General features: G+C 43.6%; 1 long non-coding RNA gene across 1 annotated transcript; it reads right to left on the bottom strand.

Annotated features, from left to right (window-relative positions):
* Positions 1 to 25,742: 25,742 nt before the first annotated feature.
* Positions 25,743 to 41,061, bottom strand: LOC141278503 (uncharacterized). Its single transcript, XR_012331266.1, has 3 exons — positions 40,976 to 41,061; positions 26,095 to 26,284; positions 25,743 to 25,822 (listed from the first exon to the last, which is right to left on the bottom strand). It is a non-coding gene; the product is annotated as an uncharacterized lncRNA (long non-coding RNA).
* Positions 41,062 to 72,089: the final 31,028 nt, after the last annotated feature.

Raw genomic sequence — 72,089 nt, forward strand, 5'->3', positions numbered from 1 at the left:
AAAGATGCTGTGGCATCTTAAATGCTCAAACTCCATTTTTCTTTGGGGAAATGTGAGCACCCTGGCCAGAGCCTCACAGGTGACCTCAGCTATGAAAACTGGCCCATCGTGCTGCCTCCGTGGGGTAGAAGAAAGCGAGTCCTGTGCTCCCGGAGCACAGAGGCTGAGTGTAAGCAGCGCCCGACGTCATGCAGTGAGAACCCGACAGAGGCCCCGAGTCCTAGGCCGGCCCCCTTCACTCACCCCTGGAGAGGTGGTCTTGCAGCTTTGTCCGGGCATCTTGTGTTTAGCCGCACAGAACCCTGAGCTCTTTCGCAAGTCAAACCAAGAAACACCCTCTAAATTATACCCGTTACCTTCCTAGAAATAATAGTGAATTGTTACATAACTGGTCTTTGTTATCACAAAACAAACCACTTCCCTCCAGTTTTTCAGTTTCTCCTCATATTTATTGAAATATGAAAACCAAAGTTAGCATTAGTTTCCCATCCCTTTTCACCATCTCTTTCCTCTATTGGCAGGTTAGGGTCACAGTGTCAAGGCAGCGTGGTGGGACTCACAGCTCCAGCCCTAGGAGATACATAATTCATGCGTAAGTACCTCTTCCAAGACTGGGACCCTGGGATACAGGGACGGTCTTGCACCAACTTCAAAATTTGCCCACAAGAACTCGTTATGTGAGTTTTCTCCATGAAATCATAGCGAGATATTCTCAGTCACTGGTGTAGCCAGTTCAGGGCTGGACGCCCTCTGTATCTTCTCAGCACAGTTGGGGCTGCAGGAGAAGAAATAATAGCTAACACTCAGCACCTGCAGCTGGCCACATGCTGCTCTAAACCTTCTGTGAGCACAAACTCACTTAATTCTCACAGCAGCCCTACAGGAGGGAGATGTCATTATCAACCCCACTTTCCAGATGAGAAAACTGAGGCACAGAACGGTTAGGTAAGCTGCCCAAGCCACACAGCTGATAAGAAGAGGCACAGAGCTTCAAACCCTGAAACATGGACAACCTAATTAGGAAACCTTTTTCACAGTTACTAAGAAGCAGGGAAAGCATGATAAACATGTTGGGGGCATAATTTCAGTGTAAAAAATAAAAGAAGAGGTAAAAAGTTGCCAAGTTGAGGAGCATACGAGGACCTGGGCAGTCTTTTCTTGCGGAAACCCCTAGAAGGATTTAGGAAAAAAAATTTTAAAAAGCAGCCTTCGAAGGGAAGGGAATGGAATAAACATAAGGCTGCATGGGGATGGGCGTGGGTGTCACTCCCGGGCTCAGGGCGGCAGTCTCCTGGCTAAACAGGGTGGGCGGGTCAGCGGATAGACACACTTAGGACGGATGTAGTAGGAAACGGCTGGCGAGGTGTGCGGAGTACAGAAGGGACAGAGGGGCTGCATCAGGAAAGGAGCTTTCATCAGCACGAGAAGCACGTGGCTCTTTTTTCCAGGCGCCCTTTGAGCAGGTGCTGGACTGTGTGTCCTTCAAGGACCTCACTGCTCGCTCAGCTGCTGTCAGGACGCCGTTATGAACTGAGATGGGGGAGGGGGGGCTAGTACCGGGAATGGAAAGAAGTGAGGTCATCTCAAAGAACAGAGTGCCTTTTGCAGCTTTTCTGAAAGCTGGAGTTCTGAAAGCAGAACTCCTTGAAGACGTGTACCCTGCTGCTCCCTGGGACCGTGAACAAGTTACCTCTCGGCATCAACGCTAGGTGAGAGAGGGTACCTCCTTGACCCCCTTTCTGCCAGGCGCACCTCTACCCACGGTTGACGGAAGCTACACCAGAACTTGCTCAGTTTGCTATCTCTGTCCCTCAGTGCCTCGTTCATTCCCATCTAAACTGCGCCTCTAAGTAAATCAAGCACAAGCAAAGACAGTATGAAGGTATCACGGAGAACCCTAAATAGCACATTTTTATTCTCAGTTGCTCTGGGTAAAACTCTGAAAACAATTTGTTTGATTTGTGATGCTACTGTTTCTGCCTCAAAAACTGTTTTTGATTTGGAAAGGCATTCCAAGTAGGTACACCGGAGAATGCAACCTAAAATAGCCAGGTGATTTAACTTTACATGCGTGTTTTATTTCCAGGGAAAATGAATATGTTGCATACAATGGAGAGAAAAAAATTGGAGACTGGAGTTTATGATGTCATCTTCATGTGAACATTCTTTATTATTTCATAAAATGTAACCATGTTAATGGAAAAGAGGCCATGAAAAATATTCATTTTTGCTACACGTGCTGGTAACCACAAAATAAGATGTATAGGAACTGATACCGAATTTTCGTTAATAAGGATTGCTACTCCGTCCTGTTGTGTCAACACAAATTCCATTCCTCATTTTTGTTATTAAACATTTTGTGAGTAATGGATGCAGAAAGCAATTCAGTGGTCATCACCTATCTCCTTCCTCTCAGTTAAAGGTATTTCAGACCTGCATCCTGTACCATCAGCTGGTCCCGGTTCTGTATGGAGCTCAGTCAGTTACAGGAACTGCCTCAGTCCTCCCTCAGCAGGAGCCCCGCCCCTCTCCGATGGCCTCTCCAGCCAAATTCCCTGCATCTCTCTGGATCACGTGACTCCCCTCCCCAACCGCAGAGAGCTGGAAGAATGGCGAGCATCTGATGTGCTGGGCAGCATGGTGCCATCTGTGGGTGTCTCTGGTCAAGCAAAGCGGTTGCCACTCGTCACGTATCAGGACCTATAACAAATTCCACAACCTCACCGGATTACTGGCATAGTAGAAGCTGTGATGCCCCAGCACTGGGCCCCTTTTCCAAGCTGGGGCACCCATCTCCTAGCTGCTATGAGGCTCAAAAGCTCACGCCTCTCAGCTACCTCACCACCACCCCCCGCCCCAGAAAATTATCTGCCAAACAATAACCAGCTGACCCCACTTCTCCCTGACAGCCCAGTCAGTAACTGGCTGAGCCAGGGTTCAGACTGGTGACCCCCGCCACAGGTGCCACGAGTCCCGCAGGAGGGCACCGTGCCCCAGAGCTCTCCTGTGAGGTCAGGCGGCGTGCAGCCTCCCGCTGAAAGCCTCTCTGGCTCACCTGGCTCCTCCCACAGCCCTTCTTCAACCAGCCCTGCGAGCACTTGCACAAGAACCCCCTTCTCAGGTTCTGCTTCTGGAACCAACTGTAGTAGGTTCCTGGGGCTGCCCTGACAAATGACCACAAACTGAGGGAGGCTTGAGGCAACAGGAATTCACTCTCTCACCGTCTGGAGGACAGAAGTCAGGAATTAGGGTGCAGGCAGGGTTGGTTTTCCTGGAGGCTCTGGGGAAGGAACCATCCCATGCCTTTGCTGACTCCTGGTATCTGCCGGCAATCCTTGGAATCCCTTGTTTGGTGGAGGCATCCTTCCGATATCTGCCTCCATCTTCACACAACTTGCTCTCTCTGTGTCCCTAAGGTCCAATTCTCCCTCTACTTTCTCTCATAAGGACACCAGTTCTCCAGACGTCCTGGATCTGGAGACCCTATTTTCAAATAAGGGCACATATCCTGAGGTTCCAGGCGAACATGGATTTTGGGGACAGTTCAACCCACTACACCAAAACTAAGGCAATTGAGCAAAGTACCTACAAGCCAAGGTTAGCAAGAGAAGGCATGGGTCCCCCCACCTTCACTCTGACGCCATGGAAAGTCATGCTGGGCTCGGGTTCTACAATGAACATGCAGTGTGGCTGTGAATTTCAGGGAGGTCCCCTCCACCCTGCCGCTCTCCCTTCTAATAAGGCAAGTGTAAGGGCAATCCTGCACACAAGGGAAGAATCAGGCTACTGGGGCCTCAGGGTGGGCCTGTGGGATGCCAGCTGTTTGCCAGTTGTTTGGGGCTTGGGGATCCACTGGAAGCTGGATTCAGGTGCAACCCCAGTGGGAGGGAAGCCACTGGTCCCACAGGAGGCTGAAATCGGGGTGAGCTCCTCCCTCCCTCGACACACACTGGGGGAAGTCCCAGCTGAGACTCTGTCCGACAGGCAGGAGAGAGCTCCCAGAGCGCCTTCAGACGGTTGTGCTTTTTACACCATACCCTACAAGGACGTCAGCCTGGGACTTGGTTAAGGACTGTGAGAGCTCTTCCACGAGACTATTCTTTCTCTCTCAGATTCTACTACAAAATGCAGAGTCAAAGAGCATCAGAGCGCTAAAGAGAAGAACAGGCAGTGTTCATAACGGGCAGTGAAGTCAGAGGCGTGTTGGTCAAAGCGGCTATGCCCAGAATCTGCGAGTGAAGTGAACAGCGGGAACCAGAGTGGAGGCCCATGAATTGCACAGGAGGGGCCAGTGAGACGACATGGGCTCCAGAGCCCCCAGGGAGCCTCAGTCACCTTCCAGTTCTAGTTTCCAGAAGGTCCACCTGCGTAACAGTTCCTTTCTTCCTTGATATCTGGTCGTGTAGCTGAGGATCCTAGCATTCTCCCTACAAATGGATATTTTATAATAAACTCTCATCACTTGCAGTGACATGAGTCAGTCTTATTTTAGTGCATTACAACGAGCCAACAGAATATCCCATAAAGTTAGGAGGATAAAGCTAGTCCAGTGTGTGCCACGACATTAAAAGCCTTACCCACAGAGCACCTTTACACTGAAAGCCACAACAGTCATTGCTGGGTCTTACTTGTGTCTCAGATGAGTCTGAGATTCAGTTTAGTGAAACATCTTGCCATGATCACTCAGGGAGCTCAACTCAGATCTGCTAAATGGCCTCAAAAAAGCAAGCTGAGGGGCTTCCCTGGTGGCGCAGTGGTTGAGAGTCCGCCTGCCGATGCAGGGGACGCAGGTTCGTGCCCCGGTCCGGGAAGATCCCACATGCTGCGGAGCGGCTGGGTCCGTGAGCCATGGCCGCCGAGCCTGCACATCTGGAGCCTGTGCTCCACAACGGGAGAGGCCACAACAGTGAGAGGCCCGTGTACCACAAAAAAAAAAAAAAAGCAAGCTGAGGCAGACCTCCCAAGGTACTTTGTTACTACTATTCACCTGTATTCATTTATACATTTGCTCACTCAGTGGACACTAGGGGATAAAATGGTAAGCAAAGTCAGATATAATTATTATGGCGCTTATATTTATCGATGAGACAGATTTATTCACATGATCACAGGAAAGTAAAATTACATGTCTAATAAGTGCTACAAAGGATATGTGACGTTATGAGGCTATTTACAAAGTAATTTTATCTATTCTGGGGTCACGGACTGAGAGGTCCAGGAGAAAAAGGGCTTTTGGACACAGAAAGAATAAGGTGTGTGCAGATCCCTGAAACACTAAAGGAAGCAAAAAGAGTACCAAAATCAAGATGGAGCACGATGTAAGACTAGGCTGAAAATGCATCTGGGGAGAAAGCTATTTAGAGGTTTGGGGAATCAAGGTAAGGATCCTGGTCTTTGTTCTTTGGGCAGTTAGCACACTTTAAGCAAGAGGTTGGTATGATGAGACTATTCTTCAAAAAAATCACACTGGGGGCTTCCCTGGTGGCTCAGTGGTGGAGAGTCCGCCTGCCGATGCAGGGGACGCAGGTTCGTGCCCCGGTCCGGGAAGATCCCACATGCCGCGGAGCGGCTGGGCCCGTGAGCCATGGCCGCTGAGCCTGCGCGTCCGGAGCCTGTGCTCCACAACGGGAGAGGCCACAGCAGTGAGAGGCCCACGTACCGCAAAAAAAAAAAAAAAAAAAAAAAAATCACACTGGGCTTTTAATTCAAGATGTCAGAATAAGTCTATTAACGTTCCCTCTTCTGCCCCAAAACTTCCTTCAAATAAGAGCAATAGGCTAAGAAAAAGGAAAAATGGCAAACAAAATGGAGCAATCAGCAATTGAGAGATTTCAACAGGTTCTGAAGCACAGATCCCTCCCACCACAAAGCAAAGGTACCTATTCCACGCGCTCTGACCACCTACATAATGCTCCCAGTTTCCCTCTGGATGTGCTCAGTCTTGAATAGAGATACACAACCAGTGGCCATCAGATAGTTGAGGAATGCTCACATCATAAAAGAGTAAGACCAAGATAAATAAATATGAAAACACAAACCTTGGATGAGACATAATCCAGAAAATGAAAGAAAACTAAAATTATCATCATCATCATCTCTAAGAAATATCCAGCAAGGGATTCTAGAAGATAATTTATTTGTAAGACAAGAATAGAATAATAATGGACACTATGAGAAACATTAACAGAAATGAAGAACTGAATGAAAAGGACAGATGCACAGCTAACTGGAATCTCAGCAACATAAAAATGAATTCGAAGATATACTTAAAAGAAAGTCACGGTAAAATTTTTTGGACTGACAGAAAACATGGACCAAAAGACCCCAAAGCACGATATACTAAGTTAAATAAAAGTTAAAAGTTAAATAAAAAATTCATGTCTAAGCACACTTGGATAAAAATTACAGAATATCAAAATACAAACAGAAGATATTAAATGCAGCCAGAGAAAAAGAGCAAATGATCTACAAAAGGGTAAGAATTTAAATGATAGCTGACACCCCAACTATGCCAAAGAGATCCAGAGACAGTGATATATTACCTTCAAAGTGTAGAGGGGAAATAACAGTCCATGTAGAAGTGTGTACCCAGCAAAATACTCTTTCATGAAAAGGATGAAATAGGGATAGTTAGAGATCACAGAAACTAAGAGAGTACACTACAAAGAGACCAGAAATAAAGGAAAATCTAAAGAATACACTTCAAGAAAAAAGAACATGATCCACAAGGATGGTCTGAGAGCCAAGTAGGAATGAACAAATGACATGATGAAACTGTAGCTAAATCCAAGCCAATATCATCTGAGTAAGGTCATAATAAAATAGTGCCTAATTTCTAGATTAAAAAACATAACAACAAGCACGTGTAAGCCTTGAGATGGGTAATCAAAATCCATGTGGTCCAACCCTGTCTCCAAGAGGAGACCACAGACTGGGGGGCTTATAAACCGCCTACATTTCATTTCTCACTGTTCCGGAGGCTGGAAGTCCAAGATCAAGGTACCGGCAGATTTGGTGTCAGGTGAGGGCCCTCTTCCTGGTTCGGAGAAGGCACCTTCTGGGTGTGTCTTCACATGGTGGAAGAGGTGAAGGAGCACTCTGGGGCCTCTTTTATAGGGGTACTGATCCCATTCATGAGGGCTTCACCTTCATGACCTAACCACCTCCCAAAGGCCCCGTGCCCTAATACCATCGCATTGGGCATTAGGTTTCAACATATGAAGTTTAGGTGGATGTAAACATTCAACCTATAGTACCTGTTTTGTTGTGGGGTGTTTTTTTTTTTCCTGTGGAAGAAGGTGGCTAGGTTATCATTTACCTGTAGACCTTTGCTAGTTTAAATGAACATGGGAAAATTCCAAGGTAAATTTAAACATACAGAAAGAGAAAATGTGTCCTAAATAAGTAGAACAAAAAAGAAAAACTCATTAGACAAAGAAAGAAAGGTGAAAGTATAAATACAATAAAGTCAAAAAGTAAGACAGGAGAAAGAAGTCCAATGTATCAATCATTAGAATGAATGCAAGCACAGTAAACTTGAGTTTGGATAATCCTACCCTAGTTTGGGGTAGCAAACTATTGTTTTCCAGTATAGAATACTAATTTTTGAGCATGATTATTTTCACAGGATTTATTTTTCGAAAGGGGAAGAAAAGATATTCTTGGTTGAGATATGAAAAAAGAGAATGGAGAGATGAAAGGCTGGCTATCAGGATGTTATCACAGTAGCCTGATCGAGTGACGATAAACATACTTAAACTTTTTGAGGACATCCTCAACTACGTCCATGGAATAAATTCTAAGGAAGAAAAATTTTGAGGTCGAACAGATGCCAGTATTTGTAATTTTTAATATGTACTGTCAAGTTTCCCTGCAGGAAGTTTGCACCCTTGAATGCTGCTACAATATTTATCAATATTCTTGTTATAGTTCTTGTTGCATTTTACCCAGAGCAGGCGCTATTCTAGTTCATAGTAGGGAATGAGGTAGACAAAACCCCTCTCATCATACATTTACCATTCCATGTGCAGAGGGGAGGAAGACAAGTAGAATAAAAAGTAAACCAATCAATAATAATTTCAGGCAATAAAATGTTATGAGGAAAATAAAATAGGTGAGTTGATGAGCAGTGACTTCATAGTGTGTAGGCGGTGAAGGTCTCTTTGAGCCAGGGCCTGAGAGACCTGCAAAAGAGCACCCCTGCAGAGAGATGGCAGTGAAGGCTGTCCAGTGGAACTCGCTGGACATGGCCAGGGAATAGAAACATGCCCATGTGGCCAGTGTATAATGAGGGAAGGGCTAGTGGGCTTTTCTTTCAAATAGACGACTAAGATTTACATATACACCCATGTCCTATGAGGAAGGGAAGTGGGACAAGGTAACTGATGAGCAGATCAAACCCGTAAGTGTGTCTTCATTCACACAACACAGGGATCTCACCTTCAGTGAGCATTCTTACGTGCTTGGGACTTTATATACGTCATCTCTTCAATTATAACACAATCACAGACATCATCACCTCCATCTTCATGTTGAGGAAACAGAGTCAGAAGGAGAGAAGTCACAGCTTATAAGTAGTGGAGTCTGGCTTTACACTCAAGTTGTACTGACTCCAAAGTTCATGTTGTTTCCACCCTGAGCAAAGGGACCACCCAGATGGGCACGGACACTGTGATGAGCTTTAGAAACCGACAGGCAACGTCTTGAGCATGTAAACTTGTAAAGGTGAGATGGTTTTCATGACTTTATTTACCATTTATAATTTTATGAACCACCTATTTCCAAATTACATATACTAATCATTCTATATATTTTTTAATATACATCCTACATAGAACCTAAAGATAATTATTATGAGAAACTAGAGAGCAGAGAAAAATAAGTACAGCAGCATCCTATAGGGTGAATTGGCATTACAAGTAGGAATTCGCTTTATCTCCAGCTAATCATTGCTATATTTAGGCTCACTCTAAAAATTGTTTGTGTCTGATAGTCTTGCTACCTCATGAAATAAAAAGTACTGATTCTAATAATTACCAACTCATCTTTAAACTGAGAATTACAATACTGGTAGTGACTATCTCATATTAAGATTTAAAGAGTAAATTGTACTTATATGAGCCCTTTGGGGTCTGGGATATACAAGCCAAAAGTGGGTGATTGTGATGGCTTTCAAACGTTTTCAAGTGAGCTGGAAGAGGGCGGCTAGTAGGGACCACTGGTGCCCAGGAATCTGAAGGATCCTCACCCAAGACAGGAACCACATTTACTTGAAAGGAAAACTTGAGAAAACATTTGAAAGGAAACTCCAACAAACTAATGGGTATGTGGTAACAGGGAACTCCAGGGTTTCCATCTTGAACACAGGGCTGACTACATTATGAGATCATAATAAAGGAAATATGCTGTATAATGAAAAAGAGGAAAGAGTTCAACAAAGATTTGGGCCCATTATTCAGGAGAAGACTTAGCCAATTCTACTGAAAAGAAATCTCTTGAGCCCTTGTCTGCGGCTATAGGAGACAGATTTGATTTTTTAGACTCTGTAAGATGATCACAGAATCACTGCTGGAGAGAACTCTGGACTGAACAGAGAGGCAGGGCCTTAATGGGACACAGACTGCCTTTCTTGGTCATCACTAGCATGTGTTCCCCATAAGCTACTCCAGGGGTAGTATCATCGCCCTCCACAAGCACGGATGAACCCAAAACCTCTCAGCAGTAGCCAGTACAACTCATTCATTCATTTTTTCAACTGATGATTTATTTTTTTCATGCTCATAGTAAAACATGTTTTAAGTATAGAAAGGTAAAAAATAAGAGCAAAACTGTAACTCTACGCTCCCAACCTCAATTACAAAAGGAGGAAACCGTGGGTTATAGTTTTACATGAACTCTTCTGGATCAAAAGTACATAGTATATAAACTATATAATATGTATGTACTTTTGAAATAGGCAAATAAGATTAAAATATTATATTATGCATCACATTTTTGTCATTTGATAACCTATTGCTTTATGACAGTGCACATAGATCTACCTCATTCATTTTAGTGGCATCATGATATTTTATCATATGGTTACCTCCTATTTTTGACTACCAATATCACTGCATGAATATTGTTATTTATGTCTCTAGTGTGAGAATATCACAGAGTAAGTTCCAAGCACAGAACTTGTTGGGTATCTTCATTTTTAAAAAAAAAAAATATTTATTTTTAATTTTTATTTTTTATAAAATTTTTTAAGTTTACACTCCATTTACGGTTATTACAAAATATTGGCTATATTCCCCATGTTGTACAATACATCCTTGTAGCCTGTCTTACACCCAATATTTCGTCCCTCCCACACCCCCACCCCTATCTTGCCCCTCCCCCTCCTCCCCACTGGTAACCACTAGTTTGGTCTCTATATCTGTGAGTCTGCTTCTTGTTACATTCACTAGTTTGTTGTATTTTTTAGATTCCACGCATAAGTGATATCATACAGTATTTGTCTTTCTCTGTCTGACTTATTACATTTAGCATAATGCCCTCCAAGTCCATCCATGTTGCTACAAATGGCAAAATTTCATTCTTTTTTACAGCTGAGTGGTATTCCATTGTGTGTGTGTGTGTGTGTGTGTGTGTGTGTGTGTGTGTGTGTATATATATATATATATATATATATATATATATATATATATACACCACATCTTCTTTATCCATTCATCTGTTGATGAACACTTAGTTTGCTTCCATGTCTTGGCAATTGTACACGTGTGGCTATAAACACTGAGGTGCATGTATCTTTTAGACTTAGTGTTTTCGTTTTTTTCACATATATACGTATATATACCAGAAGTGGAATTGCTGGATCATATAGTAGCTCTATTTTTAGTTTTTTGAGCAACTTCCATACTGTTTTCCACAGTGGCTGCACCAATTTACATTCCCACCAACAATGCATATGGATTCCCTTTTATCCAGATACTCGCCAACATTTGTTATTTGTGTTCTTTTTGATGATAGCCATTCTGACAGGTGTGAAGTGATATCTCATTGTGGTTTTGATTTGCATTTCCCTGATGATTAGCAATGTTGAGCATCTTTTCACATGCCTGTTAGCCATCTGCATTTCCTCTTTGGAAAAATGCCTATTCAGTTCTTCTGCCCATTTTTTAATCAGGTTGTTTGTTCTTTTGATGTTGAATTGTATGAGCCGTTTATATATGTTGGATATTAATTCCTTATCAGTCATATCATTTGTAAATATTTTCTCCCATTCAGTAGGTTGTCTTGTGTTTTGTTGATGGTTTCCTTTGGTGTGCAAAAGCATTCAAGTTTAATTAGGTCTCATTTGTTTATTTTTGCTTTTATTTCCTTTACTTTAGAAGGTAGGTCCAAAAAAATGTTGCCGCAATTTAGGTCAAACAGTGTTCTGCCTATGTTTTCCTCTAGGAGTTTTATAGTATCTGGTCTTATATTTAGGTCTTTAATCCATTTCAAGTTTATGAACAGAATAGAGAGCCCGGAAACAAACCCATGCACTTATGGTCAATTAATCTATGAAAAAGGAGGCAAGCATATACAATGGATAAAAGACAGTCTCTTCAACAAGTGGTGCTGCGAAACCTGGACAGCTACTTGTAAAAGAATGAAATTAGAACATTCTCTAATACCATAGGCAAAAAAACTCAAAATGGGAGTTTCCATTTTGAGTTTTGGGAGATACTCTCTCCTGCAAGGTTGCTCCCATCGGCATGCCCACAGAAGTGGGCAGGGAGGGACCCTGTTCCCCACACCCAGGCTACTGCAGTGGTAAATTTCCATTTTTGCCCATTTGGTACATAAAACAGGGCATGGCATTGTTTTTTGCTTTTTATTTTCCTTGGTGTCTTTTTTTTTTTAACATCTTTATTGGAGTATAATTGCTTTACAATGGTGTGTTAGTTTCTGCTTTACAACAAAGTGAATCAGCTATACATATACATCTATCCCCAGGCATTGCTGTTTTGATTTGCAATTCTTTACAAGGAGCTGAGCCCATTTTCAAGTCTTTATTGGACATTCAGATTGTGTTTTGGGTATCAACCTGTCCATGTGCTTTGCTCATTCTTCTACTGGCTTATTTATCTCGGTCTTATTCATTTTAAGCATTCCTTACAAAAGAAGAAAATTAGTTCTTTGTTAGATGTCTTCCAGGTTATTATTACAGATATTTTCCCAGAATTCCATGTGTATATTGGTTTCATAATATTTAATAAGTTGTAGGTAGTCTTGGAGTGTTTTGCTATGACTAGAGAGTTTTTCCCCACCACAATATTAGTTTCTGACACAAACATATTTTTCAAGCACTTTTCTGTTCACATTTAAATATAAATATTTACTTCATTTATAATTAATTTTGGTGTGAGAAGGTATAGATTCAGCTTTATTTTTTTTCCTAAATAATAATTATGTAGTTGAACCAACTTCATTCACCGAAGATTCATCTTTCCCTTGATGATTTGAGCTGCCTTTATTGTGTCATAAATCTCCACACATATTTGGACCTATTTCTGAGCTTCTATTGAACTGATCCTGCATCTATAACAAGCTGAATAATAGGTACAAATCATCTAATCCTACTTCATAATTCTTCTTTTATAAAACTTTCCTGTCTTTTCCCTAAAGGACTGGACTCTGGTCAAATCCCACCACTTCTGTTTACTGGGTGTACTTCCACTTAAGCCTAAGTTATATGCCTCTCTCTACCTCAGTGTTCTCGTGTGTAAAATATTGATATGAATAGAACACACTGTGTAAGATGCTTTTGAGGAGTGAATAATTTAAAGCAATTAGAACACAGCAGGTATAATAATCACCCAATTAGTGTCCACCATTGTCATCATTATTATTCTTTGGTCTATAGATTGTTGTTTCGTTGTGTGCATTTTAAAAAATAATTTCAAAGCTTTATATTTAGTTTTAGCCCTTCTATTGGTTATATTTATAATTGTATTTAATATTAAACATTTATTACTCTGTCTAGTGATTTCAAGCAGAATCTATCAGTTCTCAGTTATCTGCTGTTCTGCATTCTCCCCCATCCTTGGTTTAATCTATATTATTCCACATAATATTTATATGTATATATTTAATATAAATTATTCCACAAATAAATAATATATATCTAATAACGTTTAATCACATTTAAATTTTATAACCATAACTCTGCAGGTAAAAGCTCATGAGTACTCCTCCACTGCTGAGTTCGTTTGGATTTTACTATCTGTTATGAGCAGAATTTTGTCCCCTCAAATTCATATGTTGAACTCCTAACCCCCATGACTTCATTATGTGACTGTACTTGGAGAGAGGTCTTTAAAGAAGTAATTAAGGCAAAATGAGGTCACATGGGTGGGCCTTAATCTGATAAGACTGGTGTCCTTATAAGAAGATGAGATTAGGACAGTGACACACAGACTGAGGGGTGACCATGTGAGTACAGGTGAGAAGGTGGCCATCTACAAGCCAAAGAGAGAGAAACCAACTCTGCTGATACCTTGATCTTGGACTTCCAGCCTCCAGAACTGTGAGGAAATAAATCTCTGTTGTTTAAACCGCCCAGCCTGCAGTACTTTGTTATGGCAGCCTGATCAATCTGATACACCATCAGACTGTTTTTTGTTCGTTTTGCTTTGTTTTTCCAACAAGTAGCTAAGGTTCTATATTTTCTGACTTCTTGCGTGATTGAAATGTCTGCTGCTTTTATATTTGAGTGACAACTGAACTAGGTATAAAATTCCTGAGCTAAATTTTCTTTAAATGCTGCTTCAACTGTCTTCTGGCATTAAGTATTTCTGGGGAGATGTCTTAGAAGAACGTGATACTTCACCTTTGCTTGTTACTCTTCTGTTCAAATATTTGAAGTGTTTTTTCTTAATCCTTGAATTTTGATGAGTTCACTCACTATAATGCCTCAGTGTGCTTTTTTTTGTATCAATTTTCCCCTGAGTACAGAGTAACTTTCTGACCTGCATCTTTACTACTTAATTCATCATATGTTTATTGAGTAGCTACTATGGGTGAGCACTGTTCTAGGATACCTTCAGATCTTCCTTAATTTTAGGATTTTTTTCATTCATGCCTTAACTTTCTCTTTGTTTGGCCATTTGCTATTTTCCCGATTAACCTCATAACATTGTTGTATGTCCTCTATGTCTTTATACTTATCTCTAATTGGTTTATTTTTGTGATTATCTGAGGTATTTGTTCTATTCATACAACGAATACTGTACCTATTATGTGTGATCCAAATAACTTAGTTTTCATAAGTATCTTTTTCCTTTTCTTCCTAAGTCTTTTTTATTTATTAGTTGGGAAAGATGTTGGTTTAGTTCTCATCCTATTTCTTTTTTTTTTTTGGCTGTGTTGGGTCTTCATTGCTGCGCGCGGGTTTTCTCTAGTTGCAGTGAGCAGGGGCTACTCTTTGTCGTGGTGCATGGGCTTCTTATTGCGGTGGCTTCTCTTGTCATGGAGCATGGGCTTTAGGTGTGTGGGCTTCAGTAGTTGTGGCACGTGGGCTCAGTAGTTGTGGCTCACGGGCTTAGTTGCTCCGTGGCATGTGGGATCTTCCCAGACCAGGGCTCAAATGTGTTGCCTGCACTGGCAGGCAGATTCTTAACCACTGTGCCACCAGGGAAGTCCTTCATCCTATTTCTTAGTAACCATAATTACCTTTTTTTTTTAATTAATGTATTCTTTTTATCAACATTTTTTATTTATCTTTCAGTTAATTTCATATTACTTAAAGTTCTGTTACAAACAAAACATTGTTTTTTCTTCTTTTTCAGAGTGTTTTCTTCCCAAATGAAATTTCTCATATATCTGTTTCTCATATGCATGTTATATTTCTTTGCTTTTCTTTCTATGCACTATCCTTGCATAGCTCTTATGCAATTTCTCTGTATACTCACCACATTTAACTTGGGCAGCTCAAGCCAGTCCTTCTATTCACTCTGCATGCGGTGTAGGTAAATGTTTCCTGATTCTCTTCCCACTCTAACCGAAACACGTCCATCTTCCTTTCAGAAAATCCGATTCGTATTCTAAGTGGTTCGCATTCCACCTATTTCTCAGCAGCTGAGGTCCTTTTGTACCTGTTGGAGGGAGGTTGTTTTGGGTGCTGAACTCCAGATGTGGCTCTAACAATCTGGGACCGGAAGTCCCGGTCTCTGCTTGTGACTCGTAATCTGGCCCAGGTTTGCTCCACCTACTCAGAGGTGTAGCCCATTTGTGTTGGAGAGGAGTGAGTGCAAGATTCAGATGATCCTCCCCAACACGGGCCTGGAAACTTTGTGCCAGAAATGATAAGCCCTTTATTGCCCCCAAAGCCACCTCATCTTTACTTCTCTGAGTGGAAAAACAGAAGAGAAAGCCACAGGTTTGAGCCCAGTTAGCCTGCCGTGGAGAGAAGAGTGTTCCAGAAGGATTTTTCTGTGGCCCTTTGCCCCTGAGCCATAGGCCTCCTGCCAATGCCATCTGCTGAGTGCTTATTTATCACTAGATGCAATTAATTATGGTCAATTCGTCTATCTGCTTCCCTTCTCCTCTTCCCCACAAGCCTGTAAAAAGTGGTTATCTGCAGTAGCCCTTCCCTCAGCACTTCTGAGGTGGTGAGAAGGTTCCAGATTCCCCATGTGTCACATAATAATCAAATCTCCCATGAGGGTTGCCAGATTTAGCAAATAAAAATACATGACCCAGTTAAATTTGAATTTCAGGTAAACAATAAATATGTTTAAAATGTAAGAACGCCTGTGATGGATTGAATTGTGTCACCGTGAATTCCTGTGTTGAGTCCTGACCCTCAGCACCTCAGAACGTGACCTTACAGGGAAATAGCGGTATCACAGACGTCATTAGTTAAGATGAGATCAGACTGGAGTAAGTTGCCCCTAACCCAACATGACTGGTGTTCTTTTAAAAGGCGGTGGATACAGCCACACGTACAGGGAGAACAGCATGGAAGACTGGGATGATGTAGGGACAAGACAAGGTACATCTGGGGCTCCCAAAGCCAGGAAAGAAGCAGAAACAGATCTTTCCCTCACAGCCCTCAGAAGGAACCAACCCTGATGACACTCTGATCTCTGACTTCCGGAACTTCAGAACTGTGAGAGTAGAAATCTCTGTTGTTTAAGCCACACAGTCTAGGGTACTTTGTTAGGGCAGCCCTAGGAAACCAACGCAATGTCCCATACGATACTGGGGAGATACTTAGGTTAAAAGAGTATTCATGTTCACCTGGAATTCAAATTTAACCTTGCATCCTGCATTTTTATCAGCTTTATCTGCCCTCCCTACCCTGAATCAGTCTCCTTCTCCCCAAATACGGCGGGAATGGGAATGTCCTGGAGGTTTTTCAAAACTTTGCCCATTCAACGACACTGGCCCTTCTGCTTTGGGCAGGGGTGCCGGTTGGTGTCAGAGTATATTTCCTGAGACTGTTTGCCTCTCTTTACCTGAAGAGGACCCAGTTTTTAGGATGCATCCATTCCCTCCTGCCCCATTGTTGTTTCTGCCCATGTAATTTCGCGGTGCTTTACTTAGTGCCTGAATGCATGGGGGCACGAGGTTTTGGACCCAGCCTCACTTAGCCATCAACCCTAGATCTCATCTCCAATTTAATTTCTCTGTAGTGTCAGTAAAATTTAAGAAGCATATGTGTACTCATACAATGTGAGAGCTGAGCTCTGGTTGCATTATTTTAATGTCTGTTTTAAAAAAATATGTCCCAGTCATGTTTAACCAGGCAAAGGATGGGGATGCCAATCCCCTAAGTGCACAGACTCAGGTGAGTAGGCTGGTGACCAAGATTCATTAGTTGTAGGGTGTGAACTCCCAAAAGGTGATCCTCACAAGTCAAGAAACATTGATAAGAACCATCCTTTCTCTCAGGACTTGCCACATACTACTTATATGAGCACCAGAATGTTCTAGAAAGTCTGGAGCATCAAGGTGAGGCATTATGCCGACAGATAACTGTAGCAGAGGCCAACATTTATGATTTATGTAGCCCTTACTACGTGCCAGGTACTATTCTAAGTGTTTTATACATTTACTCATTTAATCATCATAACAGTGCTATAAGATAACATTATTATCAACCTTCTTTTACAGATGGCGGGGCCTGAAACAGAGATTCAGTAACTTTCCCAAGTTGCTCCTCAGTGATGTACCAGGATTTGAAGCCAGGCACACTGACTCCAGGGTCCCTACTCTCTAACTACGCTGTGATGTCTCCTGAGTAATTCTGGGTGATCTTACCTTTGTACACAAATGACCTAAGCATCTCCCTGATCACAGCTGCCAGTTGGCCTCCACCCCAAGTCTGATTTGGGCCTATTCATTGGATAATTATGGAATACTGTCTAATTCACCACAGAATCATGGAATACTGTCTGATTCACCACAGAATCAGCCTAGGAAGACTTCCAAGTGTCTTCCGTCATCCATCTGCATTTCGTATGTAAGAAGTCAGAGGCCTCAGCTTAAATTCGCATCATGCACTATTTACATCACGTGTCCACATTAACCCAACAGACATGCAGAAGCAGCAAAATGGGAGTCGATCAGACTACCAGATTTGCTACCAACTACCTGTGCGAGGATGGGCAGGAGATTTATCTTTCCTCTGCCACCATTTGGGCTTGCTTGGAGGAAAAATGCACCAAAGAACAGAGGATTCTGTTCTATAGTCTTTTGGATGGACAGCTTCCCTTACTTGGAAAGACTGAGCTTAGAAAATGTTCTTTAGGTTTGCAAAAATGAAACACTGGCTTCCATCTTCAAATGCTCATGTCACAGGCTGAAACAAGACACGCACAGTAGGTTTCTTTTTCTCTCTCAGGGGAGATTAAAGAGCTGAGGTGAGCAAAGAAGAGGAGAACAAAGAAAAATCCAAACGCATAACTTGAGTTGATAACAATTTGGTTTCCCTGTGTATTCACAGAAAGCTCTTCAATATGGAAACATCTTCCCAGAGGTAACCAGGAGGAGAGAGTTGATAATAGTCAATCATTACCCAGCTGTTATGTCCAAAGCAGTTTGGAGATGGATGGCCATGGGCTGGGAGCTCTGATTGGAAAAGCCAGCCAGGTAACCTGTTCCCAGCACCATGTGGTCCTTCAGGAGTTCCACTCAGAGGACGAAATAACAATCAAGCAGTAAAGAAACTGTTTCATGATCCCAAAGAAGGAGCAAATGTGTTACCTTAAGGAAGGAGTTCTAGATGCCCATATTCAGCCTATGACCTTCACAGGGGAGACTTTCCCCAAAATGACTGTGTTGAATTTGACAAACAGTCACAGTCCAAAGGAATATCATTTAAGGTCCACTAGTCTAACTGCTTCTTTGTAGCAACAATTCATTTTTCCATCTTAACATTTCAGGCACTAAAAAGCCAAATATGTGGAACGTGATGGACTGATTTGTGTCCCCCCCAAAATTTATATGTTGAAGTCCTGACCACCCCGCCACGCCTTAGAATGTAACTGCATTAGAAGACACGGCCTTTAAAGAGGTAATGAAGGTAAAATGAGGTAACAGGCTGGGCCTTAATCTAATGTGACTGGTGTCCTTATAGGAAGAGATTAGGACACAAGCACACACAGAGGGAGGACCAGGTGAGGACACAGAGAGAAAACGGCCACCTGTAAGCCAAGGACAGAGGCCTTAGGAGAAACCAACCCTGCCAACACTCTGATCGCAGTCTTCCAGCCTCCAGAATTGTGAGCAAATAAATTTCTGTTGCTTAAGCCACCCAGTCTGTGGTACTTTGTTATGGCCGCCCTAACAAACGAATCCAAGGAACATTTATATATACTAAATATGCTATACAAACTGGAATATTCCTGAGGCCACATTTAAGGTGACGCACTTAGTTAAACTCTGTAAAAACAAAATAGGTGGTTAAACACTTATGTTCTCAGTAACAGTGTCTTAAAAATAACTCAGCTGTGGCACTTTCCAGGTATTTTTGCCTGGTACATTCTGGTTGGGAATCCAGGTGGGTCACACATAAACATTACTGCCCCACGCTTGACCACGGCAGCCACGAAGTCACCTCCCTTCGTGGCACACACATAAAGAGTTCTGACCACAGAGCTCGTGATCTGAGCCCCTCAGGGAGGTAACCAGCTGGTGGTTTTACTGGGACTGTTCTCCATCCTACAGAAAAACTTTGCAACCAAATTATTGTAAGAAAAGAGAGAAGAGAAGGAATGAAAACGGGCCTCGGAGAAAGCCCAAGTCAATGCAGTAGTGAAGGAGTCAGAGATCGCTGAGACCCTTACACCAGCCCCCCTTCTCAGTCCAGGGAGGCAATCCACCCAAAGTCCAGGGGAGATTTACCACATAAGAGGGGTGGTCACTGGCTTTTCCAATTCTGACCAGGAGCAGCACATGTAATTGCCATAATACACGCAACAATGTATCTATCTGTCATTACAAAGCTGTACCCGTGCACTTGTAAAGCAATAGATGGGGTGAGATTGGATGTTGCATATGTGGCTTTAAACCTCCTACTGTGTGTGTGTGTGCATGTGTGTGAGAGACAGAGAGAGAGAGAGAGAGGGAGGGGGAAGTAACAAACCACTGAAAGGCCTCAGTTCTGCCCTTGGAGAAAGCTCATTCTTTGAAAGAACTTCAAATGAAAAAGTAATTCTCCAGTGGGAGACAAAGGAAAGACATTCCTGGAGGCACATGGAACATAAACATGAAGGGACCAAAAACCTCTTAAATCCCTTCACATCAGGCTGGCACAACGAACTCGATGCAAACAGTATGATGAAACTCGTGGATGGTATCTTGAGTTCAGCACACATAAAACTGCATAAAAGTGTCTTCCATACGTCCACCGGCACTACATTTTTGAAAGCAAATGACTGTGACGCTTTGAAGGTGCCCAATTTGAAGAATCTATTGCTTTCCAAAGGCATCTATTTGGGGGTCATGCCCCCCAAGTACCTGGTGAAATTGCCTTCCCTTCTTCCTTCTCATGCACACCTTTAAAATACTGGGGGGGGGGGGGCTTCCCTGGAGGCTCAGTGGTTGAGAGTCTGCCTGCCGATGCAGGGGACACGGTTCATGCCCCGGTCCGGGAAGATCCCACATGCCGCGGAGCGGCTGGGCCCGTGAGCCATGGCCGCTGAGCCTATGCATCCGGAGCCTGTGCTCCGCAACGGGAGAGGCCGCAACAGTGGGAGGCACACGTACTGCAAAAAATAAAAAAATAAAAAATACTGGGAAGGTAAAACTTGATTCTGTATTTAATCCAATGGGCAGGCAATATTGGGGGAGTTAAGGAAAATTTTTATTTTAAGGCAAGTTTTTTTAAACAATTAATGTGTCTTCTTCTACTAGAGGATATACAAAACATGCTTTGAATTTCTAGAAATAAATCACCCTTTATTAGAATCACCTTCCCATAACATATTCCTTCTACACAAGGCCATGTTATGGCATATTTTATTAATTCGATGATTTGGTTACTTACTTAAAATACACCATTTAGTCCTCTCGTTCATGAAGTCTCAATACACAGAAATAGAGTTTCCAACCAAATGGAAGGATTCTGCACTAAAATTTTGGGAGGGAGTAGAGACCGATACAATTACAGTGGAAATAAACTTACATTAGGGCAAAGCAATTGTTTTGAGCCACAAACATCAACTCTTTTTGGTGAATTTCTAAGCTGTAAACAGGAACCGGCCCCACGCTATGGAGAAGTCTGCAAGAAATCTCCATTCGAGGACCTTCCCAGCTGACTGTGTATTGTCCCCCAGAAGCTGTGATAACATACTAATAAGAAAATGGTCTCATGCAGAGATCTTGAGGGGCTGTACTGAAGCAATAACTGGACCCATCCAGGCACCCTTCCCTGAGCTCACCATGGAATTACTCTCATGGAAAACTGACCTTTACTGTCCTACCTGTTCCTGGGGCTTCTGCAGGGGCATGGCCCCTGCAGGCCAGAGCTCTTATTAGAAGAATATTAGTAAAGACTTTTAACTGACAGAAAATAGGAAATATTGTCAGTAAACGATATGTAGAAGTAATGTTTTTATATGTTACCTAAGTATTAATTTTGTATGTGTCTTTCTAATACCATACTTTGGCTTTCCCCCAACCTCTGGGGTGTGGCATCTGAGACACCCAGGGAAAAAAAAGACTTGGAGTCCTTTCATTCATTCACTCGTTCAGTCATTAGATATGCATTGATCTGTCTGTGTGACACCAGGAGAAGCTCCAGGTACTAGGGACACAATGGTGAGAAAACTAACATTTCTCTCTTCCCAGAGAGCAACTGCTAGAGGGGTAGAGACAGTCATTTCATCAAAACCTCACAGAAAATAGTGCACTCAGTGTGTCTCTCCTCTCCGCACATTCCTATCTGTGTCTTCCATGGAGATGATATTCTGCCCCTACTGCTAATATAGGAGTATTTCATCTAAGAAAATCACTTAGATAAACACTTCACAAGGAAAGGCGTAATACCCACATGCCCCGAGCCCTCGCTACCTGTACGGAGGCCCATGAGCCAGCGCCATCAGCATCATTTGGGAGCTTCTTAGAAACACGGAGTCTTGAGGCTACCCTGGACCAAATGAATCAGAGCCTGTACTTTAATAAGAGCCCCAGGAGATCTGTAGGCACATTAAATTTTGAGAACTGCTGCTCTAAGATGCTTTTCTCAAAGTGCATTCCAGGCAACACTGCATATTGGATCCTCAGACAAACCTAAAAATTAGGTATTATTGTTCTCATTTTTTAAATTGGGAATCTACAGCTCAGAGGAGCTAAGTGATTTTTCCAACATGACACGGCTAACAATTAACCAACTGGGATTAGAACCCAGCCCTGCCTGATTCCAAAGCCCAAGGGCTCACTTGGAAACTTACAGCAGTTTCCTAAACATATTTGAACACTGACCTTCCCCCAACATAGACAGAGCACTGTTCAGTTTTGTAAAGATCATATAGGACTAGTCCATGAAATGGTTGGGAAAGTCTTTCATCAAAACACAACACTGGCCATAGTGTGTCAGACCCATACCCCAGGCAAAGAAGCCCCCAGTGGGGTGAGGTCAGGGTACCATCAAATGTGATGTCAATTTTAAATGGAAGGCTTGCAGGTAATGAAACAATTTAAGGGTTTCCTTCAGACCTGGGACATCAGTTACACGCTTTCAAATTAACCTTGTCTATATTGACATGCCACCGTCATATATAACATAATAATCACATGTGGCCTAGTCCAGACACACAGTAGACTTATGGACTCTCCTCCCATGGTTGCTAAGTAGCTGCTAAAAATGGATCCAATTTTGCTCATATCAGGCTTGGGACTTGTACTTTATACCTTTTCTCAAGTAAGTATTCAAGCTCCTTATAATGTCAAAACACTTGAGTTACCTTATAGTGTTTAAAATTGCATGGAGGCCCATCTTAGGATCCATCCAGTCAAGGTCTACTCATATGCATTCAGTCTCTATTCATCCATCCAAGCCTGTTTATTTTAGTTCCTACTAGGAGCCGAGAAGCAGTTCAATGTAACATGAGACTCTTCACATTTACAACCATGATCTACTCGACCCACAACTGCTATACACTCAATAACGGCATCCATTCGAGCACCTTCTGATACAATATTGTACCCATAGAGAGACTTAGGGGAATGGAAAGGTCAGAATTCAAGGTCAGGCCCAAAATATACCTGGAAAAAATTACACTATAATATTCATTTTCTCCACTCCCTGCACAAGTTTATGCTGAGGAGATGTGTTTAAAAGTAATCATTAACAGCGAACTTGAAGTAGGGAAAGAAACTACAGGAAAACGGACATTATGGGTATGGTCTGGTATGTAAGCAGGCGTGCAAATCCCGCCGCTGGCTGGCAAAGGTGACCCAGAGTTAAGGATTCGTTTTGCTCTACAGGAAGCTCTGACTATCTCTGTGTGTAACACCCAAGCAAATTAACACCAGAATCAAAAATGCCTTTCACTTCCCTCAGCTCTCCTCCAAGAATTCCTTAAATATTCACAATTAACTAAATGTGTTTAGTTCTGAAATAAGTACACGCTATTCACTAAGAAAACATTGTTACACAAACGGATCTCAATTTTTTTTCCAAATCTGTATTTCTGTGTTCTGAGTAAAAATAAATGTCTAACCAACACATATTTCTTTTCATCTAGAAGGACAACATTAGAGAAATTCAATGGGGACATGACCCTGCTTATCCTAATTTATTGTGTTTGTAAATAAATTTGGGTGCCCTCTGGGTTAAAGTGTAACTTTGATTTGTGACACAAAGAACTTGCATCTTATGGCTTCACCGGAGGAGGTACTTCATCTTGACTGTCCCAGGCAAGATGGAAGCATAACCACCGCCTCCTAGAACCTAGGACATCGTTTACCAGGTTGGTCCGTTTCTTCTATTTCATTTTGTGTTGGAATCACTGGTTACTGTCTCCAACTTGCCCTAGAGCTAGGAACAGTAAGTAACTGCCGGCCACAGCTATTGTTAATCACTTTCTCCAAACTCCAGTGTCCTACAAATTGAGCGATTTAGGCGCACAATATCTGTAACTCCTTAGAGAATATCATAGATGGATTTTGCTTTAATATCAGAATGCCTTTACTGTAAAGACATATGGAAGGTATTCTATGATGATTTAAATCTAAAGCCATAATCCAACATTTAATTTAAACCAGATTATTAGGACATGTAGTAATCAATCAAAAGATTAATTTAGCAATATATCTTTTTTACGTTATTTTATAGTGTAATGTAACAATTTAATAGGGCCACAGTTTTATATTTAACCATTAAAGAATTGTTTTCTACTTAGCAATCAAAATCTAAGTCTAGAATTTCTACTGGAAAAATATTAATATTTTAATGCCATTGCTTCATAGATAGTTAGCACTCATGAAAGGTAAAATAGTGGTAGAATATTACTAAAGACCTGGGAAAAGTATTTTACTTAAATGTTTCATCTTATCCTTTGGAATAATTAGAGAATATTACACACTCATTTGTTGGAAGGCTGTTGGTATAACAGATGTGTTTGATGCTACCTTAAGAAGATAAAATGGGCTTCCCTGGTGGCGCAGTGGTTGGGAGTCCGCCTGCTGATGCAGGGGACATGGGTTCATGCCCCGGTCTGGGAAGATCCCACATGCCGCGGAGCGGCTGGACCCGTGAGCCATGGCCACTGAGCCTGCGCGTCCGGAGCCTGTGCTCCGCAACGGGAGAGGCCACAACAGTGAGAGGCCTGCGTAACGCAAAAAAAAAAAAAAAAGATAAAATGAAACCAGAGAAGCATTGAGATGATCAAGAAGATGAGGAAAGATAACTGACAGCTGAATAAGACAACTGAGATAAAAATGAACCACACTTCAGAGGAAAACTCAAATGTTAATTCTTTGGCTCCAAAGAAAAAGTGACAGCAATGGAGTGACTGTCTGAGTTGGACAATAAGTCAGGCTTAACACCTTCTCTAGAACCTAAGCATGCTAGATGCGACAAGGACGGCATTTAGGTAGCTGTGCAGCTTTGTAACTAAGTGGGACAAAATTCCATAATCACAGCAGCTGCTTCATTATGTCCTGATAAGCTGCCTATGTAATTAAAATGTCACACGTGATGCAGAAGAGTAGACTGATGTTTCTGCTCCATTTCTTAGAGTCAGATGTTCACCCTCAGCCTCAGTGCTGGGAGCCTGACCAAGCACACACCGTCCACGTGGCTCCGATCGGTGCCTCAGACAATCTAGCATAGGCAGACCTTATGCGTACTTCCCAGATAAGTGTGAGCCTTTGCTTTTAAAGTTCAGTACAGGAATGGGTAATTCTTAGTCCTTCCTAGTATCTTTTTATTTAATTTATTATTGAAGTATAACTGATTCACAATATTGTGTTAGTTTCAGGTATACAGCAAAGTGATTCAGTTATACATACTGATTCGGTTATATATATATATATATATTCTTTTTCAGATTCTTTTCCATTATAGGGTATTACAAGATATTGAATATAGTTCCCTGTGCTATACAGTAGGTCCTTGTTGGTTATCTATTTTATATATAGTAGTGTGTATATGTTAACTCCATGTGTGGAGTAATAACTCCATTATTGCTCTACGGTGACTGCCTGATAGAAGCAAAGGTCTTTACATGGACGGATGGAGGGCGGGCCAGTTTCTATCTGTCTTCCAAGAGGCTCTAGTAATTTGAAGAGGAAAACAGGTGACCTGCAATCCTCCGACAAGATCCTCTTAAATAGTCACAGTATCAAGAGTTACGTGTATAATAAACAGAATATAAAGAAACATCCAAATATGTCGTTTTTGTTCTTAGAGTGGGGATATGGTAAGATGGTTTCTTGTCCTGTTTCGAAGAGGCTACGTAATCATTTGAGCTGTAAATAAATGTGCTTCTCTCCACACTGTCTTACTCCCGACCCCAGGCACCAGGTCGTGAAACACAGAACAGCAGGCGTGTCCCCGGCTCACTGGACGCGGACTGACCTGACCCTTGACTGTGCTTTCAAACTCCATCCTGTCCCTCCATCCTCACCGTGCGCAGCTAAGGGGACTAAAAAGCGTCTCCTTCAAGAACACAAGTCAGAAAGGGAAAATAGGTATTCATTTCATTGGAGGCCTATTTGGTTCTCTTTAGCTTTCCAAAGGATTCTTACTTAGTAGTTGTTAGGTGTGCAGACCAGCCGGTGTCGTGGGCTGAATTGTGTCCCTCCTGAAGTCCTCACCCCCAGCACCTCCGCGTGTGACCTTGTTCGGAAACAGAACGGTTGCAGATGCAATTAGTTAAGACAAGGTCAGACAGGAGTAGGGTGGCCCCTAACCCAATATGACTGGTGCCCTTACAAAAGGTGGACATTTGGACACAGAAACATACCAACAGGAAGTACGCCATGTAAAGATGGAGGCAGAGCTCTGTAAGCCAGGGGTCACTACAGTCATCAGCAAACCACCAGAAGCTCGGGGGGTGCCTGGGACAGACTCTCCCTCTCAGCCTCAGAAGGAACCAGCCCTGCCCTTACCTTCATCTTGGACTTCTGGCCTCCAGACTGTCAGGGAGAGTAAATCTCTGTGGTTTAAGCTCGCAGTCTGTGGTGCTTTGCTGTGGCTGCCCTAAGAAACTTATACAGCACGTATGCTCTTGGTTGATTTGATGGTAATATAATAACCGTCTTCAACAGGCTGACCCCTTGTGGCCTTGTCCTCTCCTTCCTGATAAGTTTAAGAGTTACAAATAGGTATTTTAAGAATACAACAGTAGGTTCTTCACATCAATAAAATTAGTGTAACACGTTGATCTTGCAAAGACAAGTATTTCCTCCTGAAAAGAAACGATGACCTACTAACAGAAACCCAAAGTTTGCATGGAGTCAAAATTACTTGATGAGAAAAACTGTGATTAAAGTAAGAACTTGTCTAAAATGATAAATTTGGAAACCATTTATTTGGTTCTTGCCTCATATAATATTGGTCAAATCCTGTGTATTATTAAGCCCACTCTAAACCAAAAGCATTTTAACTTTATATACAGACACATACACACACACATACATATGTCTGTATATGTTTATACGTGTGTACATGTACACACATTAATACACATACATACATGTGTGTGTTTGTGCAAAGCTTCTAGGATGCTCTCATCCGTGACATTAGGCAGAGCAGAGCACATTTGAAAAAACAGCATGAAAGGCAAAAACAATTTAAGTAAGATTAAGGCTTTACGGAAGTCTCTGGGAGGCAAAGGGCAAAGGGCAGTTAGGCTGATTTCACAGAGTCCAACAAATGTAGAGTCCTCATTCTCTACCACAAATGCCCAACACACACACACACACACACACACACACACACACACGCTGGGCTGCTGACCAGACAAATTATTCTCCCATCATATTCCAAGTTCTCCAGACACACTGTGTCTCCAGCTGGCCACCCAGGCTCTCCCCTCTCCTTTCCTAGAAGGGTCTGTTTCCTCTACCAGCAGGTCTCTGCCCTTGGAACATAAAACCCCTTTGTTCTCTGGGTTCTCTAGCTCTGGTTTCGTTTTGCCCATGCCTCCCCAGAAAGCCTCAAGTCAGTATCTTCCTGTCCTACACAAGAGACTCCTCAGCAGGGGAAGAGTAGAGGAGGTGGGTGGCATGCGAAAAGAAAGCAGTTACTTTTTATGCTCTGTCTTTTCCTTTTCCCTTACCAAACACACAAAGTAAAAACTGTTGCCACCCTTTCAAAAAAAAATCAGATGTCTTGCAGGAAGCTCCAGGTTTTTTAGACTTTCAGGTGTGACCCTGCCTGCTCAGGGATCAAGCTGGTGCAATGGACCCTCAGAAGAGAAGGGAAATGGGGAGACGTCTGAGGAGCTGCTCAGGGTCACAGCACCCCGGTGTGGGTCCCTCGCCCAGCTTTGGGCACAGATTTCTGCCATTCCACCCGTGGTTTTAGGAGTAGGGGAGGTGTCTTAGTCTGCTCAGCAGCCTGAACAAATACCACAGACTGGGTGGCTTAAACACAGACATTTACTTCTCACAGCTCTGGGGCTAGAAGTTCAAGATCAAAGTGCCACCAGGTCTGGTTTCTCCTGAGGCCTCTCCCCTTGGTTTGTGGACAGACACCCTCTCACTGTGCCCTCACATGTCCTTTTCTCTGTGCCTGAGTATCCTTAGTGTCTCTTCCTCTTCTTATAAGGACACCAGTTCTATGGGGTTAGGGTCCCACCCTTAGAACCTCATTTAACCTTAATTACCTCCCTAAAGGCCTTATCTTGAATATGACCACATTGTGGCATCAGAGCTCCAACTTATGAATTTGGGGAAGGCACCTATCAGTCCAAGACGGGAGGGATGAAGGAATAAGTGGGTGAGAATAAGGAAGCCCAGAAGTCTGCTGCTGGTGTCACAAATTCAGTTGTCTACAGACACTGCCAGGATCAAGACAGGGCAGTGGGGGAGCCTGTGGATATCTGTGATATCTCCATCTCTCAGATGAAGGTGTAGGTACGAAAGGTAAGATATGTGTGTAACTTAATGTCCTGAGACACTTACTTCTGGCCTTTACTTTCCATATATAGAGTAGAAAGAACTCATTTCTACAACCTGAACTAAAGCATCAGATGATAGATGTTTGCATGTAGTTAAGAAATCAGACACAGTGTTAAGATGACAGATAGATGTTACCAGATTCTTAGTGCCTCAGATCCTCAGTCAGATGGCATGTAGGCTTCATGCCACATGCCTATTCTTCTTTGTTTTTTTTTTCACATGCTTATTCTGATCTACTAGCAGTGACCACCTGGAGTCCTGTGACGAGAAGGACTCTGAGGTTCAGATCGACCTTACACATACAGCGCTCTCATCAATCAGCTGCATCTGTCAGGGATGGCAGAGGGAGGGCTTTGAGGTACCAGAAAAAGAAAGCACGGGAATCAAACCAGCTTTCTAGGACACTCTTGTCTTGGATAAGATCCAGTGTGGCTTTAGCCGGACAAATCCCTCCCTTTGCAGGTGCAACAAAGGGGCGAGTGTTCTGTCATCCTTGAGGAAGCCAATAAGCACGAAAAGAGAACAAATTATTTCTTTGGGTGTAGAAGAAAGTTAAGATCATGTGAAATATAAGTAGCATACACATGCTATGATTTTAATATGAAATCCAAAGAAACAAATATTTATCAGTTTTTTTGTTTGTTCGTTTGGGAGGTTGGTGGTTAGTATTTTGTGGTTTAAAAAGAAAATCTCTGTAATAAGTTTATTGATTTTCTCCTTTTAAAATAAGCGATATTCTGTGAGGAAAAGGCCAACCTTTCTTGGCACTACCTCTTTTTTCTGGAGATTATTAATTTCTTTTTAATAGACCTCACGCTGCAAAATCAAATTTTTATGTCACAAAGGGATTTACATTTATCTTGGGCTGCTCACTCTTCATCGTCGATCAAACTGAGTTTAAGTTTCTAATTGAAATAATTTTTCAACTGTTGAGCAATAAAGAGGCAATAAGTGATATGCTTAAATTATTTATCCATCTTATTTATAATTAATTCGGTTTTGTTCCTTGCTGCACAGTGAGGCTACATCGATGCGTTTGATTTTCAAATCTTCCCTATCATTAGGCAACAGTAGAAGTGGCTCTTTCTTCCACCCTTCTTGTGTTTCATTTGTCCCTAGGGACTCAGGCAACATCAATTTAAATCACAGTTAAATTTAACACATTAACTTTTTTTTACAACACACTGCTCCAAAATCAGAGATTCATAAATAGATTATGCCTATGCTTAGTCAAATTGAAAAAAATATTAGCCACCTGGTAAGATGAGCTATTGCATTAACAATGATCTCATGCTTCAACATTTAAGGACTGTATATGCTTTGGTCTGTACTCTTCCCTGAGTTAAGGTTGATGAGATTAAGACTGATGTATCTTTAACATATATTATATAATGGATTCTCAACTAGTTGATCTGGTTAACTGGTCTAAAGATTACCTGAAACTCTCTTTCAAACGTTGCAACGCAAGCTCATGACCAAATTGAATGCATCATTTCCTCCCTCATCTAAACCATTTGCCTGCTCACGATTCCTCTTTCTGATTATGGCATCATGAACACCTTCAGAATTCTAAGGTCATTGGTTACTCTCTTCTCCCACATACACATACATCCCAACCCGGTTCACTCACCACTGCTCTATATCACACCCCTATAACCTCTCCTTCCACCAAGTTCCCAACCACTGGACACTCCTACAGCCTATACACGCACATGCTACCACAGTTTTTTCCCTAAAGTCCAGATAATGTACCTGCTCTGCTTACAAACCTATAAAGGTACCCCTTGGATCAATAGATATGTTCAAGCTTCTCAGATTCCCATTTATTAAGGCTGGATCCCATCTTTGCAGCCTTTTCCACCACCACTTGGCATTTGGATAGTAATGAACCGGGGCTTACACGTAGCGTATGCTAAGCCCTCATTCGACAGTAACCATACTTTTTACATATCTTTGCTGCTCACACAACGTCTGGCGTAACTGGACACTCAACATATATCTGTAGAATAAATGATCAAAGAGTGGGTCAAAGACAAAATACAGAGACTAGAATAGAGAAATCAAGTGATCTAAAACTCAAGCCAAAAACTCAGAAAATGTGATGGGCAGGAAGATTAAGCCACTGCCTAAAATTATTCAAGAATAACTGTGTGATAACCCAGCCACCTAGAACCACAAGCAAGCACCTAACTTGACCAAATGCCTCAAGTGATCTGATTGTTCAGTCCACAGTGGGTCTCCATATGTTCTGTGTGTCCTGGCAGGAAGGGATAGGGACCTTCCTCAGCCTGGACGATGCAGCAACTTGGCAGTGAGGATCGGGTTGACGTATAAGAACAAACCCAATAACAAGTATGATTACAAACATTTACTGAGCTTCTCTTATGTGTCAGGTACCATGTGCTATCCACTTCAGCTCATTCAATCCTGAAAACAACCCTGTGAAAGTAACAAGAGGGTACAGCTACTGAGTGGCTTCTGAGAGATTGTTCTTGTCCCAACGCTTCACTCCCTTTCCTGTAGGGGGCGATACACCCCCACCTGCCACTTCGTGGGAGGAGTCGGCTTCCCTACCTACTGACATCAGACTTGGACATGTGATTTGCTCTGGCCAATGACAAGTGATCAGACATGAAGTACGCAAATCCAAGCAGAAGTTTTAGGAGGTTGCCAACAGATCTGGGGAAAATGTCCTGTCCCAGATAAGGCTGCCTTCAGGTGGGTGCTAAAGGAGCAGGGTTGTAGCCAACACTCAGGCCGACACACGCAGGCAAAAAATAAATCTTCACTGTCGTTGGCCATAGAGACTTTGAGGTTCATTGTTACTACCCAAAACTTAGCAATGGCAGAGCCAGGATTCACACCCAGGGCCTACACGTTTATCCCTCACATTCTTCTACCCCCTTAAGCACATGCCGTATTATTAGAAGAGACTCTAAGTCTACGTCCGTTGAGCTGTGTTCCCTCCTTCCTGCAAGATGGAATCAGCACGCTACTCAGAGAAGGTGCAAGGACCCGAAACAGTATGTGCCTCACCTGGAAGTTGGTGAGATATGCAGCATCTCGGCCTCCCACTCCAGAATCCGCATTTTAACAAAGTCACTAAATATGAGAAGTGCTGGTTTAACACATCTGTGTGAATATGTCGCTTCACAAAAGGGCAAGATCAGAGGGCCATGAACTGGAGATGGAAAGGCACAAGCATCCACTTACTTTCCTAGAAGCAGAGGGGGAGGACCCATGTGCTGTACTACCTATTGCTGTACGTGCTATTACTGTGAGACTTTCTAGGGCTTTTGCTCTAGCCATCAAATAATGTCTTTTGATGGAGCATTTCACACCTCACTGCTGGCCACGCTGACCTCTTGTTCACAATCCAATGGCTTGTTTATTGAACAAATAAACATTAGGTCCTATTAGTCCTCATTATGAGCTGTTAGCATGTGAATAAAATGACACATTGCACTTATCTTTCCTCTCCTGTTCCAAGATCCCACTATTGGTTTATCACCCTTTTGATGAGTGACATTGACCATTAACCATAACAGTAAACACTACAGCTTCCCCAGCACAAGTTATCATCATAATTAGAAGAGGAATATAGCCCTTACCCAGTGCTGCATAGCTGAAAAGTCAATGTCATGGTCTCCTCTCCACACGGTCCTAAAACCCAGTGGCAGTGAGCCAGGGCATGCAAGTAGTCGTGGAAATGAGTAATGACCTTTCAAGATGGCGGGTGATATAGGTAGAACAACTACCTATGCATTTTGAGACACTTTCTCGCCAGTGAAAGCTAAGGTTTTTGACAGGCTGGTTTATGAATAAAGTCATGACATGAAGACATTTCCAAGATGTCTGTTAAGAACCGTTTCAAAATGAAGTCATCAAAATTACTACAAAATGTATACTTTAAATTCCAACGGCCGGGGCAAAGAGTGTGCTTGTTACGTAGAATTCATTATCAGTATCTCAGAGTGCAGCCTCTATAAACATGTGTTTAGGATTGCTTTTATGCAACTGTTTGGAACATAAGCAGAGAAAGAGCTGAATGGGAAATTCCAGAAGCCCAGAGCTTATTCAGATTTTTTTTTTCTTGCTTTGTTAGAAAGAAATAATTTCTTTTTCTTCAAATTTTAATGCAATTGGAAGAATCTGATTTTTTTCTAATTTATCAGTTTATGTTGTTAAGAGTACAGACATCTAAAGCAATTATGCTCCAATAAAGATGTTAAAAAAAAAAAAGTACAGACATCATTTTAACGTGGGAAATGGAAGCCATGTACTAGAGATTTTCTCTTTCATCGTGCGGGGCAAAAAAAAAGACCCTTTATTAGATGCAAATGACTTTTCATAGGTATTTAATTCACAACATAAGTATGTGCACATTCACAGACTCACATTCTATTGATCCTTATATATTTTGAATTCAGCCTGGAGCTGCTAAAAGATGAGATTATGTGGTCAAACAATCAAATTAGCCAAGAGAGATGATTCAGGTCAAAAATATGCTAAGAGAAAAAAAAAAACCTATTCTTAACATAGAATGAACTAAGTGGTTCATTAAGCATTAGAAATACCACCCCTGCACCACAAAGAAGAAAAGTTGTATTGGATCTAAAGGAGAGGCTGGTTAAAATCTGGTGTGCTATCAGAAGTGAAGAAAATCAATCTGTAAATAATAGAGAATAGAAATCACCAAAGACACATCCAAAAAGCTAAATAATTTAGAGTCCAAAAAATTTAGTAATATTTATAGGTCAAAGAAGCTTACCATAAACAAAATGAAAATGCAAACAATGAACTTCAAAATTGTACATATCTGTTTCAAAAATTAATAACCCTAACATACAACAACAAAAAGCTCACAAACCTATTTTTCAAATAACATACCAAAAAAGAAATGGGCAAAGCACAAGAACAGGCAACAATAAAATTGCAGGAACAACCTGAATGCACAGAAATAGAGGGATTAGCTAATAAACTGTGGAAGATACATATTAAAAAACAGAACGCTGCCACGATATAATTATATTATAGAAGAACATATATTGATGTGGGGAAATGTTCAGAAAACAGTAAAAAAAAAAAATCTGACAAGTACCTAATTATGAATATACCCCCAAATGTTAATATACCCACCTCTACATGGTAGAACTACAAGTGTTTTCTTGTTTTTCTGACTTATGCACAAACATTTTATAAATTTTACACATTCAGTATACACTGTTTTTCAATTTGAAAAAATAAACATTGTAAAAAATTAAAAAGGGTTTAAAACTGGAATCATTTAGATCACAGACTTTAGCGTAAGTAGGAGAGACATTCTTCCCACTCTTTTAAGATTATAGACTAAGCCACTGAAATAGCTTACTTTCAATAGTAAACTGAGTTAGTATTTCAGACAAATGTCATTAGCCCAGGCTGGCATTTTTAGGTATCAGCAGCTATGTCGGTAGGCATAGGACCATGTTGAGTCACATATGTAAGGAGAAAGCTTGGACCAAGAGGAAGATCCCTTGTGCTTAATTCAGAGCGTGTGTGTGCCACATCAGCGACTCTGGCCAGAACACCTGCTACATTCCAGGGTGAGCTGGGTTGACAGGACCTGACTGCTGGGGCTTTAGATTGGGTGGTTCCTCCTCTCTGCCTTTGATTCTACACTGCCGATAGGTTGAGATGGGTGCTAACACACCAACTCAAGTTAATTGCTTGCATCACGCCCCCCATCCCCTCACATGCAAACCAACCACATAAATTCATCAGGGTAACTGATCAGTGAAACACAAGGGAAAAAAACCTCTAAATAAACTACCCTACAATATTAGTGTCTGGTTGTTACTGTTGTGACCTAGCACAAAGTCGGTGGCTTAAAATAACTCAAATGTGTTGTTTTACAGTCCTAGAGGCCAGAAGTCCAAGATCCCTTTCCTGGGACTCAGTCAAGGTGTCAACAGACCTGTGCCCCCTCTGGAAGCTCCGGGGGAGAATCTGTCGCCTTGCTCTTTCCAGCTTCTTGAGGCTGCCTGCATTCCTTGGCTTGTGACCCTTCCTTACATCACTCCAATCTCTCATTCTGTCATCACATCTCCTATTGTCCCTGTGTTCTCCCCCCTCCCTCTCAGAAGGATCCCTGTGGTTACACAAAACCTAATAGATGGTTTTTATGAATACACACACACACACACACACACACACACACACACAAGAACAGGCTTGCATGAAAACGGATTAAGACTAAGTACGTTTGAAATCGGTGCAGCCACTATGGAAAACGGTATGGGGGTTCCTCAAAAAACTAAAAATAGAGTTGCCTTATGACCCAGCAATCGCACTCCTGGGCATATGTCCAGAGGAAACCACAATTCAAAAAGATACATGCATCCCTACATTCATAGCAGTACTATTTACAAAAGCCAGGACATGGAAACAGCCTAAAAGTCCATCGACAGATGAATGGATAAAGCAGATGTGGTACATATATGCAATGGAATATTACTCAGCCATAAAAAAGATGAAATAATGCCATTTGCAACAACATGGATGGACCTGGAGATTAGCATACTAAGTGAAGTAAGTCAGACAAAGACAAATATCATATGATATCACTTATATGTGGAATGTAAAATATAACACAAATGAACTTTATCTATGAAACAGAAACAAACTCACAGACATACAGAACAGCCTTCTGGTTGCCAAGGTCAGGGGTGGGGGAGGAATGGATGGGGAGTTTGGGATTAGCAATGCAAACTATTGTATATATTTAGAATGGATAAACAGCAAGGTCCTACTGTATAGCACAGGGGGCTATATTCAGTATCCTGTAATAAACTGTAATGGAAAAGAAAAAATAAAATATATACAGTCAAAAACAAACAAACAGAGAAAAGAACAACAAAACAACTTAATAGACAATCTGGGAGAATCTCCCCCACATCCAGAGCCTTACTTTAAATACATTTGCAAAATCTCTTTGGCCACATAAGAAATAGCCACAGGCCCTGGGGGTTAGGACATGGACATCCTGGGGATGTGACAGCGTTATTCACACCCACCAAGCAGCCAAGCAAGGCCCAGCCTACAGAATTCTCCTTCTTAGAGCAGCAATTTGGTACATTTTTATTGATGTTTTAAAGTCCTGACACACTACGATTCTCTTCAGAAGTACTACATTGAAAGTAAGTCAGATAAGAGGGTTTCTGAGAAGAAAAGGAACACTCATTCTTAAATCTCCTGTTCTTTCCCCAAGTCTCCGATGAGGGCTGCACAGGTGAACACACGTATGTTTTTAAAAACATCTGCCGTCTGGTAGATACAGATGTGATCAGCGGCTCTTGCTTGACAAATGCAAATGACACCTTTGCCTTTGTGTGGCCTGTCTTTGCCAAGAAGGCAGTGAAATGAGGAGACCACCTCTGTGCCCCATGCACCACCCTGATCGCCCACCCCAGGCCTGAGAAAACGGCGGAGGGTGACTATAGCAGACAGTGAAGGTGACTGAAAATCTGCTAAAGACAAATACAGAGGCTTTAGGCTCCTTAATGAGCCAGGGCCACGAGACCGGGCAGGTCACCCGCGAGATGTCTCTACCACTGCCACGTCCACGAGTGAGCCATGGCTGGCCTCCAGCCTTCCCCTTCTCCTTCTCCTCTTGAGTTTACCATCTATAAAGGCGACATATTTGTGTGTCTATGATCACGACACCACTGAGTTGTTTGGTGAGTTAGTTATGACGAGGATAAGTACTAACTAAAACTAAAAATAAGACAGAAATACTGAACTCCGACCTGGAGAGATTTGGAAGGAAGGGAGAGAGGGACAAAGAAAGGGGAGAATGGGGAGAAGCCACCTTCAAGCCCGTATCTGGACCCTTCAATGTCATTGGAGAAAATCACACAATGGGAAGGATCTGTGTCACGGCAAACTCACGGTCACTAACCTACCCGGGTCCCTCCACGTCTCCCAGGGAAGGTCTCTCCCCTGCTCTTCACAAGGCCTTTTCACCTTCTCTAACCTACCGATCCCTCACTCTTAGGAGCCAGTCTGCCATCCCTCTTTAAAAAAAGAATGGGGAAAGAGTGAAAAATGCCATTAACTGTCTCAGCACCACCGCCAAATTCCGCAAACACTCCAGGATCTGATCCTTTCTTTCCTCACTTGGGTTGGAATGGAGACAATGACCTGTTATATAATAGAAGACACTCCTCCAGTTGTGCCCGCAGGGACATGGGGAGACAGGCCTCCTGGAGCTCTGGGTGTGGAGGTGGACTTGCTGATGCTGAGTCTGGTTCAGAATCAGAAGAGCCCGGAGTCTGCAAACCTCCTTTAAACAGAAGCACAGAGGCTGCTCTTGCAGAGGGGGGTTAAGCCTGGGGACGAAGTTCTACAGGGGCACCTTTCTCCTTCCAGCCTTTCTCTTAATATCCTCTCAATTGCCACTGACTCTCCACCGACTCAGCTCTCCATTTCCATATGCTCCAGCCCCCTCACTGAGCAGGGCTCTCCCTGTTCCCCCACTACTTCCCACGACTGACAGATTGCTCCCTATTCCAGGTAAACCTGCACCGAGGAGATGCGAACACCCAGGCCGGTCTCTCCTTCCTCAGTCACTCCACCTCCCACCCTGACCCGCTCCCCGCTCCCCGCTCCCTCCCTCTTGATTTTCTGCCATTTATGTCCACTGCTTCTCACTCCCCTTTACTGAGTCGTCTGTCTCTGCACGATCCCAGAGTGTCGATGTTTTTAGGGATTCTCGCCTAGGCTCTTTTCTCGTCTCACTGCACACCTGCTCTTTAGAGACGGCAGCCACACCCTGGCCTAGATGACGGCTCATCAGCCAGCTCTCCGCTCGCTCGACCCAAGTCTGTCCCCTGAGCTCCACACTTACACTTCCAATTACTAATCTGATGCGCCCATAGGATGCGTTCATAGCATCTCGAGCTGACCGGGGCCACACCTGAGCTTATGCTTTCTCCTTCCTCACCCCTAACCTTCTCCAACTCCAATGTCCCCTGCATCAGGAAAAGGCAAATCCTCCCAGCTTTCCAAACTAGACTCTCCTAAACACAGCTCGAGCTGCCTCATTTTCCCCAGGTGCACTGCTCAGCCCTAGTCCAAGCTGCCATCCTCTCTCCTAGTGAGCGGTAATGGCCTCCTAATGGCCGCCTATTTCTCCTCTCAAATCCATCCACTACTCGGCTACCTCATTACCTTCCTATAACACGATCACATGCCTCTTTTGCTTAAATACTTTAATAACTGCCCAATGGCTTTTGAATAAAACTGATCCTCAATTTGAGCCAACCATCTCTTTATAATCTGGCCACTGTCCACTTCTCCAGTCCTGTCTGCATCATTCTTCTTCCTCTGGGAAGACCGCTTTGTTTGCCCATCCACACCCCGCTCTACCCTGTTCCCTGGCCCGTGAGGCTGACCAGTACTGACCACATCACTGAGCTTCCCATGCCCTCAGACCTCCTGTGGGCTCAGGGCAGTGGACCCGCCACAGAAGATCAGAGGTGGGCAGGAAAGTGGAGTCAGTCACTATCCCCCTGGCTCACTTCCTCATGGGTCTCCTTAGCTTGCTGCATTTGTCAACCAAAGGTCACTCCTCCTGTAAAGGGGTCCTCTCCTTCCACGTTCTGGGAGCCACTCCATCACCCTCTGACCCTACCAGGCTTACGGACAGTGCCAAGTCAGCCACCACAGGACCCAGGGCACTGCAACATCCTTTGTGCTCTCTTGACATGCAGCCCACACCTGCAAAAACGGTGCCTCTATTAAACACTCCTGGCGGGACTTCCCTGGTGGCGCAGTGGTTAAGAATCCGCCTGCCAATGCAAGGGACACGGGTTCAATCACCGGGCTGGGAAGATGCCGCGGAGCAACTAAGCCTGTGCGCCACAACTACTGAGCCTGCCCTCTAGAGCCCGCGAGCCACAACTACTGAACCTGCATGCCACAACTACTGAAGCCTGCATGCCTAGAGCCCATGCTCCGCAACAAGAGAAGCCACCACAATGAGAAGCTCGCGCACCGCAACGAAGAGTAGCCCCCGCTCGCCGCAACTAGAGAAAGCCCGTGCGCAGCAACGAAGACCCAACACAGCCAAAGATAAAAAATAAATAAATAAATTTAAAAACAAACAAACAAAACAGTCCTGGCGTTTTACCATGAGAGCGCCATCCATTTCCTGTTGGCATCCTGCCTAGCGTATCCTTGTCCTCTGTGCTCCAGCCCTGCTGACCTTTTCTCAGATCCTTCAGCACATGCCATGGAGGCCATGCCACAACTGAGGCTGCTGCTTCTACTCTGGCTGGCTCACAGGCTAGATTAAGCGCCCCACCATGCACTCCCAGTGTGCAGTCTCCTTTGCCACTGACACGCTGAAACACTGCCATTAACGACCCATCAATGACATATCTCTTTAATTAGCTCCACCAGGGCAGGGACCATGTGGGTCGCACCCGATCCCTCCAGTGCCTGGCACCAACAGGTGCTCAATAAACACGTGCTGCCCAACAAACTCATTTCTCCAAGTTTACCTAGTGGATACCTGATGGTATTTAAAGTTTCATTCTAGCTTGTGTAGTACACATGCAGAATTGCTACGCAAATAGCTTTGGATGACCTTGGGTAAAAAGTGACATCGTTTATTTCTAATTCCTAGAGGTATTCAAAACTCATCCTTCATTTTGACAATCATGAAGTCCAAAAAAATGTATGAATGCTACAGTATGTACAAATATATTCAAGGGCTGAATTCCCATTAGTTTCATCTTCATAAGAAATTAGTCTTGCATAGCAGACCCAAGATAATATACGATGAAGAGCATTCTAAATATTTGATTAGTGGTTTATTATTACTGAACTCTGTGTCTGGTTGACCACCTAACCATGTGTTGTCCAAATTCCTTTATATATTAAAAAATGTCTACATCCTATATGCCTGTGGTCCAAACACCGGTTCTTATACCTGCCTCCTTCCAGGTCAGCCTCCTGAGTTTTGAATGGCCACTTAGGGACTGGCTCTTCTCCTTGGTCTTTTGATTGCCCTTAACTGCTATCAAGCAAACTGCAGGCTCTTGGTTCTCCCGCCCTCACACCTTCTGGGGGACAGTTCTCCTGTCCACTCCCCTTGGAAAGCTTCAGTCCACTCCCTGGACCTGTTCACTCCTGAAAGTGACCACAACTCTCCTAGCTCTTTGCCAGCTCACCAAAAAGGGGGAAATCTTGACTTGTTCACGGTACTTGACAACCTAAAGACCCCAAAGTAACAAAAGGTAAGGGGGACATCCTGCAAGTGGATAGGCAAGTAATAACAGCAAAGCCAGAAACACACGGTAGCCAAACTCTGGCATCAGATGAGAGAAGAGAAAAAACAGGTTGGGGAGAGGGGGAGGGGAGGGGAGTGCTGAGGAGGGTACAAAAGCCTCAGTTCCTAGCCACCTCTTCCATCATCCACCCGAGGGACATTTTTACATATTACAACACAGGATTGTGACAGATGCTGTATCTCACGAACCACCAGTGCCCTTCGGCCACATGTTCACTGGGTGACTTTGTTCAGCTCTTGCTGTCTTTGTAGTGGATGCTGTAATCCGCTGCCCAGATGCCCACTAGAGGACTCAGGTACCCACCCACGCATTTCCCAGGTGCACCGCCTGCTGAGAGTTCATGGCTGAGCCCCTCCAAGGAATCAACCTCAACCGGTAAAGCCTCCTCTTGTCCAATGACGGGTCAAGGGGCTTACAGGGGCCCAACTCAACCAGGGACAACTCTGAGTGGCATCTCAGCTCCAGGGTGTCCCTTGGGATCAGCTGAGGCTCTGGTTGCAGCTCACTGAAGCTTCTCCTTGACCCAATCCTCGCGGCTTCACTCCCTCACAGGCGTTGTTCCTGAGAACATCCCCCCGACAATTTCCTGCACGCAAGTCTTCCCAGGAACCGACCTAAGACGTCAACCCTCCCTGCTGAAATATTGAACAATGGAGTCATCCCAGGAACCAACCTAAGACATCAACCCTCCCTGCTGAAATATTGAACACTGGAGGCTCCACCTTCACTGCCCTTCAATCAGCAACATCTCTTCTCACTAGGCCTCAGGGAGGGCAATAGGTCCAAATATGCCCACTAAAGATGACCTTTGACACTGAGATCCTAGACAAGCCTGGCCTTTATATAAGTACTGTTATATTTATAATCTTATAATCTTATAGTTGATTATAAGCAGCTTTCTTTATAGTTGATATCTTATAATCCTAAAGTTGAAAAAGACCTTGAGGGTCATGCATTCACCTACTGTTCAGTGTGGGTCGGAATCATCCCCAGAGCACACATCATCTGCAGACAGCATCCTTCTCTGCCTTGTGTAGGCTGTGATCCCCCCAGGTCATCAAGTCCAGACCTATCGACCTGTGTCTACCTCTAACTTCCACCCAGAGACTGTCCTGCACCCCCTCCGTTGACCATTCCCAGTGTCAACCTGACCATTCTTGAACAATCTTTGATGACCCCTCCTCACTGGACCCTTGCCCCACCCTAAAAGTCAGCCTGCATACACCTGGCTCTGGTCTGCTGGGATCCGTATCAAAATGTCCACGGTACCTCAGGGCCGCAAACCACTACCACAGTGGAAGCAAGAGAAAAAAGTTGTCACAATGTCCCAGAGCAGGACCAGTATCCCACTGCCCAAGAGGCAGTGTCTTGGTAGGGGCTCTTCAGAGACAGATCCTAATTCACAAATTCAGGCGCAATATATCTATGTCCCTGCCACCTAGGGAAGGCATGTGATAAAAGTTGCTACCAAAGTGGCCCTGATGCTTCATCCTGCTGGGAAACTGGGAGAAATAGTGCAAAATACACACCTCAGAAGTCTTCCCTGTGATTTGAGGGAGCCATGTTATTTATGCACCCACCACAGTGGACTGCAGGTTTGTGTCCCCTACAATTCATATGTTGAGATCCTAACCTCCAATGTGATGGTATTGGGAGGTGGGGCCTTTGGGAGGTGATTAGGTCATAAAGGTGGAGTCCTCAAAAGTGGGATTAGTGCCCTTATAAGGGGACCCCAGAGAGCTCTCCCACTATCTTTTGCTGCCATGTGAGGCTGCAAAAATAAGGCAGCACTCTGCAACCCAGAAGAGGGCCCTCACTAGAACCCAACCATGTTGGCTCCCTGATCACAGACTTCCAGACTCCAGAAAGTAAGAAATAAATGTGTTGTTGATAAGCCACCATGTCCATAATAATCTGTCTTAGGAAATCGGACTGAGACACCTACCACCATCAAACATCAGTTTTGGTTGAGGGCTGCTATGGGGGCTGTTAATTCTCTGGCATTTCCAGCCTGCCCTATATGGACAGACCGGCCTTGTGGGAAAAGTCCACAGGCACTGAGAGGCAGATGCTGGCAGCTGGGAATCTTCAGATCTCACTGACACAGTCAGGTCTGGGCACCTGGGGGTAGGTAGCACATAGGTGTCTAACATGCCCTGCATCCCCTCTCCTGCTGTGGTGTACACTGATTAAGTCTCACACCCTACTGTGGTTGTTGACGTGTGTAGTTACTATGATGGGTTTCAACAACCCGGTTTGGAACAAGCCAGAATGCAGGCAAGTTGTATTGGTGCTGATTTCTTTTTTTTTTTTTTTGCGGTAGGCGGGCCTCTCACTGCTGTGGCCTCTCCCGTTGCGGAGCACAGGCTCCGGACGCACAGGCTCAGTGGCCATGGCTCACGAGCCCAGCCGCTCTGAAGCATGTGGGATCCTCCCGGACCGGGGCACGAACCCGTGTCCCCCTCATCAGCAGGCGGACTCTCAAACACCGTGCCACCAGGGAAGCCCTGGTGCTGATTTCTAACAATGATCGCCCATACCTGGAGACTTCCATGTTGCTCCACTTTCTCTATAGCTTTCTTTAAGAAACAATAGGAAAAAATAAGCAAAACATTTAAAGGGACATTTCACCTAGAATATACATAAAAATAGCTAGTAAGCACATGAAAAGATGTTCAACGGTATGTCTTTAGAGAAATAAGAATTAAAACCACACTAAGATATCACTTCACACCCAGTAGAATGGGTATAACAAAAAAGATTTAAAATACCAGTGTTAAATACATGCTACTACATATAGAATGGATAATCAACAAGGAACTACTGTATAGCACAAGGAACTCTACTCAGTATTCTGAAATAACCTATATGGGAAAAGAATCTGAAAAAGAATAGATATACGTGTATGTATAAATGAGTCACTTTATTGTACATCTGGAACTAGCACAACGTTGTAAATCAACTGTACTCCAATATAAAATACAATTTTAAAAAAAATAAAATTAAAAAAATAAAAATACCAGTGTTGACAAGGACGTGGAGAAATTGGAAACCTCACACACAGCTGGTGGGAATGTAAAATTGTTCGCCCATTTTGGAAACAGTTTGATGGTTTCTTCAAAAGTTAAGCATAAGTTAACCATACGACATAGCATTTCTACCCCTAGGTATAGACTCCAAAGAAATGAAAACATATCTCCACATCAAAACTTGTATACAAATTTTCATAGCAGCATTATTCACAGCCAAAAGCAGAAACAATCAAAATGTCCATCAACTGGAGAACGGGTAAACAAAATGTGGTTCGTCCACGTGATAGAATATTATTTGGCGATAAAAAGGAATGAAGCATGTGCTACAACAAGGATGAACCTCAAACACATTATAGTAAAGTGTAGCCAGTCAATAGATCAAGTATCATATGAATCCACTTATACAAAATATAACAAAAGGTCAGTCTATTAAGAAAGGAAAGTAGAACTCACAGACAGAAAAACCAACCTCATGGTTACCAAAGGGAAGGGGGGGAGGGATAAATTAGGAGTTAGGGATTAGCAGATCCCTATATATGAAAAAGAGGACCTACTGTATAGCACAGGGAAATATATTCAATATCTTGTAATAATCTATAATGGAAAAGATCTGAAAAAGAATATACATACATATATATATATATGTATGTATATATATCTGAATCACTTTGCTGTACACCAGAAACTAAACTAATACATTGTAAATCAACTATACTTCAATTTAAAATTTTTTTTTTTAATTTTTAAAAAAAGGCGAGTACAGGTTGTTGCGAAGCCTGGGGGTCAGGGGCAGGTATGAGGAGTGGCTACAATAGGCATGAGGGATGTTTTGGGTGGTGGAGAAATATTTCTGAGTGGTTCTAAAACTGGATTGAGGTGATATTTGTACAACTCTGTAAACTTACTAAAAATCAGTGAATTGTACTTCAAACAAGTGAATCGTATGCCATGCAAATTAGGCCTCAATAAAGATGTTAAAAAATGAAAATACAATTAAAAGGCAGATAAATGGCTAATAAACTGAGCCTTGTGAGCACCCAGCACAGATCCTACCCTGCCTCGGACTAGAGTTAGCTGGTATGTGTCTGTGTCCCCATTGAGACTAATGCTTCTTGTCATCTGGCATCTTCATTTTTGTCATATTCACAGCAGAATATCTTGAGTATAGTGATCATTCAATAATTATTTGTTGAATTGAACTCTAGTGGGGGGTAAAAAAGACATTTTTCTGGACATCAAAATAATGCTTTAAACAAACAGGTTTCACAAAACCCATTCCCCCAATATCCCCCCAGGATCCCCGTGTAAGTAACTCAGGAGCACCACATCTCGGGAGAGTGTGATGATGTGGGTGTGAGAAGCAGATGACATTTAGCTAAAGACACAGCAAGTCTGTCTTTGGGGGAAAAAATATAGCAGCAGCGAATGTGTGTCGCCTCCTGATTTCGGGCCAGATGACAGTGGCACTCCAGAAGGGGCAACCATCCATCCGCCACTCCACAATGCCAGAGGCTGCTGGCTCCTCTGCAGTTTACAGCCCACATGGCTGAGCTTGTGGACAAAGAAGACAGCTGAAGCTGCTTTTCAGTTTAGTCTAAATGTTCCTGAACATCTCTTTGCGGGACACTGATGAACGTAGCCTCCATCCTGATGAAGCCTGTCACCAAACCCATCAGTAGTTCCTGAGTAGAATTCTGCACCCCAGGACTACACCCAGGAGGGATAGGACAGCAACATTCAGGGGGAAGGACTTCTCTTGGAGGAGTGTAAGTTGTTTTTCCACTGGAGGTTCACTGGAAAGGGGCCCGGAAGGTGTATCAAAAGAGGAGGATTCATTGGAAGCTCTCCCTGGCCTCTCCCAGGTCCAGGCTACTCCTGACGGGTAGTTCTTTGAACCAAGAATGTAGGTGGATGGGTGGAGTGTTTAGGCTTTAGGGTCCAAGAGACCTGGGTTTGGATCCTGGTCCCATGAGGAATTAGCTGCCCAGCTCTAATCTCCCTGGACCTCGCTTTTCTCACTTGTGCAACTGGAATAATAATAAAATCTTCTACTCAAAGTTCTCACAGACTTGAAATGAGAGGATGTACCCTGACTGGTGTGGCTGTGTAGGAAATACTCAGCTAGGTGCCAAGGAGCCCCCAGGGAAGAGCCCGGGTGCAGCCGGTCATCAAATGAGACTGGAAAGCTCAGTGTGCCCTTGGTTGGGATTTCAGAAGTCCTTCCCAGGAAACATTAAAGAGGAGAGGGTCTGATTGCATCACTTTCCTGCTGTAACATGCAGACTCAAAGAGGAAGAAAAAGACTCCCATGTGATATTAGAAGACTGGCTTTTTGAAGGTATCACTGAAACCGAAGGACCCTGTGGTGCCTTCTGGGGATGGACACCAACCTCCCCCTGCCACTCCCTGCCTCTTGTTTGTAGAAAAGCTTTACCCTCCTAGGCTTTCCCTGAGTTCCAAAGAGCAAATTAATCAGAGAAGTGAAAAATACAAGAATAAAGGAAAACAGTCAAATAAAACCCAAATAACGATAGTTTACCCATAAAACAAAGTCAAGGACCTTTAGTTCCTCCTCAAGGGCTGTAGAGAACATCCTGAGCCATACCGCTGAGCTGTTTTGCAGATATTGAAACCCGCACCAGGTGGAAGAAGCTAACTGCATTCTGACCACATGCAGGTAGACACAAGAAGGTTGATGATGTTAACTCCCTAAATACCACCCTACTACCTCACCACCAACCAATCAGAAGAACGTCCGTGAGCTGATCAGGCACCCTACAACCCTCACCCCCTAATGCTGCCTTTAAAAACCCTCCCCTGAAAGCCACCAGGGAGTTCAGGTCTTTTGAGCATGAACTGCCCATTGTCCTTGCTTGGTCTTTCAATAAACACTGTAGGGGGCTTCCCTGGTGGTGCAGTGGTTAAGAACCTGCCTGCCAATGCAGGGGACATGGGTTCGAGCCCTGGTCCAGGAGGATCCCACATGCCATGGAGCAACTAAGCCCGTGCACCACAACTACTGAGCCTGTGCTCTAGAGCCCACGAGCCACAACTACTGAGCCTGCACTCTACAGCCCGTGAACCACAACTACTGAGCCTGCACGCCTGGAGCCTGTGCTCTGCAACAAGAGAAGCCACCACAATGAGAAGCCCGTGCACCGCAACAAAGAGTAGGCCCTGCTCACTGCATAGAAAAAGCCTGTGCTCAGCAACGAAGACCCAACGCAGCCAAATAAATTAAATAAATAAATTTATATATTAAAAAAAAAAAAAAACACTGTACCTGGTGTCAGTAGATTGGCTTTACTATATTTTGCACAAGTGGACCCAAGTTTGGGTCCATAACACTATGTATTAGCCAGAACCCCAAAATTAGTATCTGCAGCTCTGCAATTTAGAGAGCCATCACTTCAAGTGAGCATTTCTTTTTTAAACTTTTACCCTTCAGAAATAGATCCTGACTTCACGCAGTCAAGTGTCTGATACCTACAAAGTACTTAATAATGCTTGTTGAATTTTAATTCACTTAATTGTTCCCACAAGTTCACCAACATGAATCATGAAGAAAAACTGTATTATAACAAGACTTACATTTCACCCCAAAATGGGCCTAAGCAGCTCATCTAGGAACTGGGAAGGGGGCCCTGGAACTGCAGAGCTGATGGCCCAAGCTAGAGAAGCCAAGAGAGAATGAAGCCAGCACACTCGAGAGACCCTGCGGGAGCCTGCAGACCAGAGAGCAGCCAGCTCAACAAGGGGTCGCTCCTCAGGTCTGACATTCCTTTCTCATGTGAGAAATCTCTATCTCCCACCTAGCCTCCCTTCATGCTGAGCCACACAGAGTAGGTTTCTTGATGACTCGTATGGTGTCTCACACAGGACAGGCACCTGGGACCACTGTACGTCCACCTGGTTTGGGATGTGACTCACAATCACTATTTCTCCGTTTTAAGCGTCCGGGCTCCAGTGAAAAGAGCGCATTCCAACCCAACTTCCTGGTGTTGGGGAGTAGAAGAGATGGCTTATAAGGAGAAGGACCAAAGATCAAGCAAAGGTTTTATGGTTTATGGGGAAAATGCCATTGACTAAATGGGAAGTGAGGTTTTCTTTATTTTTTTAATTTTTTAATTTAACTATAGTTTATTTACAATATTGTGTTAGTTTCAGGTATACAGCTCAGATTCTATTACATTATAGGTTATTACAAGATATTGAATATACTTCCCTGTGCTCTACAGTAAATCCTTGCCATTTACCTATTTTATATACAGTAGTGTGTATCTGTTAATCCCATACTCCTAATTTATCTCACCCCCTCCCCTTTCCCCACTGGTAACAGTAAATTTGTTTTCTATGTCTGTGAGTATGTTTCTGTTTTTTAAATAAGTTGATTTGTATTATTTTTACAGATTCCACATATAAGTGATATGTAACATTTGTCTTTGTCTGACTGACTTCACAGTATGATAACCTCTAGGTCCATCCATGTTGCTGCAAATGGCATTATTTCATTCTTTTTTATGGCTGAGTAATATTCCATTGTATATATGTGCCACATCTTCTTTATTCATTCATCTGTCGATGGACATTTAGGTTGCTTCCATGTCTTGGCTATTGTGAATAGTGCTGCTATGAACATTGGGGTGCATGTATTTTTTCAAGTTAGAGTTTTCTCTGGATAGATGCCCAGGAGTGGAATTGCTGGATCTGAAGTTTTCTTTAGATGGGGACAAATTACCAAGGGGCAAGAAGCAATACCAGAGTGTTATAACAGCCAGACATCCTTAGCATTTGACCTCACAAACTGTCTCACCCCAAAGAGCTACTCTTAGTAAGAAACAAACCTTTTCCATTTCACTGCGTGTTCTCAGGTCCAAAACCATCATCCCACAGTACATGAAAGATGGTGATGGCCCACTCAGTCTTCCCAGGTAACCACCCCATGCGCATATCTTCAGATCAGGACACCACATGCTACAGTCTGCATGCCCCTAACACCCAGACAACCATCCTCACCATCACAGCCCTCAACAAGCAATCACAGCCAGGGCTCCAGTAACACCTGAATTCCCTCCCACCTCCCGTGCTCTCTTTATGTCTGAATGATTCTTACCCACATGCTTCTGGCATGGCTATTTGTGGGGCACAGAGGTAGAAGATGGAATCTGGTTTGGAGTATTAGCTTGAAAAGTGAATTTGAGAATTCCAAGTGGATGCGTCTAGAAGATTGAAACTCAGGTTAGAGCTGGATACATTAAGCTATGGCATGCATTTTACCATCCAGAAAAAGAGTAGAGAATAAAGACAGAAGAGAGTCTAGGCTGGGGCATCACGGAATTCTAACGCTGGAAGGCCACGCATGAGCTGGCAAAGCAGACTGAGATAGAGACTAGAAAAACTGGAGAAAGCAGAAGAGCGACGGAAGTTGGAAGCCAAAGGAAGAGACTGGTGCGGTGAGGAATGAGCGGTCATTGGTGCTGAACACAACTGTAAGGATGGAGAACCATCCGCTGCATTTGGTGTGTGGAAGTCACTGGTGACCTTAGAGTAAACTGCTTGAGTGAAGGGAAAGAGCTGAGTGGTGTAGACAGATTGGGTGCTGAGCGACTACAAGGTAAGAACGTGGGGCCAGTGACTGTTGATGTGTCTCTACAGAAATTTGACTTTGAAGTGTACAAAGAGGGAAAAGAGGATAGTAGAAAGTGGGGTAAACAACCAAGACCAAATTTGCATGAAAATGTAGCCAAATATACACTAAAAGTATAACAGAGATGATGGTCAAAGCAGCAGAAATGAAACACCCTTTCATTCCACACAGGGCTAGAGGATGAGTTGATTGTATGTGAATGCACATCTCTTTGACCTAAAGACCACGGTTGGTCAGGAGAACAGAAGTCCATGAGACCGAACATACGGTCATTAATCTAAATAACTGTGGCACGTGAAGAGCCGGGTGTGGGGCAGGCCTGATTCATCGAATCTTTTGGACACTTGCAACTTTCCAGTGGTCACACAGACACAGCTGAAATTCACCACTGCAGTCAAGCAGCCATAATACCCAAGAGGAAGCCAACAGCAAAGGCCCTAAAAAGCATATGTGACCAGAATGCAACTGGAGTGTGCTGAAAAACAGCTTTATTTGTGCCCCCAAACTAGGGGCTGGGTGTGGCAACTGTGCAGCTCTCCTACACATGGAGAACCACAGAGCCGTGAAGGCTCTTCAACTGTTCCAGTTACACCTCTTAGTAGAGTAGAGAAAGGACCAAAGTTAGAAGTGCTGAACTCTCTCCTGAAAAGACATGCTATGAAACAAGAAAGACTGCCTTTTCTCAGTTACATCTAATCGCTGTTTTTTTTTCTTTTACATTCCTTTATTTTACAGTCTTTGAAAACTGGTGTGTATTTTACATTTACTTTTTTTTTAGTTGGTTTACAATGTTGTGTCAGTTTCAGGTGTACAGCAAAGTGAACCCGTTGTACATATACATATATCCAGTCTTTTTTAGATTCTTTTCTCATATAGGCCACTGCAGAATATTGAGTAGAGTTCCCTGTGGTATACAGCAGGTCCTTATTAGTTATCTATTTTATATATAGTAGTGTGTATATATCAATCCCAATCTCCCAATTTATCCCTCTCCCACGTCCACCCTGGTAATCATGTTTTTTTTCCTACATCTGTAACTCTATTTCTGTTTTGCAAATAAGTTCATTTGTACCATTTTTTTAGATTCCACATATGAGTGATACCATATGATATTTATCTTTCTCTGTCTGACTTACTTCACTCAGGATGACAATCTCTAGGTCCATCCATGTTTCTGCAAATGGCATTATTTCATTCTTTCTATGGCTGATTAATATTCCATTTTATATATGTACCACATCTTCTTATCTATTCCTCTGTCGATGGACATTTAGGTTGCTTCCGTGTCTTGGCTATGGTAAATAGCGGTTCAATGAACACTGGGTGCAAGTATCTTTTCAAATTATGGTTTTCTCCAGATATATGCCCAGGAGTGGAATTGCTGGACCATATGGTGGCTCTATTTTTAGTTTTTTAAGGAACCTCCGTACTGTTCTCCATAATGGCTGCACCAATTTACATTCCCACCAACAGTGCAGGAGAGTTCCCTTTCCTCCACACCTTCTCCAGCATTTATTGTTTGTCGTCTAATCGCTGTTTTAAAAGCTCATATAAAGATGTGCATAGATGAGAATGGAGCTGGTTATCTCTATTGTGTTGGTACCAAAGGCTTAGAAGTAATACTGATGAATAAATAGTTCACTGATGTTGAGATTTTAGTTAATCTTGGGGGAAGAGGATATAATAGAAGACGACATTGACCTATAGATGTGATTGCCTTAGAACCACATCCCTGCAGCTGTACAGGTAGAAATAAAAGCACTAGGACTGGAACTTCCCTGGTGGCACAGTGGTTAAGAATCCGCCTGCCAATGCAGGGGACACGGGTTCAAGCCCCAGTCCGGGAAGATCCCACATGCTGCGGAGCAACTAAGCCCGTGTGCCACAACTACTGAGCCTGCGCTCTAGAGCCTGCGAGCCACAACTACTGAGCCAGCGTGACACAATTACTGAAACCCGCATGCCTAGAGCCCGTGCTCCACAACAAGAGAAGCCCCCGCTCGCCGCAACTAGAGAAAGCCCATGCGCAGCAACGAAGATCCAACGCAGCCAAAAATTTAAAAAGAAAAAAAGCACTAGGACCATCCACAAGAGGCATCAAGGCAATCCAGCTAACAGGAGGTAGACCAGATAAATGAACGTCCAGGCTTCACATAACAACCTTCGACTATTTAATGCTAATGGAAAACACTGTGAAGGCCTATTGATCTCATATACTTATTAACGGAAAACAGCAATGTGTGAGGCAATTGCAATGATTAAAAGTGTGATGACAATTTACAGGTTCAAAATAAACACAAAAGAAAGACAAGTACTTAAGAGGATACATATCAAATCTTCTAAACATGACTTGATCTGCTTCGGAAGGAAAATGTCATGTGCTACAGCCCGTGACGGAGGCAGGCAGTTAAAACTGACAGTTGAGGGGCTGAGTGGAGAAAAGAGACCTACTGTCACCAGCCACACCCTTCCAGGTGCTCCCATTTTTTTTTTTTTTTTCGGTACGCGGGTCTCTCACTGTTGTGGCCTCTCACGTTGCGGAGCACAGGCTCCGGATGCGCAGGCCCAGCGGCCATGGCTCACGGGCCCAGCCGCTCCGCGGCACGTGGGATCTTCCCGGACCGGGGCACGAACACGCGTCCCCTGCATCAGCAGGCGGACTGTCAACCACTGCGCCACCAGGGAAGCCCCAGGTGCTCCCATTTTGTTGGTTTCTAGTTGCCAAGGAAAAAAGCAATCTGAAAGCAACTTCAATCTAGGCTGTGTTTGTATACCAGGAGGGGCCCATGGCCTGGTAACTTCCTCAGGACAAACAGGAATGGACAGACTGTCACAAGATAAGGCTCTTTTCCCCGGAACAAAGCTCATTTGTTTCAACCAGCAGGCTCCACTCCTGGAGGCCACAGCCTGGGCTGACACAGATAATTCTGCAAAGGCAGACTGCTCCCTCTCAGGGACACAAGACCCCGTTCAGTGCATCCGAACAAACGGAGGTCCCTTTATCTCCAGGATAAAGCTGGCACCAGCCTCTGCCGGGAAAAATTTAAAGACAAAATTTTCCAACACTAAGCAAATCTCTTCCACTTAATGAGCACCCACGTCTTCTAGGGCAGCTGCGACTATGTCTGTTTTACAAATGAAATCCTCAGGAACTTCCAATAAGGGCAGTGTGACAGATACCGAGAGATGTTTCTTTTTTCAAGGTATTTTCATTTGCATTAAGACAGTTTGATTTGATGTTTACAATAACTTCATGGGGGAGACATGGGAAGCACTATGGGCCAGATTTTAGGGATTTGGGTCAAAAATACTGGGCCTGAGTCAGAAGATCTGGGTTCAGACTGAACACCCACCCCAAGTGACCTTGGGCAATTTCCTCAACCTTCCTGTGACCCAGTTTGCTCACCTGTAAAGGGCAGAGAGCGGGGAAATAAAGGATTTCTATGGGAGTTAAATGCGGTCATCAAAGATGGTACTACAGTGCCTGGTACAACCCAAGTCCTCCATAGACTGTAACTGTCACTCCTATCCATCTTCATCCTTATCACCACAGATGAGGCAACCCGGTCAGATCCCGTAAGACCCAACCAGCAATAGAGGGTGCAGCTCCTGACCCCCAGCCTATCACTTCTTCCACTCTACCACGCAAACAACTTAAAAAAATAGCAAAAAGGATTTCTATTAAAGGGTGGGGCTCTTGTGTCAAATGTGCATTTTATATAAATGGAGGCCAAAGTCCTACAGAGAGAGTGCTAGTGTGGTTTGAAGCTTGGGCAAAGGTGAAGAAAATGATAGCGGTTTGTCCTTAGCTCTGCCCCTAATTGTGTGATGTGGAATTCAAGATGTCAAGATGCAGGAAGCTTTTTCTGCCTCTGAAACAAACAAAATAATAATTTAAAAATTGGGGAGGGGCGGTTGATCATCTATATCAAGAGGTGCAATGACAGGAGAGAACCTCACATCAGAGACCCTCAGCATCCTCCTAGGTACCAAGGTCCTATCCCGGCAGACAGCACCTTGTTACTTTGAAAGCAACACCAACAGGGCTGCCTTGAGAACAAACTTATTTCTTGAGAATATATACCTTGAGTCTTGAGAATATACACTTGTGTGCATTTTATTTTTCAGATACTCAATATTTCTGAGTGCTCAAACACACTAAAACTTTCCCAGGATATGACTAGAATACATCCAGGAGAAGAAAATAAAACCCACGAATCTATACATACTTTCCAGTACTGCTTCTTTCTGAACATCTCCATTATATCTTATGCTGAACACTGGAGGTGAATTTCACAGCCTTTAAAATCACTACACTCACTTCTGCAATAGGTAAGGATTGAAATCTCGCAGGCCAAATAGCGGGTTACCTTTATTTAAAAATATTCAGTAAATTTGATTTTTTTTTTCTGGTGCCAACAATTAGGAATACACACTTCCTGTTTCCAAGCAATTTCAGGTTTAATTAGGATTCTCTAAGCCCCATTTGTCTTAACAATTTGACAGCTCCGGCTTCCCCTTCCACACCCACACTTTTCCTCTTTTACACTCTTCCCCACTTGCAGTATTTTATTCTGTGTAAACGCCAGGAGGAAAGGGAAGCAAGTATAAAAGCAAATCAGATCACTTGTTTCTTCTGTGAACACGCCGCTTTCAAGGCACCTTTGATAAAAGGTTAGTTTCCCTTGACTGACAATGATCTCTAAGCTAATTATTAAAGTGTCTTATTTAAATGTGCATGTTTGAGGGGTTTCTATGAGAGTCAGCGATGAAACCCCCTGGAAGAATAATACGACATCACAGGGAAAATGTGCAGGAGAGCGCCCTGTTTGTCCATTTAAATTAGCTCCATCATCCATAACTAGTGTTTAAAGAGCAGAAAAGCAAGCATGATGCATAACGCATTGTGTCATGATGCATAATAATTAGGCCTGCTCCGTGCCACCCCATCTCCCAAGACTTAAAAAGCTCTCCGAGTAAGCATTTTGTTCTAAAGGCTTTGACAAAGATGCCACTTAGGGACTTTGAAATTTACAGCCAAGCAATTTGTCATCATTTATATGAGAGAGAAGAAGGTAAAAGGAATAGAATGCCGCACAGGTCATCACTTCACAAACCTCCTGGCGATGGAAGCTCCCAGGCCTCCGCTCCAGGAAAGCAGCAGCCTGTGTCTGCGGGCGGGACTCCCTGCATGCAGACCCTCCCCATGCCACGCAGTGCTCTCCCCTTAAAAAGAAAACAAGAAAGCCACGTAACATGTTCATTCCGTGCTGAGACACGAGCAGAATGCTTTACTCCTGGAATAGGCCATGTTAGCTGAGGATCTGGAAATAAATTCCCAACATATGTGCTTCTCCAGTTCACCAAGACTGGGGTTGAGGGTGGCAAGGCATTCAAGACATTCTGAATTTTAAAACATCACTTTTAGAAGATACGATAAAATCTAAGATAACGCTAAATTTATGTAACGACTAAAACAGTGCTGAACCGAAAAAGAAAATAAACGTTCTTTGGAATGAGACATCGTTATTTTAAAATGACCAATTATTTTGAAAGAGACAGCTTTTTCTGGATGTAGAAAAAAATTGAGATCTGAAGTACAAATACGACATTCCCCCCCCCCAACCGTTGAAGCGGGAAAGGAAGTCAGGATTCACAATTCAATAAGCCGTACACAGCATCCTTCCCCTTCCATTCCCCCTTCATTCAACACTGAGCACCTCCTGGGCTCGGACCACCTCCTTGGACCAGGGCTACCTGTCCAAGAAAACCTAAATGAGGAAGAGCACAGAGCAGAAAGGTGCCCAAAGGGATTATTAGGGTTAGTTGGCAAGGGTTAATGCAAATTATTTAATGAGTGAACAATTAATGGAGTCCAAAAGGCAGACTCAAGTAACCAGAAAAATTCTCTTTCAGCTAATTTAACATTTTACCATAATTGAACACAATTGCCTGGAGCCAGGGCTGTGTGCCGGGCTGCACCCAGGGACGAGCGCTTTCTGGCTCTGTGTTAATCCCTCCCAGGTGACACAGAAGTAAGTCCTGGTCACTAGAACATCTTCCTGGACCTTCACAGAGACCTGGCAGAAAAATGCAAGGACCAAAGAAGGTAACACGTGTGTACACGTTTCCAGTCGCAGCCTTATTTAGCATTCATTATGCCAAGAATTTAAAAACACGGAGCTGATGCCACATAATTGATAATTCTCACAAACTTGTATTACAGTGAACCCACTGCAGTCAATGAAGGAGAGGGTCGTGGACCATACCGTCTGGGTAAATCACACAAGATTGCATACGTACACTGATCTGCTTTGACCTACATGCTTCTTTCTAATTTCTTCTACTCTCCTCCCCATTCATGCATCTGGCATGATGGAAATTGTCTAGAGCCAAGAGGCAGGTCAGCTCGGCTTGAAGCCTAGCTCTGGCCAAATCCCATTCTGTCTTACTGAAAGAGGTCCGTTTACATCTCTCTTCCCTCTCGTCTCTCACACAACAGTTTGACAGGTGGTTGTCAAAATCCTTTCCGTTGCTAACAGCCCAAGGTTCCAAGGCTCTGAGGCCTGAATCCTCCAAATGTAGAGTGTCATTGTCAGGAATGTGCCGAGGTGGGACGGTGAAAATTTGTGGAGGAAGATAACGAACGTGTGCTGGGACAGATAAGTGAAGTTCCCTACATGTGACCGGAAATATACAAGGAACTTGGAAAACAGATTAGAGTCATAATATACATTGAGAAAAAACAAAACATCATCTTAAAGTTAAACCACAGACCATGAGCAAAGATAAAGAAAGGAAACACAAGAGTAGGGTCTTTGGGTAAGGGGCACAACGTGGCTGGAGCCCACTTCCTTCCAGGGTTTATGCCAACATTAACATCAGTGACTTCAGGGGAGTCCCTGGCGGTCCAGTGGTTAAGACTCGGCACTTCCAATGCCAGGGGCTCGGGTTCGGCCACTGGTCAGAGAACCAAGTTCCCACGTGCTGCACGGCACGGCCAAAAGAATTAAAAAAAAAAAATCAGTGACCTCAGAGGTTTGAGTGTGGGAACTATAGCAATAAGTTCTCTAGAACATAATAATAGATCACATTTTATTATGTCTTTAACTTAGTAAATTGCTTCAAAATCGATCAATAATCTAGTACAGCAAATATCTTTAGCCCAACGTAGCCAATGTGTTTAATTTCTTGAATCATCTTCACTGTTTGGATATTGTCAAGTTGTCATTTTTGACTTTTACATCCTACCGGTCAGGACACTTTCAGTTTTGTCCTTTTATCTCTCTTGCACAGCCCTTACTCAGCCCAAGGGCTGATCTTCTCATGCCATTGGTCACTATAGCAACAGTGCAGCTAAATTTTTACCTTCCCACTTTCCCATCATTCCTTCATGCCGCTTTCAGAATATCTTTCCAGAAACACCATTCAACAAGTCACCACAGCAGAATGTAAAAAACAGAATCATTCTTCTTAAGAAGAGAAAATATGGAGTAAGAAATGGAGGTCTTTCCTTAGGAGATGTCTACTTTAATTAAAGGAAAACGGCAGCAAATCGCTTGGACATTCAGATGTGTTGCTGGGAAAGCTAAAAGATACTGTGTGTTTAGAAGTCAGAGGACTAAATTATAAATCCTATTTGCTCACTAAAAGGGTTACTGTGAAGGTCTCAGGTAACACTAAATTTGACTAGGTTATAAATTTGATTAATAGTAAAGACCATTTTGTTTTCCTTGACACTCCTCATGTAGGTGGGTAAGTACCCTATTCTGGTCAAATCATCTTAGCACAGATTTTGCCTTTACTCATTCTATCTGCAATGTGAACCTCTATGCGTGCACAGGTATCAAGGTCTGTGAAACGTACTTGAGAAAATTATGGAAATCATAAAACATGGCTGGTGTTAGAATACAGAGAGGTCATAAATGTTACCTTTTATAAATCTCTTCATTTCATTCATTCGTAACCAACAGGGAACTCACTGTCATCTTTTCCTGCCTCAGACTAAAACCCTTTATCTACACGTTGTAAAACCTTAGTGCCAATTCTGCAGCCTCCAGACCACAGCTATTTGCCACAAGCATGAATCCTGTAGAAGTGCTTCTGACCATTTCTAAATGCCTCACTATAATGTGAAACTGCATTTCCCCCACTCAACCTTGCTCTGAGAGTCTTTGAAGGCTTCTTGTTGCAGCCTGAATTTTGTTCCTCAGCCACCTATAGACCCATCGATCAGTCTCCAAATTTACAATACTCACCCCTATTTCCAAGCCTGCAAGCTGCACACACACACACACACACACACACACACACACCATTCCTGCCAACACCCTGCCCATTCCTCAAATTGCTGTCCAGCACTGACTTATGTCCTGTAGGAGTCTGCTGAAGCCACTCCTCTTCCAGGAAGCCTTCCTTGGTTTCAGCTAACAGAGCTTGCTCCTTCTTCTATTTTTAAACTAAATGTCTTTTCTGAACCATCAGCAACCCACTTTTTAATTTATCTAAATTAGATTACCCAGTTTATCTCCTTATTTTATTAGTTTATAATACCTCCAATTTAAAAACACCTTGTATATGTCATGGTTTCCCACTTAAATGGCCAACTCCTTAAGGACAGAAATCTTTATACTTTTCTTACCTTATTCCATATCCCCAAAGGGCATAAAGTAAGCATAGTAAATATTTTCAGGTTAGTTAAGGAACATTCTCCTTCTCAGAAAGCCCATTTATGCTTCAACACATGTTTTATGTTTATGCTGGTTTTATGTCCAGTCCTTAGTTAACACTGGTAACATTCTGTCGCTAAGGATCAGCGGCTGCAGGTAATGCCAGTCAGTCATGACCACAGCTTTTACTCCTTACTCCTCATCTCAATGTTCAGTTTTGAAAACACAACTGTTTATCAGTAAGTACAAAAGCAAAGAAGGTTTTAATAAATTTATAAGAAATAATGTTTAATGTAAGGACATAGAGATTGAGCGTGTGCATGAACCAGTGCAGATGGTGAGGACAGAAAGGAAGAAATAAAAGGAAATGAAAAAAAGAAAGAAATCATATAAGAAACCCTGTAAGGTGCACACACAGAAAAATGAGACCGAGAATGCATAATATGAACTGAGTTGTAGATTATTTTGAGGTTGAAGATATACTAACTTGGATTCTGCTGAATCAAATTTGACTAGTTTAAGAGACTTTGGAAACTCACAACATGGAACACAGTTTTTAACTTACATTTTTAACCCCATTATAGATTTCTATGGTGCACAGTATATAAATCAGAGAAAATGTTCAGGTGATGACATTTTAAAGTTGTTGCATGCTAAGGTTAATTTAGTTGCATTGCCTGACAGAAATTATAAATCTCCACTGTGGTGATTACCCCTTCCTTTTCTGGTGACCTTAGGACCCAAACAGGTTCTCACTAAAAGGAACCAAAGTTTAGCTCAATTACCTATAAAGCAATGAATGCACGGTGATAGCTACAGTGGAACCTTAACCCAAATTCACTGTCAATTTTTAATTTTTGTATATTTTACTTTCCAAAGGGATACAAAAGCTGTAAGAGAGTAAATTTTTTAATTTTAATTTGTTATTTAATTTCTTATTTGTTGATTGAAGCTGATTAGTTCATCTTTTGGGGTGTGCCCTATGATTGTGGTCCAGTTTTCAGCATCTCTTGGGTTATGTTGTGATAACTAAGCTACAGAATGGCTCTCATCACATGCTATAAAATCTCCTGTCAATGATTCCATTCCGGCATACAGTTTGCAGACAGGCAAATTTCACAGTCTTAAGAAAAAAGGACTGAAGTGAAGTAGTATGGGCAGTAATTAAGCAGACATGGCTATAAACCTATTTATGCCTTTAGTTTACCAGTAAGTTCATGTAGTGAGATGCTCCCATGGGGATAAGCTAGACTTGACTTTACTCACAGTCAAGCCTGGATGGTCCCCATCCATCTCCCTCTTACCCCATCCCCCCCATTGGTACCCGATCATCCACCACCATCCTGGTGGCCGAATGCTTCCTTCCTGCACCACTGGAAGAGCCTTTGGTTACACGTCCACTGAGTCTCTCTACTCTGCAAACTTTCCTGTGCACCAGAGCCAAAATACTGCATGGGCTGCTCACACGACATTGAGATCATAGTTTTAACACATAACTCGTACATTAAATGTATTTGAATTTGAATGTGAATTCAAATGCATCCATACCCCGCCCCCTGACCCGTTTTCAGACGTATCTTCCACTATGATGTGCACAGAAACTTAACGGAGCCACTACATGTGCCCCACCCCCATCCAGGAACCTCTCTACTCCTCACCTTGACTCTGGGTGATCTGTCTGCTGCCCACCTTGTCCAATCAAACACACACACACCCTTAAAAGTCCAGTTTTGAAACCTCCTTCTCCTTGAAGGCCTTCATAAACAATCAGAAGTTGTATCTGCTTCCATAAACACTACAGAACTTTCTCTGTATGTCCAGCATGGCAATCATTACCATGTCCAGCCTTTTTATAGTTGTAAACTTGTCCTATCTTCCTTGGGACTTTGCCATGACCTATACAACAGGAAATGGCCTTATTTTTTGTACAGTCCTCAGTATAATGATTTTCTATCATTCAACAAATGTTTATGGAGCAACCTACATGCCAAGCCCTGTTCTAGGATCTGGACATACTGTGGTGGACGATACAAAATCTCTGATTTCTGGGAGCTTACAGTTTAGTGCACATAATAGGTCCTCAGTAAACATCTGTTAGAAAATTGCTGAACCAAATATTTTTGTATTTCGCAAAATACTTGTCTTATTTCTATCATTACATAGCTATTTGATGAAGATTTTTTTAAATCAAGATATTTTCACTGTTATGCCTCTAGGAATGGATCACACTTGAAAATTCTAGGGCATAGGCTCGCTGACCTTTCAATAAATAGGAGCGTCCAGATCTTCCACATGAAGTAAACCTGGCATACAGGGAGGGACTGTCACTCCATCGGGGGGAAAAAAGAAATTGAATCAAAGAAAGAGCAATGACTTCAGGCCCATAAGAGTCATACCCCTCTAAACACTCATTACTTAATCATTTATTCAGTAAATACTTATTGGGCATCTGAAGTCTTTAGTAACTCTTCTAGGTGCCCACAATGCAGAGGTGAGCACGACAGTCAAGGTGATGAACCAACAAATCACTATATTATTCCAATACTCATTGCTACTATGAACAAACACACGGCACAGCAAGGAGAAACAGAATTATCCAGGAGGCCACTTTATTTTAGATCAAGTGGGAGGCCTCTCTTAGGAAGTGATATTTGGGCAGAGGACTGAATGAAGGGAGAAAACAGAGCATAGAAAGGTCTAGGGTAGAGCATTCCAGGAAGAAAAAGTAGTGAGTGAAAGTTGTTGATAGAGGACAAGGTCAGAATGCTGGAGAAACATGCAGAAGGCCAGTGTGGCTGAAGTGGGGGGAGTATGACGTGGCCAGCCAGACTCAGATCTCAGAGGGCCTTTTATTTATTTATTTATTTATTTATTATTTTTTTTTTTTGGTGGTACGCGGGCCTCTCACTGTTGTGGCCTCTCCTGTTGCGGCACAGGCTCCGGACGCGCAGGCTCAGCGGCCATGGCTCACGGGCCCAGCCGCTCCGCGGCATGTGGGATCTTCCCGGACCGGGGCATGAACCTGTGTCCCCTGCATCGGCAGGCGGACTCTCAACCACTGCACCACCAGGGAAGCCCTCAGAGGGCCTTTTAGGTATAGTAACGCTGGGTTTATTTTAGGGAAGATGGGACACCCACACAGGCTTTGAGCAGAGGAGTGGCATGACCTGATTTATAATGTAAAGAGGTCTCTCTGGCTACTGGGTGGACCTCCAACTGCTGAGAGCACGAGTGGAAGGTGGAAGCAGACAGACCAGCTGGCAGGCTGTTGCAGAGACCACTCGAGGCCAGCGAGGAGACTGGCTTGAATTGAAGTGGAGGTGGATGAAACAGTCCTATTCTGAGGGCAGAGTCGATAGAACATGCTGGAGGGTTGGATATGAGATGTGAAGGAAAGAGCGTAATCAAAGATGACCCCAAAGTTTTCATCTTGAGCAGAAGATCTCTAGCGATGCTCAACTTGGAGGGCAAAATCCTGAGACAGGAGCAGGTATGGGGAGAAGGACCCAGGAATTCTGTTTCAGACAGGCTAGGGTCTGAGAGGCCTGAAAGATCTCCAAAGGGAGATGCTGAATATGCTGCTGGACTTGAGGGCCTGAGTGTGAGCTCTGGGGAAGTCCTGGATGAAGATGTGAATGTAGATGTCATCACCATACACATGATATTTAACGCCTCAGCCTAAAGTAAGTCATATAGAGAAGAAGTGCAGTTGGGAAAGCAAGGGGAGGGGAGAGATGGGGAGACAAGGGGAGAGAAGAGGGCTAAGGACACAGCCTGGGGTACTGCATCATTTATCATTTGACTAGAGAGGAGAAGATAGCAAAGACAACAAGAAGCAGAAACCAGCACGGCAGAAGGGAAACCTAAAAAGCGCGATATCCAGGATCCAAGCAAAGGTGTTTCAAGGAAAGAGTGATCTGCAATGTCAAAAGCTGCTGAAAGGTCAAAGAAGATGAAGATTAGAAATACAGAGGTCACAGGTGACATTGTCAGAAGCAGATTCAATGGAGTCGTGAAGAGGACGCTCATCGGAGAGTATCTAAGAGAGACAGAGAGGTGAAGGCGTAACGTGGACTCCGACAGCCCTAGCCCAACTGTGCCCAGACCAGCTGCTTGTTTCCTGTCTGCAATCAGACAAGTACAGAAACTGACGTGTTGCTGCAACTCTCAAGTGCGCGATCTGCACCCTCTGTTCTCGGTGAGTGGGGTACAACACTCGGCGTGTCCGGCAGGACTTCACATCCACCTGCAGCTGACTGGAAACAAAAACGAATCCCGCACCTCAGCTAACTTGAGAAACAGTAGTTTATGCAGCTCTTTCCAGTGATTTTGCTAGGAAGAGTGTAAGAGAGTGACGGAGGTGAAGGAAATGGTGACAAGAGTGGGGTTTCTTGTATGTCAGTACGTTTACGGGAGAGATCGTCTGCTGCTGGTGTGTTACCCAGAAGAGAGGAAAACCGGGAGATACTTGAGGATGAGATCATAAATGTGAAGGCAAAGTCCTCACATGGCTGGGACATGATGGGATCCTGGACATGGGTGGAGGTCTCCGCCTTCTACGCAGACAGGCCGGTACTTCCACTGCCAGGGGAGGGAAGGCAGTGCATACAGGGATTGTGGTGTAGCACCTGAAATCAAGGTTCAATGTTAAGTGTTGTCTCGACATCTGGCAAAATTGGAAGGGCCTCAAATGACTTATCTGCTAGCTCCCCTCTCTCCCTCTGCTCCCACAGAAGTCCCCTCTAAATGACCCTCCTTATCATGGGACCAGGCACAGTGTCTGCTTTTTCCTAAGTATCAGGCATTAGTTTCCTGCTAGCCTGTGGAACTATTCAAACAAGCCAATGTCATCCTCCGGCAGGAACCAGGGGGCACCTCACCCTAGTGATAATACAAAGCTCCTCCCCCAGCCCCTGGTTATTCACTCTGTTCCCAAATGCAACCCCCGTGTGTCCTCTTCACCTGGGCTGTAAGTATACATGACTAAAATACTGCTATCAGTCTCACCTGTCCAGGAGCTGGTGTTCAGTCACCCCCATAACTGAATCCGTCCCTCACCAGTGGGGTAAAAAGGGAGTCATCAAAACAGGTATAGACATAAGCAGGCTGATAAACTGAGTGTGGGGGGAGGGAAAGAGATATTCCAGTAGTTTACTTGAGTCTTCTGATATCTTGCTAAGAGAAATGAGGTCATTGACTAAGAGTCTGGAAAAGGAAGGGGAGTTGGAGGTTTTGGGAGGAAGGAGAAGGTGTGAAATCCTCTTCCCACAGGAACAGGAAGCAACAGGGCAGTCAAGTGGGATTTAGGGCAGAGCTAAGGGCTCACTTGGGGTCTGTGGTCACAACATAAAATGAGACCAATCAGAAGGGCAGTGTGTAGTTTCTGCAGTCCAGCTCCCCTGCTCTGATGAGGCAGCATATAGGCTGGCTTGGGTTGCATCAGGTGGCTCCTAAAATCTAAAGTCGCTGACACAAGGGGAATCTGGGGCAGACACGCGCACCTGTGTGAAATGGGTCAGAGCGGAAGCTTGCTGGAGCGAAGACACACAGCAACGCCAGCCGTCCGCTGAGGCACAGACAGGTTCCGAGATCACTACAGAGTGTAGCCACCTTGCGTTGTCCACTGGAATTTGGAAGGTTTAATTTTTAGTCCAGACAGCATGGAAGTAGACACAGGACACAGGACACACGCTGCACCTTGGGAAGAGAAGGTAAGCAGTGCTTCGCAACATGGGGCGGGTGGCAGGTGCTTGGTGACGTTTTGGTGGCTGAGTGTCCGGTCTCAGGAACGAGATTCTAGAAATATGGTGATTAAAACAAACCGACCCTGACACTTCCAAAACTGTACTTGCACCGCCACATTCTTCCAGCATCTTCCTTCAAAATCCCTGACGAAAGCACTGTTTGCTCTCTGGCCCATTCCCACTTTCTGGCATAACTCATATTTCCAGCTCCCCAGACAACTACTGCCACTTAAAAGAGCGGGCTTCCCTGTTGGCACAGTGGTTAAGAATCCGCCTGCCAATGCCAGGCGACACGGGTTCGAGCCCTGGTCCGGGAAGATCCCACATGCCGCAGAGCAACTAACCCTGTGCGCCACAACTACTGAGCCTGCACTCTAGAGCCCGCGAGCCACAACTACTGAGCCCGCATGCCACAACTACTGAAGCCTGTGTGCCTAGAGCCTGTGCTCCACAACAAGAGAAGCCACCGCCATGAGAAGCCCACGCACCGCAACGAAGAGTAGCCCCTCTCGCCGCAGCTAGAGAAAGCCCACGCATAGCAACAAAGACCCAACTCAGACATAAGTAAATAAGTTAATAAATTAGCTAAAAAAAAATAGTGTGTGTGCTCAGGAGCTTGTCAGTGGATGAGGACCGCACGGTAGCCAAGTTCTGGAACTAGATGGCCCAGGGTCAAGGCCTGCCTTCAGCGCTAGCTGGATCTACAACTTTAGAAGAGTTACCTTACCGCTGCAAGACTTGATTTCCCCCACGTGTAAAATGAGGATAATATGAACAAGTATCTCGAAGACTCGTTTGAGGATTAAATGAGATGATACAATAAAGCACTTAGCCCAGTTCCTGGCACATATTAAGACCTCAATTAGTATTACCAGTTATTATAGTCACATGCATTCAGCGCTCCATAAAAAAGTGACTCTGTAGGCATCTTCGTAGCCATAAACTTCAGGTTACTTACTTAGCCAGCAGAGAAGATGCCAAACATCTTTTAATCTCTCTTCAGTCAGGCCCTCCTTGGGACCACATTCCAAGGTTCAAGACATGGCTAATTGGACAGGATTGCAGGAAAATTCCAAAATAGGGGTCTAATGGGGGATCCAGGCCATGACTCGGCTAGAACCTCACACTAATGAACCCCAGGCAGTGTGTTTAGTGCAAGGAGGTCACCCAGACAATAAACAGAACTCCATGACCTCGCAACCACCACCTAAGGGAAGCCTAGGCCATCCCAGCTCTGAGGGCTCACAGAGCTGGTTCCTCACACCTGGACAATGGAATTTCCTACACTCCACAGAAGACAAATATGTCATGTGTGCATAAGTGGTCTGCATATTACCTAAATGTCAGAGAACAATAAGAATGTTACCACCACATGGTACATATGTGCACACACACACATGCATGCACACATAGGTATTACTCTTATCATAAGAACTTCCAGTCAAGCTCAAGAAGTAAGACTGTCTATCATTTTCTAAACTCTTCAAGCTATGTGTCCCGTGGATACTTCAGTAAAATAATTCAGCTGCGATGACAAGATTCAGATGTGTAGGCACAAAACTGATTTGTGTCTTTTTCATAAGAGCCTCAACCGATGCGAAACTCGCATCTAATTTCAGTCTCCAATTCCCAATTGCAACAACATTTTTTATTCTATATTTTGGCATTGAGAAAATCATGTTCAGTTGAGGATAAATGAAATATAATGCAGGGAACCCTCTTGCACTGTTGGTGGGAATGTAAATTGATACAGCCACTATGGAGAACAGTATGGAGGTTCCTTAAAACACTAAAAATAGAACTATCATATGATCCAGCAATCCCACTACTGGGCATATACCCAGAGAAAACCATAATTCAAAAAGACACATGTGGGGCTTCCCTGGTGGCGCAGTGGTTGAGAATCTGCCTGCCGATGCAGGGGACACAGGTTCGTGCCCCGGTCCAGGAAGATCTCACATGCCGCGGAGCGGCTGGGCCTGTGAGACACGGCCACTGAGCCTGCACGTCCGGAGCCTGTGCTCCGCAATGGGAGAGGCCACAACAGTGAGAGGCCCGCGTACCGCAAAAAAAAAAAAAAAAAGACACATGCACCCAAATGTTCATTACAGCACTATTTACAACAGCCAGGTCATGGAAGCAACCTAAATGCCCATCGACAGATGAATGGATAAAGAAGATGTGGTACATATATACAATGGAATATTACTCAGCCATAAAAAGGAACGAAATTGGGTCATTTGTAGAGATGTGGATGGACCTAGAGACTGTCATACAGAGTGAAGTAAGTCAGGAAGAGAAAAACAAATATTGTATATTAACGCATATATGTGGAATCTCGAAAAATAGTACAGATGAACCGGTTTGCAAGGCAGAAATAGAGACACAGATGTAGAGAACAAACGTATGGACACCAAAGGGGAAAAGCGGGGGTGGTGGGGTGGTGGTGGGATGAACTGGGAGATTGGGATTGACATATATACACTAATATGTATAAAATAGATAAGTAATAAGAACCTGCTGTATAAAAATAAAATAAACTAAAATTCAAAAAACAAAAAAGAAATGTAATGTACTTAAAGACAGACACACGATTTAAACTTGGGGGTTGGGGAAGACCCCACCATGTAATATGAATGTAATATAAATGTTATCCTCCTCCAATTTCACTCTTAAACACACCAACAATAGAACATAATACCAGGAAATAGTTCCACCACTGAAGTGGATAAAAGTTAATTAACCTGTCTCCTACTTACTTAACTCAAATAAGTGAATGGGGGTCGACAAGGAAAAGTAAATGAGTTTTCCCAGTTTACACACTGATTCTTAAAAGCTGACATGCTGCTTTCTCAGAACAACTCTTTATTGCTCAACTTTAAAGCAAATTTAATGTCATTATTTTCAAAGTTTAAAAAAGTCAAGTGAATCAACGTGCCTTTGTTTGGAAGATTTGGGGACGCTACTGATGTGGAGTAAGCAAACCTGTGACTTGAGACCACATGGGCTCAAAATGCCGCAATCGAGCCACGGGTCCCATTGACCTCAGGCTGGTGATCCGCATCTCCAAACCCTGGTCTCAAATTCTGTAAAACTGAGATGAGGGCTTCCCTGGTGGCGCAGTGGTTGAGGGTCCGCCTGCCGATGCAGGGGACGCGGGTTCGTGCCCCGGTCCAGGAGGATCCCGCGTGCCGCGGAGCGGCTGGGCCCGTGAGCCATGGCCGCTGAGCCTGCGCGTCCGGAGCCTGTGCTCCGCAATGGGAGAGGCCACAACAGTGAGAGGCTCGCGTAAAGCAAAAAAAAACTGAGATTAAAACTACTTATTCATTCAACTGTTTGAGGATGAATGCAGGCCATATATCGGTGCGGGTTTGTAAACAGACATGGACTTAGGCCTCATTCTGCCTTTTAACAGCTGTTGGGTCCATAGCACTCACTTAATCTCACCTTCTTTACGATGGTGATAACAATACCTACCTTCCCACAAAGCTTCAAGCATTACAGGAAATACCGTGGACACTTAAAGCAGTATCTCGTATCTAGCAATAAATAACATCAGCTATTATTATTGACGTATCGTCACTATTATTACTAATAAACATAACAGCTGCATATAACATAATAAGCCAAGTGCCTGCACACTGTAGATGCTCAATATGTGTACATTTCCTTTTATTCTAACCCTTTTTTTTTTTTTTTTTTTTTTTTTGCGGTACGCAGGCCTCTCACTGTCGTGGCCTCTCCCGTTGAGGAGCACAGGCTCCGGACGCGCAGGCTCAGTGGCCATGGCTCACGGACCCAGCCGCTCCGCGGCATGTGGGATCTTCCCGGACCGGGGCACGAACCCGCATCCCCTGCATCGGCAGGCGGACTCTCAACCACTGCACCACCAGGGAAGCCCCTCTAATCCTTTTTTTATGGGAAGAATTACAAGCAGAACTTCTTTCTTCGAAGAAGACCAAGAGATTCTACTCTCTCAAATGACACTGCACAGTTTCTGGAGCAGGGGGATGTGAACATTTAAGCAGGTATTTACTCCCTATGTTAATTAATTCTTATGGCCCAGCAGTTCTTAGGGGGAGGTATGGGGGACTGGTGATATATAGTATCATCTGCTGGCCCGTTCTTAAGTGAAAGATGCCATAAGTTCCAACGATATCAAAACACATGCACATTCTGATAGGAAAACAACAACTATACACAGTCTAAATACATTTCTGGTAACCAGACTATCCCATTATATGAATGTAAAGGGCAAAAAAAGCGAAGGGTATAAAGAAAAATCCAATCATTGCTAAGCTCACTGAACCACAAAAATGAGCCGTGGCAACCTTTTACCGTAGAGTAGAAATCCATTAATAACAACACTGCCATCCATATTTTTCACTCACGTTCTTCCCCACACATTCGAAATTTTCTTATATCAGAGAGCATTTCATAAGCATTTAACTCAACAAACCTCAGAGTCACCCAAACTGAAGTGCTCCTCTTGGAAAAACAGTCTCACTACGTGAACTCAGGGATGAACAGAACCGCCCTAAGCTATGGTGTTAAAACACAAGGCAAACAAAAACAAAATGGCGGTCTCCTTTTTTAAGGACGTACACACTTGAAATAAACGCAGAGACACCCCTCCAGGACTACCACAGACACAAGAGGCTTGTGTTCACAGGACACGTGGAAACGAGAGAGAAATGCAAACAGGAAAGTCTCCCCGAGAAAAAGGCTGGCGCCCTTTGCAGTCACACAGCTTCCTCCTCCGAGTTTCTCTGCATCTAATACCTTCAAATAACGGGTGCTTTCTAACCAGGGTTTCCATTTCCCAGGGGCCTCTGCCGTCCAGCCTTTGCCTGGGAAAGCAAGTGACACAATACCCCCTCTCCCTTTGCCAGGCAACAAAGAGGATTTGCACTGCCTTGAAAACAGAAATCAGCATCTTCAGGATGAGCAGGCCTCTGTCGGCCTGCAGCGTAGGGCACTCGGGCACAAAGTAACCAGGCGAAAGAAAATGCATTCCGAGCGGTTAGCACGCAGGGTTCATCGAAGTATAATTTAACCATCTGATCAAACACTAATTAGCATAATCACTTGAGGGGAAAATGGCTGGAGGAACCCAGGAACACCTTGGTATCTGTGTTCTTAGCGACTGATGAAAAGGAAGACACACAGACTGGGGATTTGTTTCTTTTTGTTCATGGAAAAAAATAGTAAATAAAGCTTAAACAAGCATCACCAGCTATGGTTTTTGCAGCCAAAGGAGTTACAACTGAGATTCGGAAGAAACATCTTTGCTTTCTCTCCAGCATCCACAGAAAAGCACAAAACCAATCTTACATTTTGCAGCAGCGTGGCTCTAAACTACGTAACTTTGTGTTTCTCAACCTCAGCACTATGGACATTTTGGACCAGATACTTATTTGTCGTCGGGGGGCTGTCCTGTGCGTTGCAGGATGCTGGGTAGCATTCCGGGGCTCCACCCACTAGTGATGCCAGGGGCATCCCCTTTGCCCCAGAACTGTGATAACAAAATGTTTCCAGATATTGCCCAATATCCCCGAGGGAGTGGAGCTGCCCTGGTTAGAATCCTGTTTTAACTGAAGAACACAGTTTGTCAGGAGCACTAAAAATGATCAGATCATAAGAGGAGGGAAGGAGTCTTTTACTCCCATCTGCCAAAAATAATGAGCCTCTAATAATAATTCCATGGAATTCCATGGAGTTTACTTTATATCTGATGTCTTTGTTTAGAGCTTTATAATAACCCATAACACCTATGCTTGTGCAATTTGGAAAAAATAATTATAAATACCAGCCTCTCCCCATTCAGAGATTTCTAGAAAGACACAGCTGACTTCCAACAGGCAACCCCTGAGGGGGATACCCACAGGCAGAAAGAATACCATCCCTTGCTTCCAGACTTCAGTGTGTCCTGAGCAGCTGGGGAATCACAGCAGTGTCCCTCCACCTGCCCACATCAGGGCAAACCACCTGTGACTTAGGAAATTAATAGAGGCATAGAAGGCCTCCAGACCCCAGGGAAATATCACTTTCTTCCTACACTCTCATTGTAGGCGTGGAAGCCCTGATATTTGCTCCCAGTTCCTAAGGAGGGAGAGAGGAAGGTGTAAATGATGACAAGTGAATAAATACAGAAATCCCCTCCGTTTCTCACAAATGCATCTCCACTACCAATAGATTCATCGCATTGCCTTAAACCGCCTTGGCCATTAGTCGGACGGTACCTAATAACATTCATTCTTACGGAGAGGTGGAAACCTAAGGGAGAAGTACTCAACACTTACTAAAGTATGCAATAAATATTTTCTAGGGGTTAAGGTGATTTGTTCTAATAATAAATCTCAGTCCCACAGTCCCTCATTTCTATTTTTCTAAGGAAAGTATTTAACCATCTACTCACAGATCTCTCAAAGGTTATTAAGCTTGCTGGTGGAAATACTTATGACCTTTCCATGGAGGACATATGGAAAAAGGCTGCCCTCGTCTGCTACAAAATTTAAGAGAGAGCAGTCTGTCCAAGTGGCAGAGGCCGTGAATACTCCAAATCAGAGAGGAATTGTGAGCTATTTTAAACGAATATCTTCTTCGGCAAAGCCCCTCTGGCAGAGCTTATGACTTCTGAACACAAAGCCCTCCCCGCTTTCTAAAGGAACAGAGGGGCAGGAGCTCTTTGCTGCACAGAAATAGCGTCTACCCCAATTCAAGGACTTATGAGCAAGCAGAAATTACATTTCGTCAGCCCACAATGTCTTTCGTACCATTTTTCTTCTAAAGCTAAAAATCAAAACAGCCGCTCTGAACGAATAATTTCTATAGTGAATCACAATAAAATCGCCCAAGGATTATAACATCCAACTTGTTTCAGATGCCCAGGAGGGAAAGTTATTTTTAATATGATCTAAAATAGGATCTCAGGACACAAAAAGTTATTTTTAAGGTTCTGAATTTAGGCCTCTCTCCAGCACACGTTCACGTCTATTTTAGTTCAAAAAATCAAGGACGTGGTGTTTTGAAAAGATTATTCCGCCACTCATAACTGTCCTCAATTTTATCATACATATTACAAGGCCTAAAATGCATATATGTCCTTATATGCCATTTTCTCTGTTTATGACAACCTAGCATTAACGACAATACTTCGTATGATGTAAATACAGTCCACCTGGGGTCATTTACCTAAAAGAAAAGTGCAGAGGCCAAGTAAACCCAAAAGAGCAAATAATCCCCAAGCCCCTTATACCTGGCTTTGGAAGGAACTTGTGCACTGATATTGGAAAGAAGACATGTGTAACGTTCCCAGGTTGGCATCCAGGCAAAACCTCAAGGTGCAAACAGACCTGTATTCCTGCCCTGTCTGTTCTGCCCTAGTGCCTCTCTTATGCTTTTCCAATATAATAACCCAAACAGTTTCCCACTATTGATCTCTGCCTGGGAGGAGTGTGGTTACATTAAGGTTCAGAGGGCTTCTCTGCCAGGACTCCAGCTGCTAGCAAAGAAGGGGTCGATTTGAGAAAACACAATAGGACCGAAGTCCAACAGCAAAGCACGTGCTAGCAATGAACCTGGGTATCAAATATGCTAAAACAATAAGAAAAAATTACGTATGTGTATATACACACACCTATATACATTTGGATACAAATAAGCATAGATATTTGTACAGATATATATACAGATGATTCTCAACGTACTAGCGTCCAAATTGGAAGTCCCTGGTTGGGATCGCACCCTGCTCTACTCAGGGTCTTCCCTGTTACCAGCCCCTCTGCCACCAACGTTCCCCAAATCTGCCCAAATCCTTGTGGCACTCAATGAAGCCCTAGCCCTGCATATATATATATATATATATATATATATATATATATATATATATATATATATACACCCTCTCAATAAACCACTACTCAGTATAGAGCTCCCCAACAGCGCATTGGGGGCTACATGAAGCTTTATGGGGTCGACGTTCTAGCTACTGTCTGACCCCTCAGCCAGGGGCTGGGCAGCCTCTTTCCAAGTTTGTTCCATCCAGAGCTGGACTATGCCACCTGGATCAGAATAATAATACAGATACTTCGGCCATGCATACCCCAGAGCTGCAGAACCAGACCCTCTGGTGGTCAGAGCTGGGCAACTATAAAACGAACAATATAAAAGATCACACGAGCCGTACGCACGGTCAAGCTGAAGGAGCCATGGGGGAGGGAAAAGATGGCAAAGGCACATGTCAGAATTAGACCTCAGGAGCTCTGCAAGCTACAGCCCATTCCCAATACGATGCCAGCATCCAGTCTCCTGTGAGAGGCTCATAGGGGAAAAGCCTTCCAGGAAATGCCCAGCTTCTTCCTCCCTGACCCGGCCCACCTGGGCTTTAAGAACCAGTGGCCCTGATCCTTAACTGGAAGGTGCCGACCGAGGCACGGTAAAATGGAACACGGTTCAAGGCATCGACAGACCGGCCTCCAGTCGGCATGCACCCTCCTTCCTCCCCCTCCCACTCCTGCTGTCCTGACGTGGGGTGGCTCCTTCCTCCCTCCCCACGCTTGGTCTTCCCATAAACCTTAACTTCCATGGCTTCCAAGCATCTGATACCACAGAGGCCTACAGTGTATCCTCACCTTCCCATCCCCAGCGATGGGGTGATGGGGCTATGGGGCTATGGCGCCATGCGGGTGGGGGAAGACCAAGGGGTCTCTTGCGACTACAAATCAGGGCGGGTTGTGGCTGGTGATAGGAGATCTCCTAAGACATAGATGAACTGACCACTGATCAAAGCAATTACCCAAAACAAATACCAAGATCACATCTAGGTCAAAATGCTTCTACCCACGTTTCTACATGTAAATGTCCATCAAGCCTATAGTAAAACAGTAGCCACCAAAGATTTAATAGCTATTGATTTTGGTGAGTCGTAATATGTATGTACACGTCTGGTAATTAACCATCCTATTCACTTTCTGCTACCACGTCAAGGCACCAGACAGACCCCTGCTAACCTTGGCTTTACCAGCCTGAATAATTTATGAAAGAAGAATTCTGTACCTTAGAGGGCCTTTCATACGTTTCACACATTTCCTTTCACTGGACGATGAAACAGACAAATGGCTACCCTTTGCAGGAACCGGCCATGATAAGTTCCAGGAGGGGTGATAAAAATCACCACTGCACCCTCTCTACAGCGTGGAGGTGCTCGTTTGACTAGTAAAGTACGTTGTGGTTGTTGAGGTCTTCAGCTCATCCCTGAAGTCTCACACGTGATATTACAGAGCACTGTTATTTCTACGCTGGCAGCTACAAATCGGTTATTAAGAAGGCTCTACAGCCAATATTAAGAAATAAACACTGTAATTAAGCAGACTGGGACTTGGGGTTTTCGGTGTCTTATGGGAACTCAAGATCAAATTATGCCACAGTGGGGCGACTGTGGAGAGAAGAAATGAATCTCAAGTTTCTCTGATGAGAAAGTATGTTTACTCAAAAACTTCCACAGTAGAGCTCAGGTCTTTACATAAAGGGAAAAAAAAAAGAGTAAAATT

Source organism: Tursiops truncatus, chromosome 4 (assembly GCF_011762595.2).
Source record: "Tursiops truncatus isolate mTurTru1 chromosome 4, mTurTru1.mat.Y, whole genome shotgun sequence".
In the NCBI taxonomy this organism is placed as follows: domain Eukaryota; kingdom Metazoa; phylum Chordata; class Mammalia; order Artiodactyla; family Delphinidae; genus Tursiops; species Tursiops truncatus.